General features: G+C 41.6%; 2 protein-coding genes and 1 pseudogene across 2 annotated transcripts; all 3 read right to left on the reverse strand.

Moving 5' to 3' along the window:
• Positions 1–2,485: 2,485 nt before the first annotated feature.
• Positions 2,486–11,367, reverse strand: LOC145975613 (uncharacterized). The gene is made up of 11 exons (XM_083106209.1): positions 11,298–11,367; positions 10,800–11,024; positions 10,456–10,618; positions 10,165–10,286; positions 9,810–10,054; positions 7,412–7,590; positions 4,040–4,208; positions 3,795–3,909; positions 3,529–3,688; positions 3,328–3,455; positions 2,486–3,124 (listed from the first exon to the last, which is right to left on the reverse strand). Exons 1-11 carry the CDS (start codon positions 11,362–11,364, stop codon positions 3,072–3,074), a joined length of 1,626 nt encoding a protein of 541 aa, XP_082962335.1. The 5' UTR covers positions 11,365–11,367; the 3' UTR covers positions 2,486–3,071.
• A 24,485-nt stretch (positions 11,368–35,852) lies between these two features.
• LOC145976315 (uncharacterized) lies at positions 35,853–36,324 on the reverse strand (annotated as a pseudogene).
• Positions 36,325–66,822: 30,498 nt separating this feature from the next.
• LOC145976316 (uncharacterized) lies at positions 66,823–67,569 on the reverse strand. The gene is made up of 2 exons (XM_083107381.1): positions 67,163–67,569; positions 66,823–67,027 (listed from the first exon to the last, which is right to left on the reverse strand). The coding sequence occupies exons 1-2, from the start codon at positions 67,567–67,569 to the stop codon at positions 66,823–66,825; spliced, it is 612 nt and encodes a 203-aa protein (XP_082963507.1).
• Positions 67,570–72,089: the final 4,520 nt, after the last annotated feature.

Here is a 72,089-nt window from a genome sequence, read left to right on the forward strand (position 1 = left end):
ATCTCTCTCATCATCCCTACTCTTGAATCGCACTAGGTCCCATCCCGGGTAACAAGAATTAAGTTCCTTTACCGAAAAGGGGACCGTCGAGCGGGCATTACGGACCAAAAATAGAATAAGATTGACCCTTCTGATCGTTGACCTAGTCTTCGGTCTTCCCGCAGGCTCGCTCGATCCGAGACATCTGCCCTTAAGGTACCTGCTCTCGGGATACAAGTGTTACGTCCTTCCTTCGGTCCATCTTTCCTCAGGCCTGGACGTAACATTAGAATATGAGTAGAAAATGTTTTCTTTTCATTGTATTTTACACAACTTGTTAATGCTAGTAAACTGCATTGTAATTAGTAGGGGAGACCGGGGACAAAAGTAACATTTTTTGTATTATAGGTCACTAATTAATTATCGTTAGAGATATAACAAAAAAGATTATATGTTAAAAAAGTCTATTTATTGTTCTATTATTATACCTATTTTCAATCTCAAGTGATAAATATTTAAAGAGCTATATTATAGCTTTTCGCAAGTACATTGATTGTTACTTTTGACCTGGGGGCCTGGGACGAAAGTAACATAGTCTGGGGATAAAAGTATCAGTTCTTATTTTCGGGAAAATAAAATAAATATGCCTTTTTTCAATTTAAGGCAACTTTTATTATAATCTTTTATTAAGCAAGATAACTTTTATTATAAATTTTTTTGTATTATATTATATTAAAATAAAAAATAAAATAAATATTTATTTTTATCTTTGAAAAACTTAAAAGAAGTAATCTTCGTTAAGCAAAATAATTATAAGTAATATCATAAAATAATTATACTTAATATCACACCAGTTTTGTACTTTTTTAAATCTAAGTAATAGTTTAATTCTAAATAATAGTGTCAAAATTGCATGATAACTACTTATACAAAAGAGATTGGTATCTATTCCGAATCACAATTATGGCATACGTAATAAGAATCGCCTTTGGTACAGTTATTATGGGACCAGCCCTTACACTCTAAGCATTGAAACATGTTACTTTCGTCCACAGAGTGTCGTGTTACTTTTGTCCTCAAACACATTTTTTAGAATAAAAGAGAATTATAACCTAAATATGCAAAACTTAGCCAAATCAACTATAAAAACTTATGAATACATTTTGGAAGAATGCACCGGCAAATAATTACGCCAATATATACACTTTAATTAGGCACAGATACAAAAAACTAAAACAAGAAATACTTAGGTGAATAATCCAAATACACTAATTTCACTCCTGCATGTGCAACCGGCGCGATCGTTCTACAACAATTAGCTGAAAAGGAAGAGAATCGAGGCGTACGCGTTTGACTATATAGTACAAATTATTCAACATATTGTGTAGTTTAGTAGGAGGCTTGTTACTTTCATGACGCTTTTACTTTTGTCCCCGGTCTCCCCTACGATCGTAAACGTTACTATGAGAAAATATCCAAAAAAATCTTTATAATATTTTCAATCAGTGCAACTAAGACGGGTAAGACGGGTATACCTGTTAGATGAAGTTATTGATAAATTTGTTGAAGATCGCAAATCATTATTGGTATATCAACGTATACCGGGTTGCAAATACGTGTTAGCTTTTAATGCGGACATTGGATCACTTTGACAGATATTCGTATCGTAGATGGAACTAATGAAAGAAATATAGGCACTTATTTTTTATTAACGTATGTGCATCGCATAGCTCCCTTTCGCAATTTATGCGAAATGTCTCAAGCCGTCACGCAGAGCTCTTATACTTATACAATGAAACATCACAGAAAATTGCCAGCAAACTGTATCTCACGCGCGTGTTTCGCTATTAATGAAACATTACGTAACTTTATTAACAGTTAAACGCGCGTGCAATTAAATTGCGTAACTGCGTATTTAACTGTTAATTATATAATCATCATGAACGCAATGTCGTAAATTCATAATCTTTCAATTTTTCACGTTAATCATCGAAAGGCATGCAATACAATGAAGATTATAGAATAATTCCATATATAATAATTATTTTGTAACAATTATATATTTATATAAAATAAACGTTGTTTATATTATAATTGTTTCATTTAATTATTTTATAGCTCCGCATCTAAGACGAAAATGTATGGACATGTTATATACTACATATATACATATACATATTATATATACATGTGTATTATTATCAAATATATATTTATCTAAAAATAGAAATTTTTTTATAAATTGTATCACAATTTCTCTTTTTTTCTCTTTCTTTTAGTCATATACAAATAAAAAACGCAATTTGATTCTATAATTACAAATTTATTGTAATAATTCTCGAAAACCATTATGAAGTTTATATAAATCTATAAGTTTATATAAATTAAATATCATAAGCTATAGAATTATAATTATATAATTGTGCAATATTTCATAGTTTCTCTTAAATAATTCACATATTTATATATGAAAATTCTCTAAAACTAGTTAGAATATTGCCACAAAACTATTTATTAACAATCAGCATATACTTAATTTATATTTTATTTGTATATTTTTCTCGATTTTCTTCTTAAGTAAAAATTTACATACATCGCGATATACACGTACATTATTTACATACATCGCGATATACACGTACACATAAATTTTTTATTACATCAATTAACAATGGCAGATACAGAGATGACGAAGTCCTGAGATCTCCGATAAAGCTGCGTCCACATGAGAAAAGGTGCGGGATAGAAAAGAACATGTGAGTCCTAAAGACTAGTAGAGGGCTGTGTCGAAAATGAAACTCAAGGTCTCCTGCAGTTTCGTTGTGTGTGTGTGTGCGTGCGTGCGTGTGTGTGTGTGTGTGTGCATGATCATTGTCTGCCCTTATATAGATTCATATAGATTCAATCATGATTCATGATAAACTTCGATCTAAGTACTTGGAAGCTCTGCTAACAATCGTGGATTCTCGGAAATGTTAAAAAAGTGCGAAACCTAAGCAAACCTGTCAATGTGCTCTTTTTGTGTTTTTTTTTAAGATCCTCTGCTTTAGATTATTCTCTTTATTCTCGTATAATTAACAAAGCAATGATCCTTATACTTCATGCTTGCGTGTACTTGGTATAAAACACGTAAGAAGTATACTTACTAAAAATATTGAATTATATTTATTAGAATAAGATAATATATGCACAAATAATAATGCATTTTCTTTATTTCAGTTACAAATTAACGTTATTATTTCTATTTTAAATATAGTGAAATTATTTGACATATTGTGTCTTTTTTACTTTTCCATGTTTTGATAATATATTTAAGAGATTTTGTTTTTCAATAAGCAAAGTACTTACGCAAATTGAAGCATATCAAATTAATAATCGGTGCTACGCAGTTATACTCAAGTAAGATTGGAAAGATGAGATTACCGATTATGCTTCCCATTTTTCCCATTATCATTTCCATACTTACTGCCATGGCTCTGATAAATAAATATAAAATTGATTATATTATTGCATTCAGCTCAAATAATTTTATAAGTTTAAATGACAAACCTCAACGATGTAGGAAAAAGCAAAACAGTTGCTCCAAGCGTAACGTTAAAAGCTTTATTCAATAATCCAACATATAAGCATGTAAGTATAAGGGTAATTAATGTATTTCTAGACCAGATTAAGGAAACAGAACACAGAAGCGCACATCCATAGCTGACGACTGTATCAAAAATTATTTATAAAAATTAATATAGAATCTATTTTTCTCCCTCTTGCTCTCTTCTAAATAATAATAGACAACTTATGTAAAAAGGAAAATAACTTACGTGAAAGATATTTGTGTTGGAGATAATTAACAAAAATGCTAGCACATAATATACAAAGACTAGAAATAGCTGATACAATAATAGTGTCGATGTATATTGAATCTGCTATAACAATCTGGAATAATCAATTTATTAAACAGAGAATATAACAAAATTTAGTAAATGTAAAAATATAAATATTTTTTATACTTAATTATCACATTGTTTGAAATTGACTTTTTTTCATATTAATATGTATCTCTTACTTGTTCACAATTTGACATTTCCTTTAATGCAACAGTTGCATTTTCTGTTACAGATGTAGAAATATCCAATATTTCGCAAAAAGTAAGATTATTTATGTCAGTATTAAGGCTGTTAAAGTTCTCTATCGTTATAAAGAGCTGTGGCTGCCAAAGGCGAAGGGTATTTAAACTATAAACGAATAGAAAATATTAATATAAATAATACATAATAAAATTAAATAAGTTGCTTAATATTTACTAAATAAATTAAGTATATAAATATGAATTAAAATAAAACATGTAATCCGTGATTATTTAAATAATTTATAGATAATATTTATCTCATCGCAATTCATTCGTAAATGTACGTCAATATAATTTATCTCTGTATCATGATTCAAATGAAAAGATAAAAAATTGCTATATATATGCGTTGTATGCGTAAGATTAATTTTATAATATGCTATCGAATATTGCATTGTTTAATCTGCGAATTGTCTTATTTATTTTTGCCGTAATCAAGATCTACATCGATGGAAAATTTTTACCGAGTTCGATAATGCTCTTCGTTAAATAGGATATTAAGAAAATAAAAAGGATATTAAAGAGTAATAATTTAATTGCAAACAAATTGCAATTAATCCGATGAAAGTCGTTTTATATTTGCTATTGTTATGTCTGATACTCTGTAATTTAGTAGAAGATTTTAGCAGACTTTCCTGAAGTATTGTATTTTTTGTGTATTTAGTTTTATTTTTATCTATGTTGATATCTTTAATTTAGTAGAAGAATTTAATAAAACACGTGATATACAAAATGTATGGAATCCGATATTACCTAGATAATGAAAATGTAAGTCACAATTAGCGAATGCAAAAATAAATATATCTTACATGCTGATAAGATCATAAATTTTCAAATCTGTGTCAATTAAATTCAACGATCAACGCAGCACAACTAATCAGGGTTTTAAATTTTTACGACGAATGATGTTACTCTATATCTCAAAAAAAAACATCGTGCAATTTTACGCATTCATCACGTGGATATTCACGTACATATTATGATATATTACTTTCACCATTTTGATAACTCTAATTTACGACATTCATGACAATCATTTTACAGAATTCGCAATTATGTCACTAATATAATAAAGAACATTGATATTACAATATTATTCATAATTATTGCGAATATCTTATCTAACAATTGAATAAATAAATTAATATATAATGACATCTATATGTATATATAAGATTTTTCATAAAGATGTGCCAACATTTGTCAGCGAGTAGAGTGCAATAAACTGAACTGATAAGTTCATGAGAAATGATTAAAAGAGATCGACTAATTCGTGCGAATATTAGCATGCAGCAAAGAAAGACAGCTCGCTGTCACATGATTGTTGAGACGCGAAAATCCATTATGTACAATTTGTATGTAGTTATTGCCATTTAAAAAATGCCCCTCCCAATGTAATTATTGTCATTTGAAAAACATCCTTCCTGCTTTGTTATGTACTGTTATGTTATGTACTTCTGTATTACGATTCTGTTTTACGATTTTCGCAATAATTAAAAAGAAATTAATAAATAAAGATCGATCAATTCGCGCGAATACCAGCACGAAGTGAAAGGAGATAGTCCATTGTTACTAATAATAACTAGTTATTATTAGTCTCGAATGCGACCAATTTCATATGTTAAGGCATTATTGGCGCCTACTTTACCTACTAACCACATAACAATAGACTATCTCCTTTCGCTTCGTGCTGGTATTCGCGCGAATTGATCGATCTTTATTAATTAATTTCTTTTTAATTATTGCGAAAATCGTAAAATAGAATCGTAATACAAAACTTTTCTATTCAGTTTAATTTGCTCCATCTGCATATAAGAGATGATACGGTATATATATAATTATATATATACCGCCTAAATATACATATACATTCTGAATATACAGGGTGTCGCAGACCATTCGTATCAGCCGAATATCTCAAAAACTGAGCGCGGCAGACAAAAATATTTCAGACAAAAGTTGTAAGGTTTCAAGTAACGCATTACATGGCGATATCAGTATGACCTTGAAGAGTGTTGTCAAGGTCACGTAAAGGTCACCTTGAATTCTGTAAATGGAAACCCCAATTTTCTATTGCATATTCTTGTAGCTTATCTCGAGTGCTTTTCAAAACACTATAATAAAGTATTTCTTCATTGAGTATTTTTCGAGTTATGAGGCTTAAAATAATTTCTCAATTTTACATATACCATAAAATATCTAGTAAAATATTCATTTCTCGATTATCTTACCTTAATACTTTTATGTACAAAATAATGAGAGGAATCAATTGGTATAAAGAAAAGACATAGTTGTTTTTAAGAAAAAATATGTAATTTGCAATTAACAATTCCATATTTTTTCTTAAAAACAACTGTATGTTTTCTTTACATCAATTGATTACTCTCATTATTTTGTACATAAAAGTATTAAGGTAAGATAATCGAAAAATGAATATTTTACAAGATATTTTACGGTTTATGTAAAATTAAGAAATTATTTCAAGCCTCATAACTCAAAAAGTACTTAACGAAAAGGTACTTAATTATAGTGTTTTGGAAAGCTCTCGAGATAAGCTACAAGAGTGTGCAAAAATATATAGGGTGTTCCATTTAAAAAAATTGAAGTGACTTTCACGTGACCTTCAAATGACTCTTCAGTGTCAAACCAATGATACCATCTTATGGCCCCCTCGAAACCATAAAACTTTTGTCTGAAACATTTTTCTCTAAAATGCTTTGTTTCCGAAATAATTGCGTGCGTTAATTAAAATGGCTCACCCTGTATACAGGATGTCCCTGAATGGTCTGTACAAACTTTGTGGAGCTGGAGAAATTATCACGTTAAATCGCATAGGTGTTACAAAACTGTGTTTAAAAACATGAATGAATCAAATTATTCATTTGATGAACTGGCGGATATCCATCTGGTGTATGGCCGTGCCGGTGGAAATGGACGGTTCGCCAGACAATATGGCGACGTGCGCAGGCTTCCTTGGAATCTAACGGAGGCCATTTCGAGCATTTGCTATAGCAAGTGTACTGTCCTGTTATGTCCGTGGCATAACCGAGGAAATAAATAAACACAGTTTTGTAACACCTATGCGATTTGACGTGATAATTTCTCCAGCTATTGCAAGAAAACTTTGAACCGTCGTAACTCCAGAAGCAAGCGTTTCCGATCCCATGTTTATGGGACATTTTCTGCTTGTTTAGGTCCCTGGAACTTATTCACAAAGTTTGTACAGACCATTCAGGGACACCCTGTATATATATATATATATATATATATATATATATATATATATATATATATATAATTAATACTCACCATAACATTCCGCAGAATTGTATGGTAACTAATAACAATATACGTGGTAGATGTGGATTCAAGAACATAAGCTTCATCTGTTGAACTCCATCTTTTAAAGATTTTGTTTTATTTTGAGATTTTGATGAATACGATCGCTCTATAGTGTTGTTTAAATTTACATCTCCCAAGGCATGTATCTGTATATATAAAATATAGCAAAGAAAAAAAAAGCATATTTTTTTCTTTTACGATTATCTGAACAACCTTTAATATAAAAAAAATATAAAATTAAACAATTAGTTTTAATGGCAATGCGAGTTAAGTATCGATCTTATAACACAGTTATTTATCATACAAAACAAATAAATTTGAAAATAATAAATACAATTGTGAAAAGTTTACGAACGTTTCGACCCAATTTTTGGGCCATCTTCAGCGCAAATATGATGATTGAACAAGAAATAAAAGGCTTTACATCAGAGTCAATTATATTAAAAGCGTGCCGTCTAAAATTACATTAAAATTGAATGATTCGGTGTCTCATTATTTTCATTTTGACAATGTAATGAAATCAGTCCAAATTTTTGTCAATGAAAAAGTTATATTAAAATAAAAAACACAAATTGAAATAATTTAAATAAATATAAACTAAAGGTACTAAAGGTAGAATTAAATAAATTAAATTAAATTAAATTTAAATTAAAAGGTTAAGAGGTTAAAACCTTATGTTGTAAGCCTTATGTTGTAAACCTTATGTGTAAAGCAAACAACAAAATTGAAATAATTTAAATAAATAACATAAACTAAATGTAGAATCAGATAAAATTAAAAATTAAAAAGTTAAGAAGTTAAAACTATATAAAAAGAAAATTACGAAATTAGACTTACTTCCAGGCATCGAAAATACTGAGAGGCCGTTAGAGGCGAAGAGAGACCGAACATTTCTGAAGACAAAGTTCGATTGGTATTCTCTGGATAACCGAGACTTGTTTATAAAAGCGAGTCAATAATAACATATAAACGTACACATACGCAAAGTCGCAAACCGTCTATTATAATAGAAAACTATGTTAAATTTTTGGCAAATTATTAACAATGTTTATATAAAACTTTTCACAATTGTATTTATTATTTTCAAATTTATTTGTTTTGTATAATAAGTAACTGTATTATAAGATCGACATTTGACTCGCATTGCCATTAAAACTAATTTGTTTAATTTTAATATTTTCGGGTCTGATATTTTGAATAATATGAAATTAATATATATATATATATATATATATATATATATATATATATATAATAATTCATATTATTCAAAATATCAAAAAAAATTAAAAATATTAATAAAAATTAAAATATTAAATATAATAAGTATATATATATATATATATATATATATATATATTAGATTAAAATGGGCTACCCTGTATATATATATATATATATATATATATATATATATATATATATATATATACACAGGGTAGACCATTTTAATCTACGCACTGAAATATCTCAAAATCCATAAGTTCAAGACAAAAATGTTTCAGACAAAAGTTGTATGGTTTTGAGGGGGCCATAAGAGGGTACCATTGGTTTGACCTTGAAGAGTTATTTGAAGGTCACATGAAGATCACCTTCAATTTCTTAAATGGAACTCCCTACTTTTTATTGCATATTCTTGTAGCTTATCTCGAGGGCTTTCCAAAACACTATAATAAAATATTTTTCCCTCAAGTACTTTTTGAGTTATAAGGCTTGAAATCATTTCTTAATTTTACATAAACCATAAAATATCTTGTAAAATATTCATTTTTCGATTATCTTATCTTAATACTTCTATGTACAAAATAATGAGAGGAATCAATTGGTGTAAAGAAAACACATAGTTGTTTCGAAGAAAAAATATGTAATTTGCAATTAACAATTACATATTTTTTTTTCGAAACAATTATGTGTTTTCTTTACACCAATTGATTCCTCTCATTATTTTGTACATAAAAGTATTAAGGTAAGATAATCGAAAAAATGAATATTTTACAAGATATTTTACGATTTATGTAAAATTAAGAAATGATTTCAAGCCTTATAACTCAAAAAGTACTTGAGGGAAAAATATTTTATTATAGTGTTTTGGAAAGTCCTCGAGATAAGCTACAAGAATATGCAATAAAAAATATAGTATTCCATTTAAGAAATTGAAGGTGATCTTCATGTGACCTTGAAATAACTATTCAAGGTCAAACCAATGGTACCTTCTTATGGCCCCCTCGAAACCATACAACTTTTGTCTGAAAACATTTTTGTCTTAAACTTATGGATTTTGAGATATTTCAGTGCGTAGATTAAAATGGCCTACCCTGTATATATATATATATATATATATATATATATATATATATATGCTTACAGGATAATTATCTTTAGACAGACCAGTATTTATACTATAGATTTTCCTAAAGACATCAAGAGCATCTTTATTACGATCTTGTGTCATTAAAAACTTGGGACTCTCCGGAAAGAAATAGAGACAGGCAGCGCCTATCAACATTGGTAATCCACAGATAGATAGATATATTCTCCAGGAATTATAGACAAAGACGCCGTCTCCAAAAACGATTGACCATGGCTGAGGAATCACTAGCCAGGCAAATACTACACAAATACATACAATAAATATTAGTTTTAGGAGAAAGTAAATTTATATTAGATTATTGATTGATAATTACTTATATAATTTCTTTTGTAATATAAAGATATTTTACCTGCATTAATTACATATCCGAACGAAACAGAAAAGCCGACAATAAGTGGAATTTTCGCTCTACCTTTATCGCCATAAAATTCCGAGCAATATGCCAGAAGAGTAGCATACGGTCCACTAACACTAATATGATAAAAATAAGACTGACCGTTAACTCAATCCTTAATTCTTAAATAACACATAAGAAGATATATAAAAAAATGGATATTCAAATTAAAATTGATTCATTCATTGTTTTCCTTCGAAAAAGTATCGAATTAATATAGTATAATGTAATATATATTTCCCTCACATAAAGCCACTGAGAAATTTGAAAAACACAAGCGTCTCAAAATTTTGTGAAAAACCTGCAAATATATTACAGATACCATCCGCCAAATAGCCGTATAATATAATCTTTTTTCTTCCTTTAACGTCAGCGAGATATCCCCACATAAAACCACTCAACATCATACCTATAGCACATTATATACACATGAACTATGATAAATATTTTATACTCTATTTTTTATCTCTTATTTTATCTCTTATTATTTTTTGTAATATAATATATATAATATATATAATTCCACCATATTATTTCAATATAATGTTTCAATTTGCACTGAAAATAATTCAAAACATATTACTACGCACCCACATAGGTGATTGCGTTCAAAAGCCCTTTATCAAATAGTGACAATCCTAAATCGCACTCCGCCGATGTAAGTATCATCGACATATTAGCTGTATCTATACTAGATCCCCATGAAATTGGGATAATCCCAATAATGAGAAGATATTGAAATTTTCCGATTCCAGCGACGGAAATCGCCGTTTCGAAATTCGCGATTTTCGTATTTGGCACATTTTCAATCACAACTGTAAATATATAGTTCTAAAAAATGGCTATATACTATATACATATTTGTACGCATTTTAAATGTCTAATAGAAAAATAAAAATTAAATAATCATTATCAACAACACAAAAACTTCGTACTTAGCCAGAGATCATTTGTTCTGGCTTTAAAAGATACTATAAAGTTTCCCACAAATTTCAATATCACAGATAAATCTTAAGTATGTCGTAGGTGTATCTTAAGTAAACTCAACTTCTATTTGATCAATATATTTATATGAATTGTGCACTTACTTGAATTACGTTGTTGAATTTTTTTTTCCTCGGGCGTATCTGTATTAGATGTACTATTGTACGACATCGCGTAATATCTATTTAATACGAGATATTATCAAAAAATTATTATGCAACATATGATCCACGATCGAAGCAGTTTTTCAAATTTTCAGTATGTACACGTTAAAACAAAAGCTTGTTCTGTTTCTGTCGTAAGAGTAGTATTTGATAACAATGATAATAGTCGATATATGATATATGATAACACTTATATACAGTATGCAGAATATATATATATATATATATATATATATATATATATATATATATATATATACAAAAAGATCTCTGACTGGATGTACTGAATATATGTACAAAAAGATCTCTGACTGGATCTACTGATGAAATCAGCTTTTATTTTCAAAGACATTTCTTCTTCGTCATCTTTCTGAGATCTCTCTCTCATCTTGTTTGTTTCATAATCTTTTTTATCATTTAAGTAAATTGGTATTCTCAATCTGCTGATTTGTTACGATCACGCTGACAATTTTGACATTTGACGAGAATCATACATACGTACATCCTTGTATATATATATATATATACAGGGTCTTCAAAAAGTCCCGGAACGCTAAAATATCTCGAAAACGATCAACTATAATGAAAAATATGTAAGGAACAAAGTTGTAGGACTAAATAAAATGTACCTAATGATGATAAGAATTTGACCTTGGATGAAGTACTCAAGGTCATATGAAGGTCATATGAAGGTCAAGTTGATTTTTTTTAATGGAACCCCCATTTTTTATTGCATATTCTTATAGCTTATTTCAAGAGCTTTCCAAAACACTATAATTAAGTATTTTTCATTGAGTACTTATCGAGTTATGAGGCGAAATAATTTCTTAATTTTACATAAACCATAAACCATCTAGTAAAATATTCATTTTTCGATTATCTTACCTTAATACTTTTATGTACAAAATAATGAGAAGAATCAATTGGTGTAAAGAAAAAACAACTGTATGTTTTCTTTACACCAATTGATTACTCTCATTATTTTGTACATAAAAGTATTAAGGTAAGATAATCGAAAAATGAATATTTTACGGTTTAAGATATTTTACGGTTTATGTAAAATTAAGAAACGATTTCAAGCCTCATAATTCGGAAAGTACTTAATGAAAACTAACTTAATTATAGTATTTTGGAAAGCTCTCGAGATAAGCTATAGGAATATGCAATAAAAAATGGGGAGTTCCATTTAAAAAAATCAACTTGACCTTCATATGACCTTGAGTACTTCATCCAAGGTCAAATTCTTATCATCATTAGGTACATTTTATTTAGTCTTACAACTTTGTTCCTTACATATATTTTTCATTATAGTTGATCGTTTTCGAGATATTTTAGCGTTCCGGGACTTTTTGAAGACCCTGTATATGTATGTCAAAGGGCAGTTTTCGGGACAATTTCTCAGATGAATCGGCAGTTTTGAGGACTCGTAGTGTTTTTCGGGTCGGTCCTGAAAGTTATATATGTCTATCGGCAGTTTTAAGGACTGTCCTGAAAACTACCGTTCTATCATTTTTTAATATAAAGTCCTTAATACTACCAATAGATAGAAAATTTTTATACTAAAAGTGTATAACTGTTATTATTAAAAAGATAAGCTTTATATAAGTTGTATATATTTACATATAATTTAATTACAATATTAACTACTTGAAAACCCTTATATAAAGTAAATATATACTTTCTTAATATTTAAAATTTGTGAAGTCCTAATAACTACAGTAGTTAGGACTAGGAGAGTTCTAATCCAGGTCCTCTCAGGGGGGGTGAGGCGCGAGGGGGATCTCAGCGACGCGGGGGAATGACATCACGCGGGACGGAGAGGATTTCGTAGGCGCGGGGGACTGCGGGACGGAGTACGCTTGTTTCGGCGCGTGTGGATGTTTTATCGCAAGTATAAGCAATATTATATTACATACCCGGTTGATAAACAATATAAACAGTATTAAACCGGGTACAGACTTGAGCACGAATGCGAATGAGGCAGGCCGAGGCCGCACCGAATGCCTCGGATTGCAAAAATAAAGACTCCGCACGAGGGCATATGAAGCAAGTCGAGGCAACTGTTCGATGTTGCTCCAGTCGTTCGGAGTAAACGGAACGAAAATGGCAGACAATATTGCAGTGGCTTGTGCCAGTTTTATCGCTTTATATAATTTATTAAAGAAAAAGAAAAAGACGCGAAAGCAAAGGCGTTGGTGGTCAACGCAATTATATTTGAAGAGAAGACGAGTAAATAATATTAACAACATCTTTTTATTGAATGATTTGTTGGCTGACAAAGAAAGTGGCCAATTCAAAAATTTTCTTAGAATGTCGGAAGAAGATTTTATTTTTCTTTTAAATTCCATCAAAAAAAAAATATCGAAAAATAATACTACTTCTCGAAAAGCAGTCCCGGCTGAGGAAAGATTAGCTATAACTTTGCGATATCTTGCAACTGGTGATTCCTTCACTAGTTTACAATACCTGTTTAAAATATCAAAACAATTGATATCGCAAACAGTACCGGAAGTGTGCCAAGCAATAATTGATTGTCTCATCAGTTACGTGAAGGTAAGTAAAAATATAATTATTATAATAATTACTAAATATATTAATTTATTATATACTTTATATATATATATATATATATATATATATATATATATTAGTAACACTTACTTAAAAAAAAATACGAATTTAATAACGCGGAATTATATACTGTAAAAAAATATATAAAATTACATAAATAATAAGAGAGTGTAAAATTACACGATAAATAATGAAAATGTATACATTTTAATTATTTATTTGTAATTTTACATTTAATATTTATGTAATTTTACATTTTTTTTATAATGTAGTTTTATTCTGTACGTTGGGAATCATTGGTAGAATCAGAAAAGTATTGCAAGGAGTTGGATAAAGGTGATTCGTGTCTTTGAGGGGATGGATAAGGCGAGCTAATATAACTGACTGGAGTGGATGACGTACACGGTTGATTATCAAAATTTTGGATAGATGAACGATTTGTTTGAAAATGAGACGAATCTGAGGGAGATGTGGAATGATGTGCAGAAATTGCTGAGCGAGGAAATTGGTTGTTAAAAGCAGAATTGAAAGTGCCAGTCTGGTTGTGTGGATGAAGTTGTGTTTGAGTTGTATGCGGATAAAAATTGCTGTAGACAGGAAAAGAAGATTGTGTACTTGATTGAGTGCTAGAATTTTGATATAGATTCATTTCTAATTCGAATAAGAGGTTGCTAATTCTATGTTGTGCAATGGCACGAAGATGATTATCGAATATACGTAATTTATCCGCAATGTAGTCACCGAAAAGATTACATTGATCTTTTCGCTGTTGTGAAGCTGTTTGTCGAAAGTATCCAAATGCTTCCGCAATTCTTGGATCTTCGTCAGCCTGTTTTTGTTTAATTGAACGTTTTTTCGAAAACTTGAACTCTTTATTCTGAGTTTCATTTGTTAATTGATCTGTAGTTGCTTGTGGATTGACTAATTTTTCGTTGATTTGCTCCTTTTCTTGCTCTCTTTCTTTGCCTCTTTCTTCGCTCTCATCCTGTGTTTCATTACCGCCTTTTTCGTCGTCAGACACAGTCTGCAAATTCTAATTCGGGAAACAATAAATAAATGCATTTTGTAATTCTTGCATATTTGTATAGATTATAAATTTTATAGATCGAAAGTTAGGGTAAGATATTTTATTGATAAGATATCTCCATATAACAAACATTTATTTAAGCATATTGATTTTGCCAAGATATTCTGCCAGTAAATTTTATAGATTATAAATTTTATAATGTTAAATACATTCGAGTATGATTTTTATTTGTTCAATTTTTTCAGATGCCGTTAACTCCAGACGAATGGAAGAAAATTGCTAAAGAATTTGAGGAAACATGGAATTTTCCACACTGTATAGGAGCTGTCGACGGAAAACACGTTACTTTACAAGCTCCGATTAACAACGGAAGCGACTTTTATAACTACAAATCCCAATTCAGCATCGTTTTGATGGCTGTAGCGGATGCTGATTATAATTTCATATTCGTTGACATTGGCTGCCAAGGACGTATTTCGGATGGAGGTGTATTCAAAAATTGTGAACTATATAAAAAAATGGAGAAGGGAAATTTAAATTTACCTGAGCCTTCAGCTTTGGTTGAAAGAGAAACGAAAGTTCCCTATGTTTTTTTGGGGGATGCAGCCTTTCCTTTAAGTGAACATATAATGAAACCCTACAGTGGTATTCACGCAAGTGGGTCTCCAAAACGAATATTTAATTACCGATTATCTAGAGCACGCCGCGTTGTAGAAAATACTTTCGGAATTGCATCTAGCGTCTTTAGAGTTACGAAAACCTATGCTTTTAGAGCCAGAAAAAGCAGAATTGATTATAATGACTGTCGTATGCCTTCATAATTTTTTACGGAAAAGTACAACCTCCAGAAATATATATACACCACCAGGTTCCTTAGATATCGATCTAAATGGACATACGACACCTGGAAGCTGGCAAAATGATCGACAGGGAATGATATCTCTTTTACCTTTGATAAATGTACCTCGCGGAACAAAATTAATTGCTCAAGAAATAAGAAAGGAATTTACTGAATATTTCTGTACTACTGGCAGGGTATCTTGGCAAAATCAATATGCTTAAATAAACGTTCGTTATATGGAGATATCTTGTCAATAAAATATCTTTCCCTAACTTTCGATTTTTCTCAATTAAAATACTTACATTTAAAGTCCTGCGAGGCTTTATCTTCCAAAAATTGTAGACTTTCATAAGCGAACCATTTTGATTTATAAATCTCATGTCATCCTGCAAGCATATATATTCTTTAGATAACTCATTATTTTTGAATATCAATGTCTTTCTCCCTCTCGCTCCCTCCCTCCCTCTCTCTCTCTCTCTCTTTCCTTACCTTTTCCTGTTCCCATATTTGTTTTGGCTCGCGCCTTCTCTCGTCTATATGAACCTTTTAAACTATCAATCCTTTTTTTCAATTCCTCAGTGCTTTTTTCAAATTTTTCACACAGTTCTCTCCAAGCATATTCTTTCTTTAATTTGTTATAATATGCAGGATCTCGCGGATTCCATAAAACTTCCTTATTTCTATATTCATTTATAAGTTGTACGCATGTCCCTTGATCCCATTTCATTATTACAAAACACATTCATTTAAAAAATTATACGCATTATTAATTTACATAAATATTTTTTGTACTTACTAGTAGTGAGTCTAGGCCGGTTCTAACCCAGGGGCTCCGAGGGGGGGTGAGGGGCGAGGGGGAACCGGCGGGGGGGTGACGTCACGAGAGGGGGGTGACGTCACATGCGGGGGATGATGACGTCACGCGGGGGATGATGACGTCACGCGGGGGATGATGACGTCACATGCGGGGGATGATGACGTCACATGCGGGGGATGATGACGTCACGTGCGGGGAGTGACGTCACGCGCGGGGAGTGACGTCACGCGCGGGTAAGGGGGGAGGTCCGCGGCGCGATCGATGGACGAGGGGGTCCGCGCGGGGAAGGGGGGGGATCCGCGGCGCGAGCGATGGACGAGGGGGTCCGCGCGGGAAGGGGGGATCCGCGGCGTGAGCGATGGACGAGGGGATCCGCGCGGGAAGGGGGGATCCGCGGCACGACCGATGGACGAGGGGGTCCGCGCGGGAAGAGGGGATCCGCGGCGGGCCCGCGATGTGTCCACGTGTGAGAAGGACGGTGCACTGGTTTGAAAAGGATAGCGTAAAGTGTGTGAAGAGGACAGTGCGACAAGGATGGCATCAAGTGTGACAAGGACGACATCAACATACGACAAGGATGACGTCAACGTGGAACAAGGACGACGCATTGTAAGATGCTGCATAGGTGGGAGAAGGACGACGCAAAGGTAAGTGAGTGATAGCGACGAGCTTGTGAATGAGAGAGAACGATAATAGCGCGAAGAGAACGCATACGAAAGAGAACTATAATATCGCGAGAACAACGTATGCGAGAGAGAACGATAACAGCTAAGATAACGCGTGCGAGCGAGAACGAAGATATCGCGAGACTTACAACTAACGCGAGACTTATTGTTAGAACGATAGCGCGTACGAAAGAGAGAGAGAGAGAACGATAAATTCTTACAACTAGCGCAAGAGAGACGCAAAGGATGGGAGCGCAAGGAGAGGCGCGTAAATAAATACAATTCTTTTTTTTTTAAATTAAAATATAAAATTTATTTAAATGTGTGCGTGTACTATACAATTTTGTGTGTGTGTGTGTGTGTATGTGTGCGCTTAATATATAATAATATATGATATAAAATCAAAAAAATAATAATAATAATAATAATATAAGAAATAAAATTAAAAAAAATATATATATGAGGAGGGGGCGATGCACCGGACTAAAGGGAGGCCGCTTCTGGAACAGAAAAAGAGGAAAGATGTATTAATAAAAAACCTAGTCACAATAAAACTTATAGAAGGAAAAATATGTACTTACATCTGTATCCATTATATGTAATGCCATTGGGCGCCCGAATCTCCCCGGGCACCCAAATCTCCTCTTCCGCGTAGGACTCCTCCCCAAAGAGCCGCCGCAAGTCAAAGATGTCTTCCTCGTCCTGGGGACTCTCCGGGGTGTCACCCCACATATAGGAGAGTTCATATCTCCTTACCCGACGCTCCGCCCGCACCCACTGCCGGCGCCGGATATTCATAAACCCAGGGATTTGAACCTCATCCTGGGACTACATTAAAAAAATATAATTAGTATAAATACACGCACATATTTTTTTTTTTTTTAAATATTCGCAAATGTAATACTTACCTCCCAATGGAAGGCCAGCTTAACGAGCAAAACACAGAGCAGGTCGAAGAAATATTGCTTCCACCCTGAGCAATTTTCCAAAATGCTATCCATTATTTTTTTTAATTTGACTTTGACACGCACACGATTCAGAACTTTCTGATGAGAGAACGAGGTCCCGGCACGAGGTTTTATAGTAGAGATGCGACATTATCACCATATCAAAAACGTGTCGTAAGACAAAAGTACGGTCCCATGAAACTCAGCGTGGTATATAATATAATATTAATATTATCATATCGCGACTTTGCGAGGAGACAAACGTCTCGGTATGAAACTTTAGAATAGGGACATATCATTATCGCTTTACCAAAAATGCGTCGTAAGACAAAAGTATGCATGTTCCCACGCAAATTAGCATGATATAACGCTATAATGCGTCAACCCTGCTCGAAAGGTCATCGAACAGAAACGAACGACTGTCGAACGTATGGGAGGCGAGTCTATTCCCGCCTCCAAGATCCGCTCTCTCTCCCTAAATCAGGGGAGAACGAGGGCCCAAAAATTCTTCCCGGTCAGATCTCGCGATCCTTGTGACGGGCCGCCAGGCGTCACGTCACAACTCCCCCCTCCTAGGAGAGGACCGAGGAGATCTCGGCTATCGACCAACGTCGACAGCCGTCAGCTTTCTAATGTTCCTAAATTCCTAAGCTCAAAATTAGTCCACTCTCCTCCACGGCCGCGCCTCCAGTCATCCCCATCCAGGTCACGAACATGCAACACCACAAAGATCATGCGACCACAAAGCCAAAGCAGAGTACAACTGAAGCGAAGAGGAGTTCTTATCCTAGGGGGCGTAACAGTAGGAAAGGGCTAGGAGGGTAGAAACTGGTTAAGGCGATGCTGTGGTCCCTCAATCTATCTTTATTTTTAATCAGAGAGGAGCCCGAATTTTTGAAAGAGGAAAGAAAGAAAAAGAACAAAATATATATATAGAAGGCGGCAGCTATCAATGGCCCAGATGTCCCCTATCGGGATGGTAGGGCCCGAGGTCCCTCCACTCTTCCCGGCATCTAGGGCAGGTGCGCAGGGTAACTCCGTCCCGACCACATCCATAACAATATTGGCGATCCTTTGGCCACGGGCAGGTGGAGTATCGATGGTCAGGGGAGCGGCAGTTCCAGCACGTGGTGGAACCTCGTGTTGGTGGCCTAGCGGCCATTACAGCCCCTGAGCGCTGGGGTTCCCCCCCGAGTGGAGCGACGGCACGACTCGGCTCCGGGGGAGGCGGAGATGGTGGAGGATGATCCCCCATCGTCAAGTCGGGGCGCCTCAGAGGGACTGGCAGTAGGAGATTTTGGCCTCTTCCCCTTCCGGGAGTGCTCCGTGGTACGGCAGCTATCGCGGACGGAGGAGCGCCCGCCTGGACCCCTTGGGACTGGGTGACGGCTGGGTGCCCGCGTTTTGTGGCTCCGGTGCGGCGACCTCGAACAGGCGTTGTCCCAGCGTCCTTCCTCCTGAGGCCTGGGTCCCCTGTTCCCTAGTACGGGGAAACTACCGTACGGTCGCTCCTCGGGTGGTAGTGCGGCGGCGGTCCCGACTTTCCGCCAGGTCCCGGAGCTCTATCCAGAACCCCGGGTACCGCTCGTGCATCTCCGAGATGGCATCCCGGTACCGAAGTCTGAAATTTCGCCACTCTCCCATTTTTAGCTTGGCTTCTTCTCGAAATTCTTATACGTCGGCAGCTATCTAGGGAAGCGGAATATGGTAGGGTTTGAGATCTTGTGCACCTTACCCGCAAAATCACCATTCATACAAACGATCTCACATACAACAGGCGAAAGCATGCGGTTAATGCGAAAAGGTCCGTGGAATTTCGGTGCTAACTTTGCGGTAATATTCTGTGCCGATGACGATAAAACATGGTGGCGTTTTAGTACCAGATCGCCAATCTGGAAAGCAAGGTCGCGTCGTTTCAAATCGTAATAAGTGGCTTGTTTGCGGTAGGCTTGCTCTAAATTCTCGTCCACCCAGTCGTATAGAGTACGTAATTTTCTCATTCGCTCGGACCAATCCGCGGGGTCCCGCGGTTCGATTTCGGCCGTCCCTCGGCAACGATCGCGTAAGCTATTAGAGGGATCTAACTCTCTTCCTAGGTTTAAGAACGCGGGTGATGTTCCGATTGAGGAATGATGAGCCGTGTTATAGGCGAAGCGGAAGTCTCTCAAGTGCTCATCCCACTCCCGGTGGTCGCGGTCCAGAAACGCAACAATCATCGTTTTTAAGACGCGGTTCACTCGCTCCACAGGATTCGCTTGCGGGTGATACGGCGGAATAGTAGTCAGCCTGATCCCATGCTCTTCGGCGAACGCTTGCAGAGTTCGGTTCGCGAACTCCATACCATTATCGGTAAGCAGAAATTTTGGCGTGCCCCACCGCGAGACTACTTCCTCTAAGGCCTCACAGATCTTTTTCCCGTTAGCGGCGCGTAGCAGGAAAACACTCTACCCACTTCGTAAACAAGTCCTGCACGACCAGGATGTAGGTGAACCCGGACTTAATCTTGGGAAACGGTCCCATTATATCGGCAGCAATGACAGTCTATGGGCCCTCTACAACGCGGCGGCCCATGAGTCCTGTAGGGGGAGCCTGTTCCACTTTAGTACGTTGACACGTGTCGCACCGTCTAACGTATTTCGCGACATCCCGAAACATGTTCGGCCAAAAGTACGCGACCGCGAGTCTCTGAAAGGTCTTCTCCACCCCTAAATGTCCGGATTACGGTTCGTCGTGAGCCTCCCTCAAAGCTTCCTCTCGTCGTTCTTGAGGTATTACCAATTTCCACCGATCTAAATCCTCGACAATGTCCGATACGATCGCCCTTGGCCGACAATAATACATCTGACCGTCTACAACTTTCCAGTCCGTATATCTCTTAGTTGCGTCGGCCAGTTCCGTGAAACGTCTGCGATACCATTCATCCGCAGTGTCCTCGAGTATATCTATCTCTACGGCAGCTACAGCTGTGACCTCGGCCTCGCTCTCATACATCCGGGATAAAGCGTCCGGGGCGTGGTGTAAAGCGCCCTTTCTATGCACTATCTCGTAATCGTATTCGAGTAGCTCCAATGCCCACCTCGCGAGTCGACCCGTAGGATTCTTAAGATTATGCAACCATTGCAAGCTACTGTGATCGGTTATTACCGTAAACTTATAACCCTCTAGATATGGTCGAAATTTCTTAATAGCCCATACGACAGCTAAGCACTCCTGTTCCGTGACGGAATACTTCTTCTCCGGATCGGACAATGCTCTACTCGCGAAAGCTATAATATTTTCTTGTCCCTCGGCCGTTTGTGTCAAAACTGCTCCGATCCCGACAGAACTCGCGTCTGTTTGCAAAACGAATGGAAGAGTAAAATCTGGACACGATAAGGTTGGAGCGGCCATCAAGTGTGAACGGACCTGTTCAAAAGCACGGGCTTGATCCTCCGCCCACACCTAACGTTGATTCTTTTTCAGTAATCTTGTTAGCGGTTCACTGAGAGTCGCGAATCGCGGGATAAACCGCCGATACCAGGATGACATACCTAGGAGCCGGCGTAACTGCTTAACATTCCGTGGTGCCGGGTATTCTAAAATGAGTTGAACTTTGTCAGGATCCACGGTCAGCCCGCCCCTCTGTACAATAAACCCGAGTTAGCGAACCTGTGAGCGACAGAACTCACATTTCGCCGGATTTATCGTGAGACCGGCAGCGAAGATTTTGTCTAATACGCGTTCCAACCATTCCAAATGTTCGTCAAAAGTGGGCGTTACGATTACTATGTCGTCCAGGTACGCGAACGCGTGCGGTTCCATTTCCGGGCCGATTAATTTGTCTAGTAAACGTTGGAATGTCGCGGGCGCTCCTGTCAGTCCGTAAGGCATTCGCGTGAAGTGGTATAATCCTTTTCCGGGTACGCTAAAGGCGGTAATCTCTCTGCTTTCCTTGGCCAGAGGTATTTGAAAATACGCCTGACTCAAGTCAAGAGTCGAGATGTACTTTGCCGATCTTAGTTTATCTAGAATGCCGTTCATGTTCGGCAGCGGATATGCATCCTTCTTGGACACGCTATTAACTTTCCGGAAATCTAAACAAAATCGATATTTCTCATTAGGTTTCTTAACCATGACTATCGGATTGGACCACTCACTAAAGGAAGGTTCAATAATCCCAGCCTCCAACATCTTATCCACTTCATCGCGAATAGCCTCCTGAACTTTAGGCGAAACTAAATAACACCGTTGTTTAATCGGCCTCTGTGAACCAACGTCAATACTATGTTCCGTGAGACAGGTGACACCGGGGTTTTCGACAGCTATCGGTATCTTATTCTCCAAAAATGACTCCAAACGTTCATTCTGCAAAGGTGTCAACTCGGGGAGTCCACAGCATACTTGCGCTTCCTGGTTCGGCAACTCAAACGGATATCTTACGGCAGGACTATCTCTAAAATTCTATTCCGATAGCTCATAATCAACCACCACGCAAAATTTTCGCAAAAAATCCATGCCGACCAAATACGAAACGGTCAAGTCCGGCAGCAAACAAGCCGAAATGGTACGAATCCGATCCCTTAGTCGAAACGATAGATCGACCTCTTCGCGCGCTCTCGCTATCTGCCCGTTCGCGGTGCGAATCCGAGTAACTCGTTGGCGAGTAGGCAGATTTAATTTTCGAACGATCTGAATGGCCTCAGCTCCAAGGATCGTACGAGTCGATCCCGAATCGACGAGCGCCCTTAAAGGTTCTTTATTAACGGCAACTATAAGATAATGCAATGGTGGTAGCTCTAAAGAATCGGTGGGATCGACCATGTTCGAAGACAAGACTATCTCGCGCGTGGAGTTCGCGACGCGGGCCTCCCCTTCATTATTCAGAGTCGCAGCGGCCCTCCCTAATGACTCTCGGCTTCGTTTCCCGAGCACGAAGGGCAAGTTTTCACGGTGACATTTACCTTGCCGCAACGGTAGCAGTATTGGCGACGTGATTCCGAGCATTCACGCGCTATATGGCCGGTCTTTTCACAATTCCAGCACTTCACCTTTCGGTTGGACGACACCGAGGTGCTAGGAGTTGGGGTGGAGGTATCTGCGGTCGCGGCAGCAGGAGGCGCAACGGCAACGGTCGCCGATGCAGCTCGGGTCTCGGTCGCCCCTTTCTGGGCTCGCTTGTCGTTCTCTTTCTTCTTCGTGGCCTGCACGTCAGCTATTCCGGCGGCAGCCACGGCAGTCGGGCCTTTCGCGGTCTTTCGCGGAGGACGATACGCTAAATCAGGAAAAATAGACTGATCCGGAGTCGGCGGAGGGCGATACTGCGTTAAAGCGTCGTAGCTACGTTCAACACGCGTAGCCGCATATTCTAGCGAGGCGAAATCATAAATATTACAGCGGTGAACCGAGATCTGTAAGCGCGGCAGCATATTACGATGGGCGTAATTTAACTGTTCCTCTAAACTTCACGGAGGACTCAATCTATCAAAAAGAGCGCGAATACAGGTTAAATAATCCGCGATAAGTTCGTGTTCGCCCTGTGTACGCCGCATGATCTCGTCTCGTAAGGCGAATTTGAAGTCAGGATTCCCGAATCTTTCACGCCATGCAGTCTCAAAATCTCGCCATGTCCTCCACCGATTACGTTCACCACGGTACCAATACAGCGCGATGTCCGATAAAAAGAACGGAATGCATTTAAAAATTTCTTCGTCGCTGACCGTTATCAACGCGCGGCCCTCCTCGATACGTGTTAGAAACGTCTCCGCGTCGCTACCTCTCGCGCCGGAAAATTGCAAGTTCCACTGACGCATGACATGATAAACGTCCATGGCGGAAGACGTCGATCTCGGAGTGGCTCGGTTATCCATGGACTGCGGGGGTAGCTCTATCCGCGGGGGTCGTACACGCAACCGAGAGCGATCCCCTTCTGTCGCCCCTTCGGCAGCTACGGACCGCTCGTCTCTATCATTGGGCCTTCTGGGCGCCCCTTCCGGCTGTTCGAACGCTTCCAGATCGACTCCGGTGGGTGTCCGCGGCGTCTCCCATCCCAGTAGGGTACAGTTCTCATGCTTGATTAATCGAGCCCTTAACGCGGTACCCTCACTACTCTGACCCCGCCGCTCCAACTCCGCCCTAAGCTGGTCCACCGACAGCGCGTGAACCCATTCCGTTTCGTTCCTATTTTCTACGCTCATCGCGACCACTCGACCTCGAAATAAAATTCAAAATTGTTCGTTATCTCACGACAACTACACGAGTCGAAAATATAACGTATTTTGATCGACGAAGGCTGTGGTTCCCCGAGGACGCAAATATTTATGATATGCTGCGAAAGCTTTATTCGAGAGATTCCTGAGAGAAGCTAACAATGATAATCGATGATCGTTAAATCCGAAAATAATAGGCGATCACTCCGAACGGTAACAAAAAAAAAGAATATAAACACTCGCGCGAAGACAAACGACTCTGGCGTTCCGTAAACTCCGAGCAGCAATCCTTACTAATATAATTTTTCCCCAATGATTTCCTCTTACAAAATCACACCGAAATTCCACAAACGTTTTCCCCAAATATAATTGCCATAGCAATGCGCTTAATAATACAATAACACAGTATCTCCTGAAAGAAGCAGGATTAATTCGTAAATATATCTTAAAGAAATAGTAGCGATATTCAAGGCATCACAAAACAAAAAAAAATAATAGCACATCGATGAAATTTTTATCGCAAGAAGAAAAGAAAAAAATAACAGGCAGCAACTAGTGTGCCAACATATAAAAGAGTGGCGAGGGTACGCAAGCATATGTTGGGAGTAAAAAAAAAAAAAAATTCTCAAAAGTAAAGGTACTCGTAAATATCTCCTGTCGATCCTAATTGCAACAATAAAAGAAAAGATTTCAATTCGAATATTAAGATAATTCGGCAAAGCTCCAAAAAAGAGAAAAGAAAAAAAATTATTAAATTACATGAAATAAATCTTTAAAAGGTTCGACAGTATTTCAAAAAGAATTAAAGATTTCAATTTGGTTAATTTCTTTTTTCTCTTCTATTAATTACTATACTCGCCTCGTCATGAGGCAGCAAGAAAAAAAAAATTTTTATGTTAACGAAAGAAATCTATTAAATCAATCTAATCATATTTTAGAAGTCTCTAGCGAAAAGAACAAACAATAGCTCGAATTACTCTCACGTTCTCAATTCTCGACACAACCGGCAGTTATTTTCAAAATCTTATTTGCTTGCGACCTTCAAATACAAGAGAAGTACATGTTCAAATATATCAGACACAAAGAAATATCACAACATTCGAAATTCAATATATCACAGTTGACCTTGTTATTCTCGAGTTCCTTCTTCCTTGTGTCAACGAATCATTAGCGAAAAATTTTAAATCATGAGATGCCCTGTTTTTAGTGGGCCCCACGTTGGGCGCCAATTTGTGACCGTTATTTTATTAAGGGCTGATGATTTTACTTGGCCGGTGTTTTTGGCCCACGGCACACCTTCGGCGCGATCTTCTTATATAACAAAAAAAAAAACGTTTCTCTCCAAAAGAATGTATGGGCGCCAGGTGCGGTAGTCCGCACCGCTCTAATAAAATTTACCGTATCGGCCGTACACAAAAAAAAAATGCAAAGTTCTCAGAGAAACCGCGACGGACGCTCGACTAGCCCCGTCTCGAAATTGGCAGAGGGGCGGTCCGATTAATAATTCACAAGGAAGGATCGAGAATACAAGGTGGCTGCAAATAAGACATAATATTATAATAACAAGAATTAATATATTTAACATATGAATAAATTTCCACGGCAGACAGATTCGCGGGGATGTAGAACGATTTTACAATATTGATTATTAGATTATCAGCCGGCAGCGACGGGCCGGCATTCGAATGCGATCACCGCGGTATCACATGTCACGCGGCAGAGAGAAAAAGCGTACAAGAAAAGTCCCGGAATTCCGCGCTAAACGAGACTTGTTAGAGTTTCGGCAGCTACGAATCCCCAAATAACTTTTAATAATGAACCCCGCGGTGTCGGCTCCTTTAGTGGCGTCCGTCTGTAGCCATAAAAATAAATGATCAATTATAGCAATGGATCTACTTGCCGCATACGCGGTTAACAGAATCGATTATAGAGGCGAGTCGATTATACAGATCTGCGGCGTTAAGGAAAGAGTTGAACGACTACGAATTTATATAATATAAACGATGACATCCAGACGCGAACAATGAGACACGATGAGAAGGTACCGAACGATTCGAGTCTCGGAAATCTACAAGTCGACGCCGCGACGCAGTTGACGGGTATCGAATATCACAATCGCCTTTGTGCGCGAGTTCGTCGAATCGAAAGTTTAGCGGACAAAGATTTTCACAAATTCACAATAATCGTAACAAGAAAGACAATTAGTTTGACTGTCGGCGCATACTCGGGAGAGAGGGCACTTAATTTTACTTGAGCTCGAACAAGATATGTCGGCCGGCCGCCATACGTTAACGCGCAATTACCGAAAGCATGAATTCGTCTCACGAAAAGAATTTTTAACGGCAGCAATTCGGCAGCGATCCTGTTCGAGCTACGACTACCTGATAATCTATAATAAACGGCCTCGTGGGTCGACGCTCGCCTCACCGATGACTCCGTGAGGTCCTCGGTGCTCTCGGCATCCGCTTCGAAAATCGGTGTTATTGGGCCGTCGTACTCTTCGCCGGTCCGCCGAACAGTGACGAGCGGAAGGCCCGTCGGATTCATGCCGGCAAGTTAATGTATAATTAGGCCACTTGTGGCGCTTCCGCTACCCTCAGGATCGTCACGCGTCTCAATTAATCCTGCGGCCTTCAGACCCGTATTCGCGCCTGCCGCAACCCTGTCCCTTCTCAGATTTTTCTTTGGTCCTCCAGTTGAAGCCCGGGGTGAGGGGTTTTTCCGGTAGCCGCTCGCCGTGACTGTTATGGTTCTTCGGTAGCGCTGAATTCGGTCGCAACGGCTCCGTTTTCGGGGTTCCGGAGTTCGATCTTATTTATTGGTCGACCTTCCCCGATTGTTCCTCGTACCTGCTGAGTATATGGGAGGTTTACAGGGGCGGCAGCGAAATCTTAAATTGATGTTACAATTTATGAGAGTAGAGAGGGATACTTAGCTCGGCGTTCTCCTTCCAGTCGGTGCCTCCGCTCGTCCCGTATCTCTTGGCCTGATATTCCGCGCTGGGTCGAGTCACCGGGTGAGAGCCCGCTAGCGTCCCCCATTACAGTAGTGCCTTATCTTAATATTATTACCGCAAAAAAAAATACAAATCTTTACGCAAGGGAGGCGAGTCTATTCCCGCCTCCAAGATCCGCTCTCTCTCCCTAAATCAGGGGAGAACGAGGGTCCAAAAATTCTTCCCGGTCAGATCTCGCGATCCTTGTGACGGGCCGCCAGGCGTCACGTCACAATATATATATAAAAATAATAAAATATATATATAATATATATATGAAGGAGAGTGAATCCGTAGGGCTGCCCAAGTGCTTGAGTATTTTCCTAGAAATAAACAGATAGACCACCCGAGCACTTGAGTTAGGTATAAACAGATAGGTCGCCCGAGCATTTTTCGGTCCGCGATACGAGTAGTCTCTGTGTCGTTGCGAGAGCGCGAAGACGTACGTTAGACGAGCGTATCTCTTTGTTCGTATTAATCCTGTATTCCAACGAATAAATAACAGTCATTTGCCTTAAAAAGTATTCTATTCCATTTTACATCCTTACACCAAAATATCCTACAATTTGGGGGCTCAGCCGGGATGATAACGGATAATAACGGGATAATAACGGTGCATAACGGGATAATAACGAGTCAATGGAATATTTGAACATTTAATCGGGCATTTTCGAGAAGTTTCCGCGAGCAGTGTTGTGAGTTGTGCGAAAGAGAGGGAGACAAAGGACGAGAGATCTTCGAATAGTGTGCGAGAGAGTTTCGAACAAGAATATTCGAGCATTCGATCGTCTTCAAGAAGGTTCTGCAGTGTGTCCGCGGGATATCGCGTTGTATTGTGTGGAAGAGAGAGATATAGAGGACGAGAAAGTGTTCGAGTAGTGTAGAGATGAGAGATCTGAATAAACTCACGGTAGCTGCCTTAAAAGAGTTGCTGTCAGCGCGTGGTTTGTCCAGTTTCGGCACGAAAACCGAATTAATCTCGCGCATAATGGAAGCTGATCCATCGGGAGCGTGGTTGGACGATAGACGAGAAGATGATGAAGATGTCGGGGATTCTTTACAAGGAGCTGGCACGTCAAATGCGCAGCTAACGATTAATCCACAGCAACGAGAGATCGATTTATATAGAAGAGAGAGAGAGTTGTTAGAGCGTGAGTTAGCATTGGCACGTCTTGAAATAGAAGCAATGCGACGAGGAGTATATACCGAGCCAGTTGCAGAAGACGAAAGTCGACAACAATCGACGCATAGCATTGCTGCCGCGAACAACAATGTTTTGGCCGGTCAGCCGCGAGCAAATATTACGGCAATAGCGGATTTGCTCAGTAATTTCAGCGGTCAATCTAGTGATTATGAGATTTGGGAAAAGCTAGTCAAGCTACTCAAAGCGACATATAAATTGGAAGACGATACTGCGAAAATACTTGTGGGCATGCGGCTTAAAGGAAAAGCACTCGAGTGGCTACATTCCAAACCGGAATACATTGCGATGACATTTGATCGTCTTCTGGACGAGCTGAGAGCTATGTTTCATCGTCGACAGAGCAAGGTGGTAATTCGGAAAAAATTTGAAGAACGTATGTGGAAGAAAGACGAGACTTTCCACGAATATTTCCATGAGAAAATCATTATGGGCAACCGAGTACCGATCGACGACAGCGAGATACTTGAGTACGTGATTGAAGGCATTCCAGACGAGGCACTTCAAAACCAGGCGCGTATACAACGATTTACGACAACAGATAGATTGCTAGAAGCATTTGAGAAGGTAACTCTTCGAGACCGAGCAGGCACACCAGGATCATCGACATCGAACAAACGAAATGGTAATCAAAATAAAGGCGAGCGAAAAGAGACTGTTAACGGTGGAGGAAACAAAAAGCATTCGACTAAAGTTGTACGTTGTTTTAATTGCGGCGAGCGCGATCATGTAAGTGCAAGCTGTCTGACAAAAGAGCGAGGCGCTAAATGCTTTAAATGTGGCGAGCGTGGGCATATCGCGTTGAAATGCTCCGAGAAGACGAACGCGAATAAAGAAAGTTGCGCGGTGACGGGGGTTTCGCCTTGTAAATATTTTAAAAATGTTCTGCTTAACGGTTGCGAGATTGAGGCGGTGATAGATTCAGCAAGCGATGTTACCTTAATTCGCGCGGATGAACATGTTAAGCTTGGATCTCCTCGATTAAGTTTAGGCGAAATATATTTCGACGGCGTGGGTTCGAGCAATAATGTGACGTTAGGAGGGTTTCAAACAGAAATCATTGTAGACGGGCATTCATATCCGATTTGTGTACATGTAGTTTCAAATAATCTGCTCCGGTATAAGCTATTGATAGGAACGAGCTTTTTAAACATGACTATTGTTAATCTTAAAGGCGTCGAAGAAGTAACTATTAGTCCGTTATCGGAAGCGACGTATGCAGACGCGGGATGCGAAGATAGCGTACCCGAGGTATTAAAGATTGACGTAGCTAACAACGAGGTGCATCGAGCGGATCTCATAGACGTTTCGCACGTTAAAAATTCCGATCAACGTTTAGCGATAGAAAATCTCGTAAGTAATTACAGGCCGAATAAGACGCGTGAGCCGGACATAACGATGAAACTTGTACTTAAAGATGAAGAACCCGTATATCAATCCGCGAGACGTTTATTCGCATCTGAAAAAGAGATAGTTAATACGCAGATTGATCAATGGATTACGGATGGAATTGTTCAGCCATCTACCTCTGACTATGCTAGTCCAGTGGTACTCCTTCGAAAAAAAGATGACTCTTATAGATTATGCGTTGACTATCGGATGGTGAATAAGAAAATTGTTAAAGATAGATATCCGTTGCTGTTGATCGAGGACCAGTTAGATTTATTGCAGGACGCTCGTGTCTTTAGTACACTCGACCTCAAAAATGGATTTTTCCATGTGCGGATGGACAAGTCGAGTCAAAAATATACTGCGTTTATTGTACCGGACGGTCATTACGAATTCTTGCGAGTTCCTTTCGGTCTTTGCAATTCGCCGGCAGCATTTCAGCGATTCGTTAACACGATATTTAGAGATCTTATACGAGAAAAAATAGTTTTAGCTTATATGGATGACTTAATTGTTCCGTCTGACGACATTGAGAGCGGCATAAAGAATCTTAAAAAAGTTTTAGCGACAGCTAGTGAAGCAGGTCTTATAATTAATTGGAAAAAATGTTGCTTCATGCAAACTACAGTCGAGTTTTTGGGCCACGTAATTAGCAACGGTTGCGTCCGTCCTTCAGATCGTAAAACAGAAGCGGTTCGGCGATTTCCGAATCTTACGAATGCCAAGCAAGTACAGAGTTTTCTTGGGTTAAGTGGGTACTTTCGTAAATTTATCCCTGGGTATTCTACTATTGCGCGACCCTTGACGAATTTGCTGCGAGCAAACACTAAATTTTATTTTGGAGAGGCTGAGAAAAATGCGTTCGTGCGGCTTAAAAATATAATGAGTGAAAAACCGGTGTTATATTTGTATCGAAGTGGAGCGGAGACGGAGTTGCACACGGATGCTTCTGCGCTAGGGTACGGTGCGATTTTACTGCAACGAAGTAGTGAAGATCAGAACTTTCACCCCGTTTATTACTCTAGCGGTAAAACTACTCCTGCGGAGTCGAAATATGCTAGTTACGAACTGGAAGTTTTAGCGATAATAAAGGCGTTGAAGAAGTTTCGCGTTTACTTATTAGGTATCGCTTTTACGATTGTTACTGATTGTCGCACGTTCGCTCTCACTATGAATAAGAAAGATCTTTGCGTGCGTGTTGCTCGATGGGCGTTACTTTTGGAGGAGTTTAATTATTGTATAGAGCATCGGCCAGGGAAAAGAATGATACACGTCGACGCACTCAGTCGGAATCCACTTCCGGTCTGCTTTGTGATCGATGAGTCGGAAGCTGGTTTGACGGCTCGTTTGCGAAAGGCTCAAGAGGAGGACGACAGCGTGAGAAAGCTCCGAGATCTAATAATGCAGAACAAAACGAAAGATTACATAATACGAGGTGATCTAGTTTATAGAGAATCCGGCGGTGATGTCCAACTTGTAGTACCGAAGAGAATGTAGACACAGCTCATACGACGAGCTCACGAGCGCGGACATTTTTCAGCTGGAAAGACTGAAGCCCTTGTGCGTACTGATTACTGGATCCCGAATTTGCGACAACGAGTTGAAAAGGTTATACGAAATTGCGTTGCATGCATTCTGGCGGAGAGAAAACATGGAAAACAAGAAGGCTTGTTAAATCCGATCGAGAAAGGAATTGTTCCTTTAGATACGTTGCATATCGACCACTTAGGACCTCTACCCTCTACTAAGAAGTCATATCAATATATATTTGCTGTGATTGACGCTTTTTCAAAATTCACATGGCTGTATGCTACTAGATCTACAGGCACAGCTGAAGTTATTGTACGCCTTAAAAAACAAGCTGCAATTTTCTGCAATCCACGACGGATTATTTCCGACAGAGGTACAGCATTCACGTCGAATGAATTTAGAGAGTATTGTCGTGACGAAAATATAGAGCATTCTTTAATAACGACGGGAGTTCCCAGAGCTAACGGACAAGTTGAGCGCCTCAACCGGACGCTCATACCATTATTGACAAAATTAGCTGCACCAAAATCTGATGAATGGTATAAATATTTGGATGCTGCTCAGCAATGTCTAAACGCAACTATACATCGAAGCATCGGCATGTCGCCGTTCAAACTTCTTTTGGGAATACGTCCACGGCTTAAAGATTTTCCAGATATCAAAGAGTGGCTCGAAAAGGAATGGGTTGAGTCATTCCAAGACAAGCGTGACGAACTGCGAGCCCAAGCGAGCGAGAATATAGCAAAAATCCAGCGTGAGAATAAACACACTTATAACAAGAAAAGGCGACAGGCTTCAAGTTATCGTGAAGGAGATTTGGTCGCCATCAAACGCACTCAACAAGGTCCGAGATTAAAGGTCGCTCACAAATATCTTGGCCCTTACGAGATCATTCGAGTTCTGCGTAATCAACGATTTGTGGTACAGAGAGTCGGCGATGGAGAAAGTCCCCAACGAACGTCAACATCAGCCGACAATATAAAGCTGGGTCAACACTAATTCATCGGAAAGTGAAGACAGTGATGACGGAGACATTCGGGACGAATGTATGAGCAGGACGGCCGAGTGAAGGAGAGTGAATCCGTAGGGCTGCCCAAGTGCTTGAGTATTTTCCTAGAAATAAACAAATAGACCACCCGAGCACTTGAGTTAGGTATAAACAGATAGGTCGCCCGAGCATTTTTCGGTCCGCGATACGAGTAGTCTCTGTGTCGTTGCGAGAGCGCGATGACGTACGTTAGACGAGCGTATCTCTTTGTTCGTATTAATCCTGTATTCCAACGAATAAATAACAGTCATTTGCCTTAAAAAGTATTCTATTCCATTTTACATCCTTACACCAAAATATCCTACATATATATATATATATATATATATATATATATATATATTGCGACGTCTTTTTATTTTTAATTTTTCGATCCTCCTCGGGTGTTGGAGAGGAGGATGTTAATGGTGAGCGAAAACGCCGTCAAAAAAAAGACACAAGGTGGATAGAGATACTCGCGCTCGGAGGAACTAAGATGGAGGGCGTTCTCGCGCGCGCCGCGGCGAAGCGAAGGCCGTCTCGAAATCTCGAAGATGGGCGCCAGATACGGTCTTCCACGTATCAGTTCGCAAAATCGTCAGAATAACGCGAAGAACGTTAGCCTGTTTCGCCACGGGCCGACCAGCTCACCTAACGGTAGAGGGGCAGGGTCCGTTGAAAAGGATCTAGAATTATTTTATGCGAAGCTGTCGGTGATTACGAAAATTGACGAACACAACGGAATTTAACACACGAGAAACGAACACTCAAATAAATTACGCGAATTTAATATAAAAGAGAATGTAACAAATTTATTTAAATAAAAGAAATATAATAGAAAAGAATATAAAGGGAAAGAAATAACAAGTTCTAGAAAGAAATAGTAATAATGACATAAATTAGCGAGACTGAGTTAACGAAATATAACTGAGTTTAACATAAATGCGAAAATTTGAAATAACGTACAACAGATCGACAGCGGTGATAACAATAGCAATACGAAATCGAGATCATAAGAAAGATATTTATCGTCCTCTAGGCCCGTTTTTATGGCCGGACTTTGCGAAACCGAACGGCGTTTCGAGATCGTAACGGAAATTTCGACAATCTCATTAACGACTCAATTTTACCGATCTTTATGCTTTATTCTTTCGCTCGCTCACTTAGTCGACAGCAATAAGTTCGAAAAGAGGCTTAACATTTGAGCGAGAACAATCCAGAAATCTGCGAAGACGAGAAATTGTCGCCCGCGACGAGCGCGTTCGATTCGCTCGGAATTCGATAGCCGTCGGACGTCGCTTCGCTTCTTTTCGGCGTAACGCTTTCTATCTACGCGAAATCCTCAAATTTCGACCCTTTCTCAATCTATTATGCACCGCGACACACTCGAACGTACGACAATTACCACGCAAATACCACGCAATATACTCGTATCAAGAGCGACAAGGACAGTACGACTTTTGCCACGTCGTCACACTCATACGGTCACACACTCACATATACGCTAATTGCAGACGAAAATTACCCGGAGATCGGTTGCGGGGATGTCTTACGCGGTTTCGACAACTCTTTTCGACAGCACGGATAGCGAACGCATTCCCCGCGATTTATCGCGCACGTGGTCGATATACGAGAGCCGGTCACTACGCGTTTTACGACACCCCGAATCCCGGAGAGAGACGAACGGTTCCTTATCAGCTACGGCCTACGTTACGATCATCCTTGATGCCTCGGTCGCTTGTCTCCGGTCGCCCGAAATACACGAAAATCGCGAGCTCGGTACAATGCCCGAGCGACAACGAGACACGAAAATGGCGACGGCGACAGAGCGGCCGGTCCGCGGACAGAATCGCGTACGTGGCTTACAATTAGCGATGGGCAACCTCACCGATACTTTCTCCCGTGACCAGGGGATGATCCTCGGCTCGTCCTCTCAACTTGATCTCCTCGGCGACAACGACACGCTAACGATAACGACAACGACAAAATCTCTCGAACACGACTATCTGTTGAGAGCGTCCGCACCAGAATGATTCCCTGGATCTCGCGATCCAGGGTCGATAGCGGCGTCAATTCTGCGCGCAGGGGTGCGCGGATTAGCGGCCAATAGCGCCGCGACACGCGAGGTATTACTGCGCCCCGCGACAACGCCGTATCGGGGGTCGTAACGGCCCCGATAATTTAAAAATGCTGACTTTCGGCGATCCTGTTATCCATGATCGTCCGGAGGTAGATTTTCCGTCCTCCCTCCTCTGAGGGTGGCGCCGATCCGGCCCGGTTATTTCGGCCCACAAGACAGCTGATTTCCTTCCTTTATTTGAAGGGGGCGAAATCCACCCGCGACTCTGTTCCTCCGGCGTTGTCGTATCGGCTGTCGTAATGATTCCTCTTGGACCTCTTCTGGTTTCCCTCCGGCGGGTTGCCCGACGTACAAAAATGATACAAAAAAAGAATTAATACTAGCGCGAAAAAGGATAATGGCTCGTCTCTCCGGAGATTTCGATATGGCTCTCGCAATCTTTTTCTGGCGCGGCCGCTCGGCTCGCGCCCCGTGAAGATTTTCGGGACGGATGGACGCGCCTCGGGACGGCAACGTCACACCCCCCCCCTGCCAAGAGAGACCGTATCGGCTCTAGCCACCCATCATGGCCACAAAATCGGACTTTCCGTTCGTCCTTTCGCACATGTTCGGGCGACCAAAGTCTCCGGAGCCGAGGCAGACACAAACACAAACCCACAACGGAACGAAACAAACAAAACGATAAACTATCCGAAACGAGAAGCTAAAGGATGCCGTCTCTCACTAACCGTCGCTCGCGCTGTCGTCTCTCACGGGGCCCGCGGTCCCGTTTTGCGGCTGGACCCTCCCGTTCGACATTCGCGAGCTGTTTCACTAAAGGTGGAATAAGGTGGTTCGAGTGTAAGGAAGTAAATCACAAGAATGAGAAAAGAAAGTTACCGCAACTTATTTATTTAAGCAGGTACCTACACAGCGGGGCCTCAAACCGGAGCGACAGCACGGAATAACAACAAAAAGAGAAAGAAAGAAGAGAGAAAAAAAAAAGAAAAAAAAAGGAGTCCCTCCAGCAAAGCCCGTACCCAGTCCGGGGAGGACCGCGACAACGGTCAGTAGGGCACCGGGCGGGTGCCGCTCCTGGCACGGCGATCTCGCGGGGGGGTCTGGCCCCTGGTGGCCTCTGCCTCTCCGATAAGGGCCCTGTGCCAGCCACCCTTGGCGACAATGTGGGCAGGTCCGGACGGTGTATCCCCTGGTGCCGCACCGGAAACAGTAGGCCCCCGTTATCGCGCGGGGGCACTCCCGGGCAACATGGGTCCTGGACCCACAGTTCCAGCAACCGTCTGGTGGGTTCGGGTCGTCCGGTGAAGGCGGGCCATCGGGAGGTCTCGGCCATTCCCAGGGAGCTGGGGAAGACCGTCGTGCCTGAGAGCTGTCCCAGGGTGACTCCATGATGGGAGCCTCCTGATCGTCGGTGGACGTAGAGTTCAGCTCCGGGTCCTCCTGCCCGGTCTGAACCGCGGCCTCACACGCGGCCCCGACAGCCGTCTCGGTGGCCTCATCCCGGGTATCGGCGACCACTTGAACCCCGGCCTCTCTTTGCGCCGGGAATTCGCGCACCACGGCGCCTCGGGTCGTAACGCGCCCCTCCATCATCCTGCGCAGCTCATCGGCCATCGCCGTCCAAAACCCGGGGCGCAGCTCGTCGACAGCATTTAGTACGTCGCGATATCTTTCGCGAAATTCTCGCGACATTCTTAGTGGGTTAAATGCCTGGGGGGGTTAGGTGGAACATTATATGGTTTGAGATCTTTAATGTGTACCTTGCCTAGTATTCTATTCGAACTATCTTTTAATTCGTATACTACCGGCGACAACACTCTCGCGATAGTAAACGGACCGTGATATTTAGTCGCTAATTTAGCCGAAATATTCTGAGCGGCTGACGACAACACGTGCTGCTTTAGAACTTGCTCGCCAATCGCAAAACGATGATCTCGTCTTCGCAAATTATAATAATGTGCCTGTTTATTATGCGCGGCCTCTAAGTTCTCTACTACCCAATCTCGCAAAGCCTGAATCCTTTCCATGCGCTCTTTCCAAGTCTCGGAATTCGCTTCCGCGACTTCGACAGCTGACTCGTGTCTCCCACGCACGGTGTTAACCGGCTGGGGTTCCCTACCGAAATTTAAGAACGCCGGAGTAGCCTGTAAGGAGGTATGGTACGCCGTGTTGTATGCGAATCTGAACTCAGCCAAGTGAATATCCCATTCGCGATGATCGTTTTTGAGAAACGCCGTAATCATAGTTTTGAGTACCCTATTGACGCGTTCTACCGGATTTGCCTGAGGATGATACGGAGGTACGGTAGTGTGAACGATGCCATACTCTTCCGCGAATGCCTGTAATTCGCGATTGATGAATTCCGTGCCGTTGTCCGTCAACAGTATCCGCGGCGCGCCCCAACGGTTAACGACTAATTCATTTAAAAGCTCGCGAATCTTTTTGCCCGTTGCTTTCCGGAGCGGGCTACATTCAATCCATTTGGTGAATAGGTCTTAGATTACCAGAATATACGCATTACCGTTTTTGCTCGACGGAAAAGGACCCATAATATCCGCCGCTACTACCGTCCACGGAGTTTCGACAGCTCGGCGTCCCATTAAACCCATCGGCACATTCTGTTCCACCTTTGTCCTCTGACAAACGTCACAATGTCTGACATAATCCGCTACCCCACGAAACATACGCGGCCAGAAATACCGAGTCGCTACTCGCTGATATGTTTTCTCGACTCCTAAGTGACCTGATTGTGGAACATCGTGAGCCTCCCTAATAACGTTCGCGCGCTTCTTTAGGAAGTACTAGTTTCCATTGCTCGAGATCGTCGACAACTTGAGAAACGACAGCGTTCGGCTTTCGAAAATACAGCTGATCGTTTTCGATTTTCCAACCCGAATTCTTACGCGGATTAGTTTCCACGTCTCGAACGCGTGCATCATACCAAGCGTCTCCGGTAATCGCAACAGCGCATAATTCATCGGTAGTCTCATACATGCGCGACAACGCGTCTGGAACATGATGTAACGCTCCTTTCCGGTGTTCGATCGCGTAGTCATATTCCAACAATTCGAGAGCCCATCGCGCTAATCGACCTGTGGGGTTCTTTAAATTATGTAACCAGCGTAAGCTGCTATGGTCCGTGATGACTTTAAAAGTATACCCCTCGAGATACGGTCTAAACTTTTTAATCGACCAAACGACAGCCAAACATTCCTGCTCGGTCGTAGAGTATTTCTTTTCGGCCTCCGACAGCGCTCTACTAGCGAACGCGATGACGTGTTCTACGCCTTCCGTTTCTTGGGTCAATACCGCTCCCAAACCGACCGAACTCGCATCCGTTTGTAAAACAAACGGCAATTCAAAATTCGGACACGACAGCGTAGGCGGTGACGTGATGCACGATTTAATAGAATCAAACGCAGCTTTTTGCTCATCCCCCCACTCCCAAGAGAAACCCTTCCGGAGGAGACGAGTTAGCGGTTCTAAGCGCGTCGCACACTGCGGTATAAATCGGCGATACCAAGACGCCATCCCTATAAATCGTCGCAATTGCTTTAAGTTTTTCGGTGGCGGATATTCGACAATCGGCGCGGTTTTATCAGGGTCAACCTTGAGCCCCTCCTGTTGTATCAGGAACCCAAGATATTTCACTTGTGACCGACAGAATTTACTCTTCTCAGGATTTATTGTAAGGCCTGCCTCTCTTATCCGATCTAGTACGCGTTTCAACCAACTCAAATGTTCTTCAAAAGTACGGGTTACGACAACGATATCATCTAAATAAGCGAAAGCATGCGGTTCCATTTCAGGACCTATAAGCCGATCAAGTAAACGCTGAAATGTCGCGGGGGCACCGGTGAGACCATACGGCATTCGAGTAAAATGAAACAACCCCTTCCCCGGTACCGTAAACGCCGTTAACTCGCGACTATTTCTCTCGAGCGGAATCTGAAAATAGGCCTGACTTAGATCGATAGTCGAAATATAACTAGCCGATCGTAACTTATCGAGAATTGCGTTCATATACGGTAATGGATACGCATCCTTTTTCGAAACGCTGTTTAATTTTCGAAAATCCAGACAAAATCGATAGCTTCCATTAGGTTTCTTAATCATTACGATCGGACTAGACCATTCGCTTTTAGATGGTTCTATAATCCCCGCCGCTAACATTTTATCTACTTCCGCGTAAATCGCTTCCTGAATTTTTGGCGAAACGGGATAATACCTTTGTTTAATCGGAGCATGTCCGTCGACATCAATTTTGTGCTCCGTCAAACTAGTCGCTCCCGGTTTATTCGGATCGCCTACGATATGACCCTCTAAGAATTTTCTAATCGCTGGCTTTCGCGCGACGACAACTCACTCAAACCGCAGCAAATAAGCGGATCAGATTTCGACAGCCGAGCCCGTTGTATTTTGTGAACACGGGTCGTTTCCGCGGGAAGACTAATTTCTCGCGGGCCGTCATCCGACTTTCGGTCTGCTAATTTCGCGATTTCGGACACGAAATAATTACTTGATTCACGACTAGCCGAATTCTCGATCAAATTTAAGTGAAAAATGGGGTCCACTGGCTGGTTCTCGAAACGATACACAATGGCGGGTTCATCCTCAAAATACCATTCTTGGCGTGGAAAATTGACCACCATACCAAATAGCCCCAAAAAATCAAGCCCAAGTATGCATGGTATTGCTAGTGACGGTAATGCATACGCTCTCAAAGAATTTGTCCTATCAAACAACGTAAAAGGAAGATCCACCTCCCCCCTAACGCGTGTCGTTTGGCCGGTCGCCGTAACTACTCGTCGGCCATCCGACTTTCGAAACTTTAATTTCAATTTGTCCACCAATTCGACAACGCTAGAACCTAAGAAAGTTCGAGTAGACCCACAATCCACTAGAGCGCTAATCTCGTTTCCTAATAATTTAACACGAATAAATAACATCGACGAGATGTCACGACAACCAAAAGCACTGAACGAAAATTCACGAGAACAATTAACGACACGAAAAGGGGGTTGGGTTTGAATAGGAGTCGGGTCCCCCCTATTATTCGACTCCTTTATTCTTTTCCCGAACAGTCGGGACACGTTCGTAACGTTACTTTCGCTCGACCGCAACGATAGCAATGTAGTCGCGGAGCGGCTGAACAATTTCTCGAAATATGACCTACACCCTCACAATTCCAACATTTTAATGCGGAATTTCGCGAAGCATTTGATTCTGCGGCCGTTGCCCCTGAAGACGACAAACTTGTCTGAGCGGCCTCCGTTCCGGTCGCGGCTCGAGTTGCGCGATTTTTGTTTTTCCTCTCCCTGCGAGAGGCGGATCTCGTTTCTGATTCCGCATTAGGCGTACTCAACGCGGCAAGAGTTTCCCGGCCTCGTGTAGACTGTTTCGTATTGCGCGGTGCGTGGTACGCGAGATCCGGAAACAGAGATTTCTCCGGAGTCGGGGGAGCCCGATAGCGTTGCGACAGCTGATAACTAGCCTCCACGCGAGTCGCCAAATCCTCTAAAGCGTCTAAATCTTCTACCTCATTTCGACGGATGGACTGTTGTATGCGCGGCAATAAATTTCGAAACGCGCTGCTTACTTGCTCTGATTCAGTCCACGGTGGCGACAACCGATCGAATATGGCTCGAAGACACGTCAAAAAATCAGCGACAGACTCATGTTCCCCTTGAGTTCTTCTCATAATTTCTTCGCGAAGAGCAAATTGAAAATCCGGGTCCCCGAATCGCGTTCTCCACGCATTTTTAAAAACGGTCCAATTCGACAGCCGATCGCGTTTACTACGGAACCAATGAAGTGCTATGCCCGTTAGAAAGAACGGCAAGCAACGCAAAATGTCTTCGTCGGGTACGGGAATTAACTCGCGACCTTCCTCAATTCTGAGTAAAAATGTTTCCGCGTCTTCCCCTCTTGCACCCGAGAATTTCAAATTCCACTTCCGCATGACGTTGTACGCCGTCATCGCGGAATTTCCCGCGTTTTCGCGCGAGAAATCTCGTCCCATCGAGCGCGGAGTATCGCGGGAGCCGGAAGGCGCGCGAGATCTCGCCTGATCCATCGGGCTATCAGGTCGAGCCATCGCATCCGTAGGGACTTCTAAAAGCTCCTCGTCCGACATCTTGCCCATATTAAATTTTCGATCTTTGCGCACGCGACGCAGCAAACGCGCGGTCTGAATCGAATAACTTCCTTCCGTTGAAAGTTTACGCCGCTGTAATTCCTCAAGCAATTGTTCGCGATTTAACACGAAAATCCAGTCGTCCTCTGGATCGACTTGACTCATGCGATCAAGAAAGAAAAACTCGAAACAAAATAAATAAGCTCGAACTCAACAAGACGTGGCAAGATCACCGCGATCGTAAACGTCGGTAGCTCAATAACACAAGACAAAGCCGTTATTGTCCAAACGATCGAAGGTCGACAACAAACACGTAAAGGTCGGCGAAAGAAAAGAATTTCAAACGAGAGCGTTAACGACAAACGAAACGAATATACGACAAAAGCAATCACTCGACCAAATAATTTAATTCGTATTAACTCCCCGAAACTTTTCCTTCTCAACGCGTGGCCCCACGTTGGGCGCCAAATTTTTGCGACGTCTTTTTATTTTTAATTTTTCGATCCTCCTCGGGTGTTGGAGAGGAGGATGTTAATGGGGAGCGAAAACGCCGTCAAAAAAAAGACACAAGGTGGATAGAGATACTCGCGCTCGGAGGAACTAAGATGGAGGGCGTTCTCGCGCGCGCCGCGGCGAAGCGAAGGCCGTCTCGAAATCTCGAAGATGGGCGCCAGATACGGTCTTCCACGTATCAGTTCGCAAAATCGTCAGAATAACGCGAAGAACGTTAGCCTGTTTCGCCACGGGCCGACCAGCTCACCTAACGGTAGAGGGGCAGGGTCCGTTGAAAAGGATCTAGAATTATTTTATGCGAAGCTGTCGGTGATTACGAAAATTGACGAACACAACGGAATTTAACACACACGAGAAACGAACACTCAAATAAATTACGCGAATTTAATATAAAAGAGAATGTAACAAATTTATTTAAATAAAAGAAATATAATAGAAAAGTATATAAAGGGAAAGAAATAACAAGTTCTAGAAAGAAATAGTAATAATGACATAAATTAGCGAGACTGAATTAACGAAATATAACTGAGTTTAACATAAATGCGAAAATTTGAAATAACGTACAACAGATCGACAGCGGTGATAACAATAGCAATACGAAATCGAGATCATAAGAAAGATATTTATCGTCCTCTAGGCCCGTTTTTATGGCCGGACTTTGCGAAACCGAACGGCGTTTCGAGATCGTAACGGAAATTTCGACAATCTCATTAACGACTCAATTTTACCGATCTTTATGCTTTATTCTTTCGCTCGCTCACTTAGTCAACAGCAATAAGTTCGAAAAGAGGCTTAACATTTGAGCGAGAACAATCCAGAAATCTGCGAAGACGAGAAATTGTCGCCCGCGACGAGCGCGTTCGATTCGCTCGGAATTCGATAGCCGTCGGACGTCGCTTCGCTTCTTTTCGGCGTAACGCTTTCTATCTACGCGAAATCCTCGAATTTCGACCCTTTCTCAATCTATTATGCACCGCGACACACTCGAACGTACGACAATTACCACGCAAATACCACGCAATATACTCGTATCAAAAGCGACAAGGACAGTACGACTTTTGCCACGTCGTCACACTCATACGGTCACACACTCACATATACGCTAATTGCAGACGAAAATTACCCGGAGATCGGTTGCGGGGATGTCTTACGCGGTTTCGACAACTCTTTTCGACAGCACGGATAGCGAACGCATTCCCCGCGATTTACCGCGCACGTGGTCGATATACGAGAGCCGGTCACTACGCGTTTTACGACACCCCGAATCCCGGAGAGAGACGAACGGTTCCTTATCAGCTACGGCCTACATTACGATCGTCCTTGATGCCTCGGTCGCTTGTCTCCGGTCGCCCGAAATACACGAAAATCGCGAGCTCGGTACAATGCCCGAGCGACAACGAGACACGAAAATGGCGACGGCGACAGAGCGGCCGGTCCGCGGACAGAATCGCGTACGTGGCTTACAATTAGCGATGGGCAACCTCACCGATACTTTCTCTCGTGACCAGGGGATGATCCTCGGCTCGTCCTCTCAACTTGATCTCCTCGGCGACAACGACACGCTAACGATAACGACAACGACAAAATCTCTCGAACACGACTATCTGTTGAGAGCGTCCGCACCAGAATGATTCCCTGGATCTCGCGATCCAGGGTCGATAGCGGCGTCAATTCTGCGCGCAGGGGTGCGCGGATTAGCGGCCAATAGCGCCGCGACACGCGAGGTATTACTGCGCCCCGCGACAACGCCGTATCGGGGGTCGTAACGGCCCCGATAATTTAAAAATGCTGACTTTCGGCGATCCTGTTATCCATGATCGTCCGGAGGTAGATTTTCCGTCCTCCCTCCTCTGAGGGTGGCGCCGATCCGGCCCGGTTATTTCGGCCCACAAGACAGCTGATTTCCTTCCTTTATTTGAAGGGGGCGAAATCCACCCGCGACTCTGTTCCTCCGGCGTTGTCGTATCGGCTGTCGTAATGATTCCTCTTGGACCTCTTCTGGTTTCCCTCCGGCGGGTTGCCCGACGTACAAAAATGATACAAAAAAAGAATTAATACTAGCGCGAAAAAGGATAATGGCTCGTCTCTCCGGAGATTTCGATATGGCTCTCGCAATCTTTTTCTGGCGCGGCCGCTCGGCTCGCGCCCCGTGAAGATTTTCGGGACGGATGGACGCGCCTCGGGACGGCAACGTCACACCCCCCCCCTGCCAAGAGAGACCGTATTGGCTCTAGCCACCCATCATGGCCACAAAATCGGACTTTCCGTTCGTCCTTTCGCACATGTTCGGGCGACCAAAGTCTCCGGAGCCGAGGCAGACACAAACACAAACCCACAACGGAACGAAACAAACAAAACGATAAACTATCCGAAACGAGAAGCTAAAGGATGCCGTCTCTCACTAACCGTCGCTCGCGCTGTCGTCTCTCACGGGGCCCGCGGTCCCGTTTTGCGGCTGGACCCTCCCGTTCGACATTCGCGAGCTGTTTCACTAAAGGTGGAATAAGGTGGTTCGAGTGTAAGGAAGTAAATCACAAGAATGAGAAAAGAAAGTTACCGCAACTTATTTATTTAAGCAGGTACCTACACAGCGGGGCCTCAAACCGGAGCGACAGCACGGAATAACAACAAAAAGAGAAAGAAAGAAGAGAGAAAAAAAAAAGAAAAAAAAAGGAGTCCCTCCAGCAAAGCCCGTACCCAGTCCGGGGAGGACCGCGACAACGGTCAGTAGGGCACCGGGCGGGTGCCGCTCCTGGCACGGCGATCTCGCGGGGGGGTCTGGCCCCTGGTGGCCTCTGCCTCTCCGATAAGGGCCCTGTGCCAGCCACCCTTGGCGACAATGTGGGCAGGTCCGGACGGTGTATCCCCTGGTGCCGCACCGGAAACAGTAGGCCCCCGTTATCGCGCGGGGGCACTCCCGGGCAACATGGGTCCTGGACCCACAGTTCCAGCAACCGTCTGGTGGGTTCGGGTCATATAATCACATAGAGATTATATTTTACAAGAATCGAAATGTCAGTCTTCGCTATTGGATTGCAATATTCAAAGAATTTGTAATAGAATAACAAAACATTTATCTGATTTCTTTACGTGTATTTATATCTTAAATATCTACTATTTGTGGCTGCTTTGTGATTTGTAATTTGCATAGATCACAACGTCATACCATCTGCGCCAGTGAACAATTTTTTTCTACGTTTCTTCTTTGCAATTGTCGTCTACAACGCTCTATCCGAACAATATACAATGCTTGTTGCACAGATTGTAGGTTTCTTTCTGATTCTCTTCTCCCTTGAATAACTCAACAAAAATATGAAATAAATCACAATAACAATTTCAAGTACGCACAAGTAGGTGAAACACATAGAAAAATGTAGGTCCTCTTCGATTTTAAAATATAATTTTCTTCGAAATAATCTTTCTGACATTTTGCTGTTCTTTAAACACATATTTAAAATGCGCGATTGTTTCATGATATCGAGATATATAATTCTATCAACTATTCTATTAACTAACGAAAACGACAAACGAAATCTATTTCAACATATTTCGTTCAACAGTTTTTCGATAATAAATTTAGAAATATGCAAAAAAATGCAGACATGTGAAAGTTCGTAAAGAATCCGTTGAAATAGATTTCGTTTGTCGTTTTCGTTAGTTAATAGAATAGTTGATAGAAGTATATATCTCGATATTATGAAACAATCGCACATTTTAAATATGTGTTTAAAGAACAGCAAAATGTCAGAAAGATTATTTCGAAGAAAATTATACTTTAAAATCGAAGAGGACCTACATTTTTCTATGTGTTTCACCTACTTGTGCGTACTTGAAATTGTTATTGTGATTTATTTCATATTTATATTCGTCAAAATGATCTACGTGCTAAGTAAATTCAGACCAGCCGAAATTGTAAATTTTAGAAGAAAATGCAACTGAAAAATAATTATTTTTTTTATCGAAATATGTTAGCAATAAAAGTTTATCGCTAAAAAAAAATAAAATTTTCTTCATTTTATATATCATTGAAAATGCAAACGCGCCGCAAAAAATCAATTTCAAAAATGAGGTCGATACATATGCGCGTAAGGTGAAAATATTACATTTGGAGTTCCGTAAGGCGGTGGTTGTGGGTGAGCCGGTGGTGCGTATGTAAACGGCGCTGCATAAATCGATGGTGCGTAAGTCGGTACATAAAACGATGTTGGTATTGGCGATGATACAAAAGGTGGCACATAAACAGGTGGTGCAGGTATCGGTGGAATACGTGTCGCGTATTTCACTTTTCGTCTTTGAAATTCTTCTCTTTTTATTTTTATCCTTTCTTTGGCGACTTCCCGACGCACGACTTGATTAATTCTCTGAAATACATGAAATAAGACAATAAGAAAATATGTTTTTATAGTTTTAAAACATAAAGTGTCTTATCGTAATATATTAAATTAGCAATTAAAAATAAATACGAATTGAAAGAATAAATGAAAAATGTTACGATTATAATAGTTTTCAGATTACAAGCAATAAGAGATAAATGTTATTATTATAAATATATTCTAATTATATTTTTAAATATTTACAATTGAGAGACCATACTGATCAATATTTTAATAAAATTTTGGACATCTCTAATATAATATACTATTTTCACAAATTTTAAAAAATCCAAGTATTATTTATATCTGCATCATAGACATATTAACATAGACTGCTCATAAGGTAGCGAAGAGTATCCTCCTGAGAGAAAAGGATAGCATGAATTAACTTGTGTATCTGTCTTTTTCTGACACATGCGTGATGCAATTTCAAGTTATTGACTTTTTAACTTGAAATTGCATCACGCATGTACCAGAAAAAGATAGAAATAAAAATTAATTCATGCTATCCTTTTCTCTCAGGAGGACACTCTTCGCTACCTTATGAGCAGTCTATGTTAATATGTCTATGATCTGCATACAGTAAAAAGAAAAGTATGCAATAATTAAATATGCAGTTACTTACTTTTATATTTGTATGCACATTTTCTTTAATATTTTCATACGTCGTCGCCGTCGTCGCTCCTGGTGACATCGGCTCTGTCATGGCTCTTTGCATTGTCGCCGTCGTATTGTCGCCGTCGTATTTAGATGATGGTGTCTTAGACTCCGTTGACTTTTGCGTTGTAGCCCTTTGCATCGTCGCCGTTGCTGTACACTTTGTTGGCACCGTCGTGGATGTTGATTTGCGACGATTTACCTCAAATTTCGCTTCCCGCCTTTTGATAACAGCGGAGAGAGAACATTTTTCACTCTCTCTATTGATTTACTTCTTCCTTAAATAAATATACATTAATTAATATTTACGTATATGTGTCTATCGAACAGATTTATTTTATAAAATAGTTTTTAATTACTATGTCTTATTACTATTACTGTACCTAACCAACAAATATTATTACAATTTATATGGTTATTTATATAGTTTCTAATAATACTATTGTAATATCACATCTAATAAATTTCTACTAATAAAAAATACCTACTAATAAAAGTAGTACTACTAATAAAAAGTAATATTTTATTACTTTTATGTATATACGAGCGCAGTACTTACGTGTGTTCATCGTGCGACGGATGGAATATTACTGCACTCAGTACACTGCGATTATCTTCGAGACACGTTTCGCACTTGTTGCCAGTGATACCAGAATGGATACGTTGACAACAACAAATTATTTCACATAGAGTATAGCTCGACGTTCCTCGACGCCCCTCGATCCTCGACTGTTCCACAGGAACGCCGAGCTATACTCTATGCGAAATAATTTGCTGTTGCCAGAGTATCCATTCTGGCATCACTGCTTGTTGCGTGGACACTCGCTTATCGCGTGCACGATCCGACGTTGCCAAGTGTAACATATATGTGTCGTGTAACGAAGCCAACGAACAACATTGTATAATTAGACAATTCAGTAATTGTATAATTTTATTCGTAAGTATTGCTAATTTGATTTGTGATATTACGAAATATTATAATTATGTACAGGGCGTTTAATTTTAATCGCCCCAAGCATATTTCGAAAAATTTATTATTTTAAATTTATTATTTATTTTATTTTCTTACAGCAATAAATACGAAATGAAAAAAGACTTAAAAAACAAATATCCTTCCCGCCTCCGACTTTCTCGAAAGAAAGGATGGGCGAGAAGGTATGTTTTGCATAATCATATAAGCTTGTAAACAGAATAGTAATGGTTGCAGCACTTTTATTATTAAATTTAGGTACAAGTTAGTAATCATATATCGTATATCGATATATCGTGAAACTTGCTTATATATATATACAGGGTGAGCCATTTTAAGTTACCCACCCCAATAACTTTTATTTTTGAATGTACAACAAAATGTTTCAAATAAAAGTTGTTTGACTTCGAGGGGGACAGAAGATGGTGGCAAAAATTTGACCTTGGATAGTCATTTGAAGGTCACATAAAGGTCACCTTCAATTTCTTAAACGGAACCTACTATTTTTCATTGCATATTCTTGTAGCTTATCTCGAGAGCTTTTCAAAACACTATAATTAAGTACCTTTTCGTTAAATACTTTTTGAGTTATGAGGCTTGAAATAATTTCTTAATTTTACATAAACCTTCAAATATCTTGTAAAATATTCATTTTTCGATTATCTTACCTTAATACTTTTACGTACAAAATAATGAGAGGAATCAATTGGTGTAAAGAAAACACATAATTGTTTCGAAAGAAAAAATGTAATTTGTAATAAACAATTACATTTTTTTTTTCGAAACAATTATGCGTTTTCTTTACACCAATTGATTCCTCTCATTATTTTGTACATAAAAGTATTAAGGTAAGATAATCGAAAAATGAATATTTTACTAGATATTTTATGGTTTATGTAAAATTAAGAAATTATTTCAAGCCTCATAACTCAAAAAGTACTTAACGAAAAGGTACTTAATTATAGTGTTTTGGAAAGCTCTCGAGATAAGCTACAAGAGTGTGCAAAAATATATAGGGTGTTCCATTTAAAAAAATTGAATTGACCTTCACGTGACCTTCAAATGACTCTTCAGTGTCAAACCAATGATACCATCTTATGGCCCCCTCGAAACCATAAAACTTTTGTCTGAAACATTTTTCTCTAAAATGCTTTGTTTCCGAAATAATTGCGTGCGTTAATTAAAATGGATCACCCTGTATATACAGGGTGTCCCATTTTAAAAGTTCCACCATCATAACTTTTCAGGATCAACGTCTGAAGAAAAACGACTCGGATAAAAGTTGTAGGGAACGAAGGGGGCTATCTAATAGTGACCTTGGATTCGACATTAAAGGTCATTTTCAAGGTCATTTGAAGGTCAACTTCCGTTTTTTAAATGGGAACCCCTATCTTTTATTACTTATTCTTGTAGCTTATCTCGAGAGCTTTCCAAAACACTATAATAAAGTATTTCTTCATTCAGTACTTTTGGGGTTATGAGGCTTGAAATAATTTCTTAATTTTATATAAACCATAAAATATCTAGTAAAATATTCATTTTTCGATTATCTTACCTTAATACTTTTATGTACAAAATAATGAGAGGAATCAATTGGTGTAAAGAAAACATACAGTTGTTTTTAAGAAAAAATATGGAATTGTTAATTGCAAATTACATATTTTTTCTTAAAAACAACTACGTGTTTCCTTTACACCAATTGATTCCTCTCATTATTTTGTACGTAAAAGTATTAAGGTAAGATAATCGAAAAATGAATATTTTACAAGATATTTTACGGTTTATGTAAAATTAAGAAATTATTTCAAGCCTCATAACTCAGAAAGTACTTAACGAAAAGGTACTTAATTATAGTGTTTTGGAAAGCTCTCGAGGTCAGCTACAAGAATATGTAATAAAAAATAGGGGGTGCCATTTAAAAAAATTGAGGTAACCTTTACGTGACCTTCAAATGACTCTTCAAGGTCAAACCAATGGTACCATCTTATGGCCCCCTCGAAACCAAACAACTTTTGTCTGAAATATTTTTCTCTCCCGGACTTGGTTTTCGAGATATTCGACTGGATGGATTAAAATGGGCCACCCTGTATATATATATATATATATATATATATATATATATATATATATATTGTGACGTGACACTTGGCGGTCCGTCACAAGGATCGCGAGATCCGACCGAGAATGAATTTGGGCCCTCGTTCTCCCCTAATTTAGGGAGAGAGCGGCTATTGGAGGCGAGATTATACTCGCCTCCCGTGCGTACAAATTTATTTGTTAGCGTTAAGATTAGGCTTAAGAGCGGGCACGATGGGAAACGCTGACGGGATCTCATCCGGTGGCTCAAAATTGAGGAAGAAGTACAGGATACAAGGAAACGGGCGAGCGGAGGCGCCGACTAAAAGGAACACGCCAAGCTAAGTATTATTATTTAATTGCGTCAATAATAAAGTCCACTTAAGACTACCGCTGCCGCCCCTGTAAACATTCACATGCCCAGCAGGTACGGGGAACAATTGAGGGGAAGGCCAACCAGCGGACGAAAACTGACACTGAGATCCCGAGTCGGAGTCATCTCGGCCGGAACAGCGCTAAAGAAGAACATTCTAAATAACGGCGAGTGGCTGCCGAAAGTATCCCTCCTGACAGGCCTCGACGAGAGGAATTATGGAAAATAAAAGAGGAAACGGGGTGCGACAAGCACATGTACAGCCCTGAAGGCCGCAGGATTAAATGGGCCACACGACGATCCTAAGGGTTGCGGAAGCGCCACAGGTGGCCTAGTTACGCATTAATTTGCTGGCGTGTTTCCGACGGGCCTTCCGCTCGCCACTGTTCGGCGGACCGGCGAAGGGAACGACGGCCCAAAATTATCGATCCGACACGTGGATGCCGAGAGCACGGAGAAACGCAAGGAGTCACCGGTGAGACAAGCGTCGACCGAATCTGGCCGTCTTTGTTAAATAATTCAGGTAGAATTAGCTCGAACAATGTCGGTGCCGTATAGCTGCCGTCATTAAATTTATTGTGAAATTCCTTTTCTGCGTTCTCGATATTTGCGTCTTAGAGTACGACGGCCGGCCGAAAGACTTTGTTCGAGCTTTCGTAAAATTAAGTGCCCTCTCTCCCAGTTGCGCGTCGACAGTCACTGTAAAAGTTTATTTGTACAATTATTACTGTTAGCTGTAAAACTTTGTCTGTTAAAAGTACTGTAACCGAGCTCACGCACAAAGGCGATTGTGATACTCGATAACCGGCAACTACGTCGCGGCGTCGGCTCGCATATTTCCGAGGCTCAAATCGTTTGATACTTTATTGTTATTTATAATTTTTCATGTCTAGATTCAACCGTATATGTTAGATACGTTAGTAGTCGCTCAATTCTTTCGTTAAAGCAGTAGATCTGAATAATCGACTCGCATCTATAATCGATTCTGTTAACTGTGCGTGTGGCGAGTAGATCTACTATTGTAATTAATTATTTTATTTGCGACAGACGGATGTCATTAAAGGAGCCAAAACCGCGGTGTTCCTTATTAAACATTATTTGGGAATTCGTAGCTGCCGAAACTCTAACAAGTTTCGTTTAGCGCGGAATTCCGGGACTTTTCTTTTACGCTTTCTTCCTGCCGCGTGACACGTGATACTGCGGTGATCGCGCTCGAATGCCGGCCCGTCGCTGCCGGCTAATAATCTGATAATCAATATTATAAAATCGTTCTACATCTACGCGAGTCTGTCCGCCGTTGAAATTTATTCATATGTTAAATATATTAATTCTTGTTACTAAAATATTATGTTTTATTTGCAGCCACCTTGTATTCTCGATCCTTCCTTGTGAATTATTAAAACGGACCGCCCCTCTACCAATTTCGAGACGGGGCTAGCCGAGCGTCCGTCGCGGTTTTTCTGAGAGCTTTGCATTTTTTTCGTGTGTACTGCCGATACGTTAAATTTTATTAGAGTGGTGCGGATTCCCGCACCTGGCGCCCATATATTTTACTTTGGAGAAGAAACACTTTTCTTTTATATTAGAAGATCGCGCCGAAGGTGTGCCGTGGGCCATTATCACCGGTCATTTAATGTCATTAGCCCTTAATAAATTAACGGTCACAAATTGGCGCCCAACGTGGGGCGTGACCGTTAATTTGTGACCGTTAATTTATTAAGGGCTAATGACATTAAATGACCGGTGATAATGGCCCACGGCACACCTTCGGCGCGATCTTCTAATATAAAAGAAAAGTGTTTCTTCTCCAAAGTAAAATATATGGGCGCCAGGTGCGGGAATCCGCACCACTCTAATAAAATTTAACGTATCGGCAGTACACGAAAAAAAATGCAAAGCTCTCAGAAAAACCGCGACGGACGCTCGGCTAGCCCCGTCTCGAAATTGGTAGAGGGGCGGTCCGTTTTAATAATTCACAAGGAAGGATCGAGAATACAAGGTGGCTGCAAATAAAACATAATATTTTAGTAACAAGAATTAATATATTTAACATATGAATAAATTTCAACGGCGGACAGACTCGCGTAGATGTAGAACGATTTTATAATATTGATTATCAGATTATTAGCCGGCAGCGACGGGCCGGCATTCGAGCGCGATCACCGCAGTATCACGTGTCACGCGGCAGGAAGAAAGCGTAAAAGAAAAGTCCCGGAATTCCGCGCTAAACGAAACTTGTTAGAGTTTCGGCAGCTACGAATTCCCAAATAATTTTTAATAATGAACACCGCGGTTTTGGCTCCTTTAATGACATCCGTCTGTCGCAAATAAAATAATTAATTACAATAGTAGATCTACTCGCCACACGCAGAGTTAACAGAATCGATTATAGATGCCAGTCGATTATTCAGATCTACTGCTTTAACGAAAGAATTGAGCGACTACTAACGTATCTAACATAGACGGTTGAATCTAGACATGAAAAATTATAAATAACAATAAAGTATCAAACGATTTGAGCCTCGGAAATATGCGAGCCGACGCCGCGACGTAGTTGCCGGTTATCGAGTATCGCAATCGCCTTTGTGCGTGAGCTCGGTTACAGTACTTTTAACAGACAAAGTTTTACAGCTGACAGTAATAATTGTACAAATAAACATTTACAGTGACTGTCGGCGCGCAACGGGGAGAGAGAGGGCACTTAATTTTACGAAAGCTCGAACAAAGTCTTTCGGCCGGCCGTCGTACTCTAAGACGCAAATATCGAGAACGCAGAAAAGGAATTTCACAATAAATTTAATGACGGCAGCTATACGGCACCGACATTGTTCGAGCTAATTCTACCTGAATTATTTAACAAAGACGGCCAGATTGGGTCGACGCTTGTCTCACCGGTGACTCCTTGCGGTTCTCCGTGCTCTCGGCATCCACGTGTCGGATCGATAATTTTGGACCGTCGTTCCCTTCGCCGGTCCGCCGAACAGTGGCGAGCGGAAGGCCCGTCAGAATCACGCCAGCAAATTAATGCGTAACTAGGCCACCTGTGGCGCTTCCGCAACCCTCAAGATCGTCGTGTGGCCCATTTAATCCTGCGGCCTTCAGGGCTGTACATGTGCTTGTCGCACCCCGTTTCATCTTTTATTTTCCATAATTCCTCTCGTCGAGGCCCGTCAGGAGGGATACTTTCGGCAGCCACTCGCCGTTATTTAGAATGTTCTTCTTTAGCGCTGTTCCGGCCGAGATGACTCCGACTCGGGGTCTCAGTGTCAGTTTTCGTCCGCTGGTTGGCCTTCCCCTCAATTGTTCCCCGTACCTGCTGGGCATGTGAATGTTTACAGGGGCGGTAGCGGTAGTCTTAAGTGGACTTTATTATTGACGCAATTAAATAATAATACTTAGCTTGGCGTGTTCCTTTTAGTCGGCGCCTCCGCTCGCCCGTTTCCTTGTATCCTGTACTTCTTCCTCAATTTTGAGCCACCGGATGAGATCCCGTCAGCGTTTCCCATCGTGCCCGCTCTTAAGCCTAATCTTAACGCTAACAAATAAATTTGTACGCACGGGAGGCGAGTATAATCTCGCCTCCAATAGCCGCTCTCTCCCTAAATTAGGGGAGAACGAGGGCCCAAATTCATTCTCGGTCGGATCTCGCGATCCTTGTGATGGACCGCCAAGTGTCACGTCACAACTCCCCCCTCCTAAGAGAGGACCGAGGAGGTCTCGGCTACCGACCAACGTCGACAGCCGCTTAATTTTCTCAAGATCCAGTTAATCTCTCGAGGATTTTCCTCGTGGCGTTCCTTAAACAAAATGCTAACATTAGTCCGCTCTCTTCCGCAGCGAATTGCGCTTTCAGTCAATTATACTCGGGCTAGGAGCATGCGACACAACCAACAACCATCCAATCACAAAATCGAAAGCAAAAACACAGGGTGAGCGAAACGGATCCCATAGCCGAGTGTGCTGGTTATTAGTGGTGTAGGGAGAGGAGGGCAGCAGTCAAGCAAGACGATGATTCGGCTCTTCAATCCCTTTATTATTCAGGAGAGGACCCGGTCAGGTTATACAAATTAAAAAAAAGGAATGGAAAGAAAAAATATCCTCGAAGTGAACGGCAGCTAACTCTTGCCCAGGTGTCCACGGTCCGGGTGGTATGGGCCTAAGTCCCGCCAATCGTCCCGGCAGCGTGGGCAAGTGCGGAGGGTTACCCCCTCCCGGCCGCACCCATAACAGTATTGTCAGTCTTTGGGCCACGGACAAGCGGAATATCTGTGGTCCGTTGCCCGGCAGTTCCAGCAGACGTTGGGGCCTCTGGTAGGTGGTCTGGTCGACACCACGGCCTGTCGTTCGGGAGGTGGGGGCTCTTCTTTTGGCGGCTCCCGAGCGGAGGTTGCTATCGCTCTGAGCTCCGGGGGTGAAGATTGCGGCTGGGGATTGCATCTCTCCGGTAGGCCGGGGCGCCTCAGGGTATTAGTATTAGTGTGGCGTCCTCTTCCCCGCCCTGGTAGGCGTGGTTCCACGGCAGCGATAATCGGCGGAGAAGGGTCCACCTGAACCCCTGTAGACTGACGGACGGCCTCTGCGGTCTGGGTGCCGGCATGATGGACCTCTGGTGCGGCCACCTCAAAGAGACGCTGTCCCAGTGTCCTGCCCCCAGAGCTTGCGTCCCCTGCTCCCGGGTACGAGGGAACTCCCGTACCGTCGCCCCCCGAGTGGTCGTCCTCCGGCGGTCCCTGTCCTCCGCTAGATCTCGGAGTTCCGTCCAAAACCCGGGGTGACGGTCATGGACCTCCTCGATCAGCGCTCAGTAGCGGAGCCTGAAACGTCGCCACTCCATGTAGGCTCCCCCTCTCTTTCCTCGCTGAACTATTGTCGGCAGCTATCTATGGGGGGGAATATGGTATGGCTTGAGATCTTGCACATGCACTTTACTAGCAAAATCACCATTCAAATGGACGAGCTCACACACAACAGGCGAAAGCATGCGATCAATGCGGAAAGGTCCGTGGAATTTCGGTGATAACTTTGCGGCAATATTCTGTGCCGCTGACGATAGAACATGGTGGCGTTTTAATACTAGATCGCCAATCTGAAAAGCAACATTGCGTCGCTTCAAATCGTAATAAGTGGCTTGTTTGCGGTAGGCCTGCTCTAAATTCTCGTCCACCCAGTCGTATAGAGTACGTAATCCTCTCATACGCTCGGACCAATCCGCGGGGTTCCGCGGTTCGATTTCGGCCGTCCCTCGGCAACGATCGCGTAAACTATTAGAGGGATCTAACTCTCGTCCTAACTCGATCTAACTCAACTCCTAAGTTTAAGAACGCGGGTGATGTTCCGATTGAGGAATGATGAGCCGTGTTATAGGCGAAGCGGAAGTCTCTCAAGTGCTCATCCCATTCCCGGTGGTCGCGGTCCAGAAACGCAACAATCATCGTTTTTAAGACGCGATTCACTCGCTTCACGGGATTCGCTTGCGGGTGATATGGCGGAATAGTAGTGAGCCTGATCCCATGTTCTTCGGCGAATGATTGCAGGGTTCGGTTCGCGAACTCCGTACCGTTATCGGCAAGTAGGAATTTTGGCGTGCCCCACCGCGAGACTACTTCCTCTAAGGCCTCACAGATCTTTTTCCCGTTAGCTGCGCGTAGCGGAAAACACTCCACCCACTTCGTAAACAAATCCTGCACAAATCCTGACCAGGATGTAGGTGAATCCGGACTTACTCTTGGGAAACGGTCCCATTATATCGGCAGCAATGACGGTCCATGGGCCCTCCACGACTCGGCGGCCCATGAGTCCTGTCGGGGGAGCCTGTTCCACTTTGGTACGCTGACACGTGTCACACTGTCTAACGTATTTCGCGACATCCCTAAACATGTTTGGCCAAAAATACGCGACCGCGAGTCTCTGAAAGGTCTTTTCCACCCCTAAATGTCCGGACTGCGGCTCGTCATGCGCCTCTCTCAAAGCTTCCCCTCGCCGTTCTTGCGGTAGTACTAATTTCCACCGATCTAAATCCTCGACAATGTCCGACACGATCGCCCTTGGTCGACAATAATACATTTGACCATCTACAACTCTCCAGTCCGTGTATCGCTTCGTCGCGTCGGCCAGTTCCGTAAAACGTTTACGATACCATTCGTCCGCAGTGTTCGCGAGTATATCTGCCTCTATGGCAGCTACAGTTGTGACCTCAGTCTCACTCTTATACATCCGGGATAAAGCGTCCGGTGCGTGGTGTAACGCGCCTTTCCTATGCACTATCTCGTAATCGTATTCGAGCAGCTCTAATGCCCACCTCGCGAGTCGACCCGTAGGATTCTTAAGATGATGCAACCATCGCAAGCTACTGTGATCGGTTATTACCGTAAACTTATAACCCTCTAGGTATGGTCGAAATTTCTTAATAGCCCATACGACAGCTAAGCACTCTTGTTCCGTGACGGAATACTTCTTCTCCGGATCGAACAATGCTCTACTCGCGAAAGCTATAATATTTTCTTGTCCCTCGGCCGTTTGTGTCAAAACTGCTCCGATCCCGACAGAACTCGCGTCTGTTTGCAAAACGAATGGAAGATTAAAATCTGGACACGATAAGGTTGGAGCGGCCATCAAGTGTGAACGGACCTGTTCAAAAGCACGGGCTTGATCTACCGCCCACACCCAACGTTGATTCTTTTTCAGTAATCTTGTTAGCGGTTCACTGAGAGTCGCGAACCGCGGAATAAACCGCCGATACCAGGACGACACACCTAGGAGCCGGCGTAACTGCTTAACATTCCGTGGTGCCGGGTATTCTAAAATGGGTTGAACTTTGTCAGGATCCACGGTCAGCCCGTCCCTCTGTACAATAAACCCGAGGTAGCGAATCTGTGAGCGACAGAACTCACATTTCGCCGGATTTATCGTGAGACCGGCAGCGAAGATTTTGTCTAATACACGTTCCAACCATTCCAAATGTTCATCAAAAGTGGGTATTACGATTACTATGTTGTCCAGGTACGCGAACACGTGCGGTTCCATTTCCGGTCCGATTAATTTGTCTAGTAAGCGCAGGAATGTCGCGGGCGCTCCTGTCAGTCCGTAAGGCATTCGCGTGAAGTGGTATAATCCTTTTCCGGGTACGCTAAAGGCGGTAATCTCTCTGCTTTCCTTGGCCAGAGGTATTTGAAAATACGCCTGACTCAAGTCAAGAGTCGAGATGTACTTCGCCGATCTTAGTTTATCTAGAATGCCGTTCATGTTCGGCAGCGGATAGGCATCCTTCTTGGACACGCTATTAACTTTCCGAAAATTTAAACAAAATCTATATTTCCCAGTAGGTTTCTTAACCATTACTATTGGATTGGACCACTCACTAAAGAAAGGTTCAATAATCCCAGCCTCTAACATCTTATCCACTTCATCGCGAATAGCCTCCTGAACTTTAGGTGAAACTAAATAACACCGTTGTTTAATCGGCCTCTGTGAACCAACGTCAATACTATGTTCCGTGAGACGGGTGACACCGAGGTTTTCGACAGCTATCGGTATCTTATTCTCCAAAAATGACTCTAAACGTTCATTCTGCAAAGGTGTCAACTCGGGGAGTCCACAGCATACTCGCGCTTCCTGGTTCGGCAACTCAAACGGGTATCTTACGGCAGGACTATCTCTAAAATTCCATTCCGATAGCTCATAATCAACCACCACGCCAAACTTTCGCAAAAAATCCATGCCGACCAAACACGAAACGGTCAAGTCCGGCAGCAAACAAACCAAAATGGTGCGAATCCGATCCCTTAATCGAAACGATAGATCGACCTCTTCGCGCGCTCTCGCTATCTGCCCATTGCGGTGCGAATCCGAGTAACTCGTTGGCGAGTAGGCAGATTTAACCTTCGAACAATCTGAATGGCCTCTGCTCCAAGGATCGTACGAGTCGATCCCGAATCGACGAGCGCCCTTAAAGGTTCTTTATTAACGGTAACTATAAAATAATGCAATGGTGGTAGCTCTAAAGAATCGGTGGGGTCGACCATGTTCGAAGACAAGACTATCTCGCGTGTGGAGCTCGCGACGCGGGCCTCCCCTTCATTATTCAGAGTCGCAGCGGCCCTCCCTAACGACTCTCGGCTTCGTTTCCCGAGCACGAAGGGCAAGTCTTTACGGTGACATTCGCCTTGCCGCAACGGTAACAGTATTGGCGACGCGATTCCGAGCATTCACGCGCTATATGGCCGGTCTTTTCACAATTCCAGCACTTCACCTTTCGGTTGGACGACACTGAGGCGCTAGGAGTTGGAGCGGAAGTACCTGCAGGAGGCGCAACGGCAACGGTCGCCGGTGCAGCCCGGGTATCGGTCGCCCCTTTCTGGGCTCGCTTGTCGTTTTTTTTCTTCTTACTGGACTGCACGTCAGCTATTCCGGCGGCAGCCACGGCAGTCGGGCCCTTCGCGGTCTTTCGCGGAGGACGATACGCTAAATCAGGAAAAATAGACTGATCCGGGGTTGGTAGAGGGCGATACCGCGCGTCGTAGCTACGTTCAACACGCGTAGCCGCATATTCCAGCGAGGCGAAATCGTAAACATTACAGCGGTGAACCGAAATCTCTAAGCGCGGCAGCATATTACGATGGGCGTAATTTAACTGTTCCTCCAAACTCCATGGAGGACTTAATCTATCGAAAAGAGCGCGGATACAGGTTAAATAATCCGCGATAAGTTCGTGTTCGCCCTGCGTACGCCGCATGATCTCGTCTCGTAAGGCAAATTGGAAGTCAGGATTCCCGAATCTTTCACGCCATGCAGTCTCAAAATCTCGCCATGTCCTCCACCGATTACGCTCCCCACGGTACCAATATAGCCCGATGCCCGATAAAAAGAACGGAATGCATTTAAAAATTTCTTCGTCGCTGACCGTTATTAACGCGCGGCTCTCCTCGATACGCGTTAGAAACGTCTCCGCGTCGCTACCTCTCGCGCCGGAAAATTGCAAGTTCCACCGACGCATGATATGATAAACGTCCATGGCGGAAGACGTCGATCTCGGAGTGGTTCGATTATCCACGGGCTGCGGGGGTAGTTCTATCCGCGGGGGTCGTACGCACAACCGAGAGCGATCCCCCTCTGCCGCCCCTTCGGCAGCTACGGACCGCTCGTCCCTATCACTGGGCCTTCTGGGCGCCCCTTCCGGCTGTTCGAACGCTTCCAGATCGACTCCGGTGGGTGTCCGCGGCGTCTCCCATCCCAGTAGTGTACAGTTCTCATGCTTGATTAATCGAGCCCTTAACGCGGGGATGGTACCCTCACTACTCTGACCCCGTCGCTCCAACTCCGCCCTAAGCTGGTCCACCGACAGCGCGTGAACCCACTCTGTATCGTTCCTATTTTCCACGCTCATCGCGATCATTCGATCTCGGAATAAAATTCAAAATTGTCCGTTATCTCACGGCAACTACACGAGTCGAAAATATAACGTATTTCGGTCGACGAAAGCTGTGGTTCCCCGAGGACGCAAATATTTATGTTATACTGCGAAGGCTTTATTCGAGAGATCCTTGAGAGAAGCTAACAATGACAATCGTTAAATTCGAAAATAATAGGCGAACGCTCCGAACGGTAACACACAAAAATATAAACACTAACGCGAAGACAAACGACTCTAGGATTCCGAAAATTCCGAGCAAGCAATCCTCACTAATATAATTTTTCCAAATAATTTCCTTTTTACAAAATCACACCGAAATTCCACAGATAAAAAAAAGAAAAGGCAAAGATTGGTTTAAAATAAGAATTTTACTACAGCAATTAAATCCTGAAAGAAAGGCACATTAATACACAGAATATACATCAAGATAAATAATCTCAATCGCCAACAAGGCAAACGGTAAAAAAAATACACAAGAAAAAGAATCCAAAAATAGCACACCTCAATATACAAGTTATAAAGCCGAATATTATAGCGGTAGGCAGCAATTAATGCGCCAGTAAGTGAAAGAAAGGGAGAGGGGTGCGCAAGCATTCCATAATTAGATAAATAATAAGGTTCTCTATATTGACTTTTCAACAGCCTAATAAAAACGAAGAATTAGCCATAATATAAAAAGTTAATCAAAAGTTTACGAAGTATTTCGAAAGTTATCCACAATCATTAATAATAACTGAAAAATAATGATAAAGACTCTAGAAACTAATAAAATTCTTGAAAAGTTAAATTCTAATATATAATGTCTCAGAATTTTCAATACTTGTTAAAAAAAAAAATTAATATTTTCATTAAATTAAAACTAATTGCGAAATTTTTCCACCAAGGCAGCTATAATTTAAAATATTCCATTAAATCGATTAAATAGAAGGTATGACTAATATTCGAAAAGTTTCTCGTACGGGAAAAATATTAATATAGATCACATATATACGCTTCTGAGAATTTCCGATACTTTCAAAACGATTGTTTTCAAAATCGTATTTGCTTGCGACCCTCAAACATACGCGAATAATACAAAGCACAGTATATCAGAGAAAAAAATACAAATAATATCCAAACTTAATACTAACATGTTAATCTTGCTATTCTCGATCTCCTTTCCGTCTTAACGGATTTTATTCAAAAGATAATGCTAACAATTTTCGATATGCCCTTTGTTTTTTTTTTTTTTTTTTTGTAGTGGGCCCCACGTTGGGGCTCTGTTCGGCGGACCGGCGAAGGGAACGACGGCCCAAAATTATCGATCCGACACGTGGATGCCGAGAGCACGGAGAACCGCAAGGAGTCACCGGTGAGACAAGCGTCGACCCAATCTGGCCGTCTTTGTTAAATAATTCAGGTAGAATTAGCTCGAACAATGTCGGTGCCGTATAGCTGCCGTCATTAAATTTATTGTGAAATTCCTTTTCTGCGTTCTCGATATTTGCGTCTTAGAGTACGACGGCCGGCCGAAAGACTTTGTTCGAGCTTTCGTAAAATTAAGTGCCCTCTCTCCCAGTTGCGCGTCGACAGTCACTGTAAATGTTTATTTGTACAATTATTACTGTTAGCTGTAAAACTTTGTCTGTTAAAAGTACTGTAACCGAGCTCACGCACAAAGGCGATTGCGATACTCGATAACCGGCAACTACGTCGCGGCGTCGGCTCGCATATTTCCGAAGCTCAAATCGTTTGATACTTTATTGTTATTTATAATTTTTCATGTCTAGATTCAACCGTCTATGTTAGATACGTTAGTAGTCGCTCAATTCTTTCGTTAAAGCAGTAGATCTGAATAATCGACTCGCATCTATAATCGATTCTGTTAACTGTGCGTGTGGCGAGTAGATCTACTATTGTAATTAATTATTTTATTTGCGACAGACGGATGTCATTAAAGGAGCCAAAACCGCGGTGTTCATTATTAAAAATTATTTGGGAATTCGTAGCTGCCGAAACTCTAACAAGTTTCGTTTAGCGCGGAATTCCGGGACTTTTCTTTTACGCTTTCTTCCTGACACGTGATACTGCGGTGATCGCGCTCGAATGCCGGCCCGTCGCTGCCGGCTAATAATCTGATAATCAATATTATAAAATCGTTCTACATCTACGCGAGTCTGTCCGCCGTTGAAATTTATTCATATGTTAAATATATTAATTCTTGTTACTAAAATATTATGTTTTATTTGCAGCCACCTTGTATTCTCGATCCTTCCTTGTGAACTATTAAAACGGACCGCCCCTCTACCAATTTTGAGACGGGGCTAGCCGAGCGTCCGTCGCGGTTTTTCTGAGAGCTTTGCATTTTTTTCGTGTGTACTGCCGATACGTTAAATTTTATTAGAGTGGTGCGGATTCCCGCACCTGGCGCCCATATATTTTACTTTGGAGAAGAAACACTTTTCTTTTATATTAGAAGATCGCGCCGAAGGTGTGCCGTGGGCCATTATCACCGGTCATTTAATGTCATTAGCCCTTAATAAATTAACGGTCACAATATATATATATATATATATATATATATATATACAGGGTGAGTTTTATTTCCTGTGTCAAACTTTTTATCATACGAGAGATTACCGACTGCAATTATAATAAATTGATCGGTACACAGATGTCAGTTATTTGGATCGACCATATCGATCCATATACAATATGTACAAGTTAAAAGTTGAATTAAATTATGTAGTATGGATTTATTATTATTATTAATATTATTAAAGCTACATATTATTATTATTATTAAATATATATATATATATATATATATATATATTATACATATATATATATAATAATTATTATTATTATATTTATTATTATTATTATTAAAGCTACATATACATTCGATATATTAAAACAGTAAAAATACATATTTAAAAATTCAGTTTTCAAATTTAACACTTTAATTTTTTATGTAAAACTATTTCAAAATCCGCATTTACTTTTATGATTTATAAATTTTTATTATTGATTTATACGTTAATAGTATGGAGTAAAAAATTTTCTTTCTTCTTAAAATAAAATTACACAATTGTTCCATAAGAAATACATTCTTATGGAACAATTGTGTAATTTTATTTTAAGAAGGAAGAAAATTTTGATGCATAGTTTTAACGTATAAATGGTAATTATTTAGCTTAGGGGAACCACCTCGGAAAACCTTGACATATGTTGTCAAGGTCACTGTCCTGAGTAACATTCAAAAGGTTTTAGCCTGCGCTCGTTGTTTATTTAAAAGTTATTAACAAAAGAATTTCACAATTTTAATGCTTTTTATCTCCGGAAATATTGATTTGAGAAAAAACATTTTAAGCAAAAAATAAAGCCGCTGAAAAACTACAAAAAAGGTTATATCCTTTGTTATAGTTCGAAAGACTATAACTTTATTTTACTTTACCATTAATACATTTTATACGATTAAAATGCGATAGAATGTTCGCGAACCGCGTAAAGTCGCTACCTCAGCGAACCACGCGCGAGTTCGCCGGAAACGTGAAAATGCCAACGAAGGGATTCGACTTTGAACCTCCTTCGTTTGCACTTGGACTTGACCGCCACGAAAACCTTCCATGACCATATATGGTCATGTCGCTAGGCGATCCCCTCCAAAATACCCCTAAAAATGAGGTGTTAAAAACCGTCCACCGCGGGTCCGCGGCGGACAGTCGTTAATAGAAAATTAATAAAAGAAGAGTGCGAACCCGGAGCTAACCGCTAATTTACGAAATCTAATTGAATTGCTAACGAGGCAACTTAAGGGAGTAGGCGATAGTAAGGGAGAAGAGTTAATTGAAGTCGAGCAAATTACAATAAGTGACTATATTTGTGAAAATCATAATAAGAATTTAATAAAAAGTGTAAAATTAATTGACGGTCCGAGGCATTCTTTGGAATCTCCCGGCTACCCCACATCCCGTGCCGCTCCTGGCACAACATTTGGTGGCAGCGGTGGGATAGCCGAGAATGAGAACCGCCGAAGAAAAATCATCCTGGACCTCTAACATCTGTAACAAAAAGAAAACACAAAATTAATAAAAGTGGACGGAGCATCTGCTATATTAAAGCGGACGGACTCAAGCAGACCACAGCACGTAATACATAAAGCCAACAAGTGATAAGTGACCACGGTCAAGCAGCTGTATCTGAAAAGGAGCACCAGCGCCCAAGAACCAACGTCGATCCACGACCTTCGCCAAGGCAACGCATCGCCGACGGACAACGCATCGCCGACGGACAGCGCATCACCGACGGACAACGACCCGTATCTACTAGCAGCGTCAGCAGTCGAGCGAACCGATAAGCGACCATGCGATTCACCGTGCTACTACTGTAAGTCGAAATTCAATTTAAATGTCGGAACCGTTAAACCGAATTCGATTTAATAGCCCGCGATTTTTGAGCGTGCCAGCACGATTGGCAAATAGATTAGGTCTTGTAACACCGTTCCAAGTTGCGGAAGAAGCTACTCGCGATATACGAGATAGCGTGCGAAGAAATTTAGAGAACCAATATTCAAGTTCCGAATCTTCCGAAGCGCGCGAACAAGACGATAACGATAATAGATATGGGCCACTATGGTGCGTCAAAACAAACCCCCACCACTCGGCCCCTGGCGCCGTGGGCGTGACCGGGTGAAGTGGAGGGAGGCGTTCTGATTGGTGGAAACAATACCCCACCTCCCGAAGTCTCGATTTTGATTGGCTTGCACCATAGTGGCCCAGAGTTTAATTGGCTTGCACCATAGTGGCCCAGAGTTTGATTGGCTTGCACCATAGTGGCCCAGAGCTGCGATTGGTCGACGCTGCCTATGTCGCCGATTTATCAAATTTTTATTTCCCTACCTCCACGGTACTAGACTTGAAGAAGCAATCCTCCTCCCACTCCAGCTCTGGCCCACCTGTATGGGGATCCAAGTCAAATTCCCGTTACCTAGCCCTTAGTCGCTCTCGCTACGTCTTGGCAGAACGAACCCCCCACCTATTGACTTTCGGGGGGTAGCCGGTATGTGTCTCGAGGAAACAATCCTTACCTCCCCACTCCGTCTCGGGGCCCACTATGGAATATCGAAACAAGCCCCTCCGCTCGAACGGTTCATGACGCGCTTTACCGGAAAAGACAAAGTCTCAGCACGAGACAATAATTATAATTAGACTACATTGCACTACAGAGGTAAAAAGATGATGAACATGCGGATGATTGAACGCGAGGTGGGGTGTTATAAAGGAAGAAGGGAAAAGCTAAAAGTATTAAACACGAATTAAGATAAAAAATTTTCACATTTATTAATATACCTGCATACAATTCGTAGTACTTCGCAAAATATTTTTTATATCTTCTTACAATTAAACACGCTATTAATTAACATTATATTTTTCATGTTTCTTTTCGCGAAGAAAAATTTTATGAAATAATTTTACGATTAAATGATCGTTATATTCGCAATTTTCGGAAAAAAGACTAAGAAATCCATCAAGATCGTAACCGCTGCACATATAATATAAAAATACATAACTGTAGAGTCCGCAGGTTTGAGAGAAAAGTCCTTGTAGTTGTTCGGTATTCCATCGATAAATGTTGGAATTTCGTCGGAGACGGAAAAGGAAAAAACCGGGATACAAGGGCGGTATTCCGTAGCTATCGAAGTATGTCCCTGTGCCGTGTTCGTCGAGGAAGAAAGCGATCCAGTGTTCTCCAGGGCGATTATGATTGTCCGTATTAGCGACGATGGCCGTCGATCTCGTCCACACCATCGGCAATCTGTCGGCAGGATAGACTCCCACATGTTTGACATCTAGCTAACGCAATGCTTGCAGAATTTCGCGAGAGTCCATTTGTTTGCAGCGAAAACGAGCGAACAAGCGGTATTATTTGAATAATTTCTTTTGGTGGCTTGTTTTCGGCTTGTATAGCTAACGGATTTTCAATGTCTGTTTGCGTGGAGCGGTTAATAGCCGTACGTTCGATTTTTTGCAGATTTTTATTCTCTATTTTATTATTTGATTGTGCTTTAATATTTTCATTTTCATCGTCGTCGTCGTCGTCGTCGTCGCTTACTATCAAAATTTCGGGAGAACTGCAAGTCGTTTGAGTAATGCTGTCTCCGCCGCTGTTGAAATTATTTTGCGCAACTATCCAGCTTTTTAATTTGTAAGCGTTGCGTAATGCGCAATGAAAGATTCCGAATTTTCGAAATCCGTGATGTCCGCACTCTTCTTCTACCGTCAGATTTTTGAATGCCGGCGAGATGCCTTCCAAATTATATATATTTCTAGAAAGTAGATTCCGGAAATGTAATGAGCGCGTCTCGCGAGAGCGGGATTGCCGGGATTTGATTCCAACAGATCGTCCATGTGTCCAGGTGCGTCCATGTCCCATAGACAGGAAGTTAGATGGGAAGTTTTTGCGGGTGAAGAATAATTTAACAACGCCTCTATGTACGCGCGGTACGCGTAAGCGTTGTTTGGAGGCGACACGAGCTTTTGATTGAAATACACGTCGATTTGATTGAAGATAGAATGAAGCAAATGATTTACGGGGCCTACGGCTATTCTTTCGGCGCTTGTTCCTGAAGTCTGTCTTGCGGAATCGGCGTTTGTTTCTACACGTAGACGAAGACTCAGCATGGTGTGCGTGAGATCTAAATATTCTTCTCCGTGTCCGGGGATAACGAATTCTATCGGCGAGTCGTCCGAGAGAGAGGTCATGGGTATGTAATGAATCCATTGCGAACTTTCGATGCTAGTTTGCGTAGGTGGTAGAGAGAAGAGATCGAGTTCGCTCTTTAAACACTCGCTCGAATGCGTGTGAAGAAAAGACATATTTCTTTATCGCAAATTGCTCGCTGTCGCCCGTCGGTCACCACCGTCGTTAAATTAGAATGCTTCGAATATAACCGCTTAAGAAAATATATCGGATACGATAGGTTTTTGCCGATTTTACGCCGTTTCGCAGACGTCTTAAGTCTTTTTTTCACAACCGTATGACTTTTCTTCTTCTTTTTATTTCTCTGTGCTTTTATACTCGTTCTTTTTTTCCCAACCGCTTTGATTTTCTTACTCGTCTGTCGTCGCTTACGAGCCGATGTTATTCCGGATCGTGCGATGCGATTATCAAGCCCGACAAAAGGGAACTGAGCTACATGCATTTTCGCATCAGACTTATATCCCGAGCCCTTCATTAGATTACTTATTTTTTCTTTGGCTTTTCTCTTGAGTTTGTCTCGCGATTCTTCAAAACGGTGTTTGACCGCTATCTTAAATGGCGTATTGTTTTCGACGTCTTCGATTACATTAACGCCGGCTCGTAAAGCTTCTTTCCCCACAGCTCGTACGGCTTTACCTAAATATGGTAGTACGCGTCTGAATAATCCTCCGAAAAAACTACCGATTCCGTGACCGCGCTGATAGGGCGATCCGACGAAAACTCGCGGGATTCCGCCGCCGCCGCCTCCGTTCTGTAATTCGTCGCCATATACCGAGTAATAGTCCATTCATAATAATAATAATGAACGGTCAAATGCACTTTTTCTTTTTCGCAGATTCCGTGTATTTTATAATATCTAATCGTTACATCTAAAGTGCAAAGTCACAGTCAACGTTCCGAATTCGAATGGTATACCTCCCCCCAGTTGATCTCTTATATCTATTTCGATTGTTCGAAACATGTTTGACGCAAAGCGATGTATTGTGCGGGCGAAAAATGGCTTATCTGGCTAGATGCAAACGAATAATTATTTCGAGCGTTGAGCGCGACTATTCGAAGAAGGGGCGATTGTACATCACCCGTGATATAAGGCTCGCAAATGTCACAGTAGACGAAAAGTTTGTCGGGAATGCCTCGCAACAAGCTAGCTGGTTTGTCGGCTTATATGCTCGGTAGCATCCTCGAGTGCAAAAAGAAATGACGGGAAAAGTAAGCGTGAACGTTTTTTACCGTCTATATCAAAACCGAGTATTCGACAAAGTTTGTCGGAAAAATATACGTATGGACCATGTCGCATTTCTCTTCTATGCAAGAAAGTTTCACAACAACTCTACCTCCGGCTTTTAATTCCCAAACGATATGCGAGTTTACCAATTTGGACGCGTAATTCATCGTTTCTATAATATCGCGTATATTTGAATAAACGCCTGGCGGTACTTCGGCATCGTCTACAGGAATTATCTCTTCGTTCTTCCTTCTAACATTGAGGAATTGTAATGTACCTTCTCCAAGGCGTATATGTAAAAAGCTACACGGAAACTGGATCTCCGTGAGCGCTACTTCCCAACGACCGCTTAAGTCTATACGTTGAGGTAATTCGGTGATGAAACACGTTGTTTTATTTTCCGGAAAGTATCGCATGCTACTATTGCTCGGGAGGATTATGTAAAATTCTTCCCCTCTCATTTTGATATTAAACTCGAGGCTGGTATCCAAGAATCGAATTTAGAAGGATATCCCTGCCAACTAACTAGTAATTGTTTATTGTTACCTCGTCCCTTGGTTTTTATCACACGGTCTACGATAAATTCTCCCTCTCGCAAGTCTTTAATAACATGTGTTAATTCTTGCTCGTAAAAAATCCCGTCTATAACCTCGCCCTGTAAATCACTTAGTTCGTATACAGGAGGTCTTCTCCATTCGAGAACGCGATGAATTCGAAATATTTCTTCGTTCCAACCAGCCTCGTATCCTTTCTCAAACGCTGTTTTTGCTCTACTGATGCGTACGAGTTCGCCCGCTTTGTATTTACACTTTTGTTTGCGTCCGCGATTTTTTCTCCCTTCAGCATCATCATCATCATTGATATTCCAACGTAGATTCATATTTTCCCGCGCGATACGCGCATTTTCCAACGTAACGGCCGCGGGTTGCATTTTAATGCTAGAATGACGAGTATGATTGTAAGCGCGAACAATATCCTGCAAAATATCGATATAACGACGAGTATTTTTATGCGTAAAATAACGCCACATCCTCTCCTTAAGTGTTCTATTGAAACGCTCGACTATAGCTGCTTTAATATCAGGATTACGAGCTACACGAAAACAGATGCTTTTTTCTTTTAAAAATTTTTGTACAGCACTGGCGATAAATTCTTTACCTTTGTCGGTTTGTAGGTATGCGGATAAACGTTTTTTGTTTCTCGAGAATATGTTCTGAAAGGCCTTTATCACGCACGCCGAAGTTTTATCGCGCAAAGGTTCTACCCAAGCAAATTTGCTAAGTACATCGATAACCACCAGTAGATAGGAATATCCGTCATTATAACTCTTAAGATTACGAAGATCGATTAAATCCGCCTCCCATAAATCATCGATATTTGTCACGTTATAATGTAAACGCGGAAATTTTCGTCGTACTGGACGATGCAGTGTGTACGCGTCTTGCGATTTAAGCCAGTCGACAACCTCGTTACGCGAGAAATTCGGCTTAGCCGCTCGTGATAAATTGACCGTCGCTGAATAACCCGCGTAGTGCGAAGGATCGTAATATAATTTTTCGAGTTCCATCTTATTAGAATTTGCTCCAATCGAATAAATCTCTTGCTTTCTTCGTCGGGGAATTCTCGTCCTTACTTGCTAATGTTTTATCGGCCTCATCCTCATCCTCATCGGCAGATATAAATACCGTATCTCCTTCGGATACAACTGTCTCGTTTAACCTGCTGCGTGAACGACGAGTTTTCGGAGTGGAAGTAACAGTTGCTAATTCGCTGCTTTTAATACGTCGAGCTATTTTGCCCGCGTGTAAAAAACTACGATTTCCTATGAGACTGGAAGGTGTGTTTATGTCATGCAGTAATCGCGCAAACTGAACTCTTCCGATTGCTTTTACTGTTTTTCTCTCGCGTATCGCGTCATTTATGAGATCGCTAATATTCGAACCTGTTACAACCGCACCGTTTATAGTTACGAGTCCTTGTCTATCCCAACCGATCTTTGACGACGGGGCATCGAGTAAATATTTCAATAGCGTGTGAGCTTTGTAGCGATAAGTTTTCGGCACACTTTCGATTATATTTTTAATCATTTCCGCCGATTGATCGCGTTTTTTCCCGAAACTATTAGCGTCACCTCCATCTCCAACGCTACTAATTAAAGTATGCGTAAATTCAGCGGTATCGTCATCTTCCAAGTACATGTCCTCGTCCTGCTCAGTTTTATCATCGGCGTCGTCTTTTAAAGCCCCACGCGAATCTTTGCGAAAACGCTTTTTTGCATCCCGAACAAAGTAAAGATAACGTTGAAGTACTTCTTTATACATTTTCCATCTTTCACCCTCATCGGTGGGAGTCGAGAGATTGAAAATACGACACATCTCCGCATCGAGTCGCGATAAAGGGGTTCCCGGTGTCCGTACAGATTTATTATTATCACTTTCCGTATTATTAACATTTTCCGACTGTTGATTTTGTTGCTGCTGCATTCGTTGCATTTTTTCGAGATTTTCCGTAGAAATTAAAATTTTTTTAACCTTTTCCATTTTTAATACTTTTCCAAATATTATTATTTTTTCCTCACAAAGGATATAAAGAATTGTATCTTTTTTTTCACTCGCCGATAATCCGTGATAATAAAGCACCGAGTATAGGACCGATAATATAGGGTAAAAATCCTCCGCGTTGTACCAATAGTTTTCTTTTAGTCTTCAAATTACCCCGCTTTGCCGCGATGCGCCGTAAAGTCGTTTTATGCTTGGACAAGCGCTTTTTTTCGCTAGATTCGAGCGGCACGTTACCTTCGAGCGTATTGAAAATACACTCCTGAATACACTTTACAAATTTATTGTCAACATCGCGTAAGAACGCCACTCTTTGATTTTTTTTCAAATAGCACAGAGTTTTTAAGAGACACAGGTTCCTCTCTCCGATACAGCGTTTTGCAGTCTTTATTGCGCTATTCGGTAAATTCTTCGCTGTCGCCGTCGATGATGTTTTGTTAGGGTCTGCTTTTTTCACCATTGCGCCGTAATCGTACAACTACAACTCGCGGGTGCGAATACCGTTCTTTTATACGCTTCCGCCTCTAATGACTGATTTACGTGGTATGTAGACGTAATGTAGAGTATCCTCCGGAAAGATACACGTGCGAAATCGGTATTCGTCTGGAGTAGATTGTTTCAAATCGAGTAATAAATATCCATGCGGCTTCGAGGTAGCATCGTAGTACGCTTCTTCCATAAATTTTGGATCGTCGGGATATATCTGGCGTGCTAAATGACTAATTTGCGCGCGATCGCGCGGATTTTTGAAAATTACTATATAATTCGCGTTGAGAGATATGTCGCGCTGCCCACGCCCCTGATGGAAAAGATTTTGCGAAATAAGTATAACGCTGAGATTCTTATGATGACTTCCTTTGGTAAATAGATCCACGATAGCGTCGCACGAAGATGATTCCCTCATAAGATCGTCGATTATCACCAATTTTGGAGAAAGCGGATCGTTAGAATAATCTTCCGGGCGCGGTAACCCTTCGTGAAATTCGATTATATTTTTCCTCGTTTTTACTAAAGTATTATCACTATATTTGCTCTCGCTTTTTTTCTCTTCTTCTTCTCTCTCACCCGTGTCGCAATGTAAGCAGTGATACGCATCTTGCCACTCGGCGTAATAAAATAAAATTCTCTCGAATCGGACATCGGACATGCGGGATAAATGTCGAAGAAATGTTTTCACGAAAATTGTTTTCCCGCATCCCGTAGGACCGTAGACGATCGACGTCCAAGGATGTTTCCAGCGCACGTCCATTACACAAAATAATCGATTTCGTGTTTAGGAACAGTCTCATAAATAAAAAAGTAAACGATGATATTTAACAACAATAACCTAAGTAAAAAATGCGCATGCTCCTCGAATATTATTTGCAGGAATGTAAGAAGAAAATAAGCTTATTCACGGGGGCCCCATCCGCGGCGGCCGCGTGCTCGCGTTAGCGTTCTCTGTTACGCGTGCGAGCGGAAAGCACCACTGATTAGCCGATACACGGCGCGCGCAACCGCGAGTAAGCGTATTCGCGCGAGGATAGGCATCGGCGACTTTCGCGAGCACTAACGCTAATGAGCTCATAATTGAATTTCTATAAGTAGTGATATAGGGCCGGTTTTAACGCAGGGATCTCAGGGGGGGTGAGGGGCGAGGGGAACCGCGGTGCGGTGGGGACGGCACGCGCGGGGGAGTGACGTCACGCGCGGGGGGTGACGTCACGCGGGGGAGGGGTGACGTCACGTGCGGGGAGTGACGTCACGCGCGGGGTGAGGCGTGAGGGGGATTAATGACGTCACGCGGGACGGAGGGGATTTCGGTGGCGCGGGGGCTGCGGGGCGGGTGTTGGATGTTTTATCGCAAGTATAAGTAATATTATATTACATACCCGGTTGATAAACAATATAAACAGCGGTATTGGATGTTTTATCGCAAATATAAGTAATATTATATTACCCGGTTATCGCAAGTATAAGTAATATTATATTACCCGGTTGATAAACAATATAAACAGTAGTGGTTTACCAAGCAATAGCAATATTGTATTACATACCCTAACGCGTCGGGACATGTTTTCGCAAACAAAATAGCTCTCCCCGGTACATCCCCCACTCCCTCACTCCCTTTACCACCAATATAAGTAACAGCTCTCGCGGTACCCCCCCTCCCCCCCCAATATAAGTAATTCTAGATTTATTCCGTTGGACGTATCCTTATCTCTCTCTCATTGAATTACTCGTCGCGCGAATTTATAAACAATATAAACAGCGGTATTTCTTTGAAGAGGATTGGGCGGGTGGGAATACGTGCGAAGAAATTACATGATTTAGACTTATCTAATCTCTTTATTCTTCTTTTTATACATATTTTTACGTACTATGTGAACTAAAAACTAAAGCTGCCAGCTCGCAATCGACGAGTTGATGCTTGTTGAAGGTGT

The sequence above is a fragment of the Camponotus vicinus genome, unplaced genomic scaffold, assembly GCF_025532165.1.
Source record: "Camponotus vicinus isolate PSW18456_S1 unplaced genomic scaffold, iyCamVici1.0 SCAF_8, whole genome shotgun sequence".
NCBI lineage: Eukaryota > Metazoa > Arthropoda > Insecta > Hymenoptera > Formicidae > Camponotus > Camponotus vicinus.

Excerpts from the sequence above, each read along its gene's own strand:
- LOC145976316 (XM_083107381.1), bottom strand. The coding sequence starts at position 67,569 with ATGAGAGGGGAAGAATTTTACATAATCCTCCCGAGCAATAGTAGCATG. Across the intron at positions 67,028-67,162 it reads AAATGCGACATGGTCCATAC|CTTGTTGCGAGGCATTCCCG; the intron begins GTATATTTTTCC and ends CAAACCAGCTAG.
- LOC145975613 (XM_083106209.1), bottom strand. The coding sequence starts at position 11,364 with ATGTCGTACAATAGTACATCTAATACAGATACGCCCGAGGAAAAAAAA. Across the intron at positions 7,591-9,809 it reads TGTCTAAAGATAATTATCCT|ATACATGCCTTGGGAGATGT; the intron begins GTAAGCATATAT and ends TTATATATACAG. Across the intron at positions 3,910-4,039 it reads AAATGTCAAATTGTGAACAA|ATTGTTATAGCAGATTCAAT; the intron begins GTAAGAGATACA and ends TGATTATTCCAG.